General features: G+C 35.8%; 1 long non-coding RNA gene across 1 annotated transcript; it reads left to right on the forward strand.

The window, feature by feature from the left end:
* The first annotated feature begins 14,954 nt into the window (after positions 1 to 14,954).
* LOC140139359 (uncharacterized) lies at positions 14,955 to 22,699 on the forward strand. Its single transcript, XR_011857094.1, has 4 exons — positions 14,955 to 15,043; positions 16,256 to 16,422; positions 17,759 to 17,794; positions 21,951 to 22,699. It is a non-coding gene; the product is annotated as an uncharacterized lncRNA (long non-coding RNA).
* The last annotated feature ends 49,390 nt before the right edge of the window (positions 22,700 to 72,089 follow it).

The raw sequence follows: 72,089 nt of genomic DNA on the forward strand, positions 1-72,089 counted from the left end.
CCCAGTATAGACTCGTTGCTGACTAGAAAACAAAAGTACATGAGCTTAATACGATAGGGTCTTCAGAATGTTTTTATTTTAACATAATAATTTGTCAATCTTTTTAGTTCAATTCGAATGGGCTGAAGAAACTCATTTCGTTCAGGAGAGTGCAAGGATTGCCTCACTTACTTTGTATCGAGTAGGTAACACTGCAGAACCAACAACAGTCGGTAAGACATGAGCCAGTTATGTTTCTTAATGTCGGCAGATGCACAGCTGCCTGTTCAAATAAGTGTTGTTCTTCTTCTTTTCGTCGTCTACGTCTTCTTTGTGCCAAACCCTCCCGGCAAACCCTTCAGCCAATTTCTACCGATTGGAAGACCATTCTGCTAAATTTGATCTCAGGGTTTAAGATAGATGTTGTGTTGTGTTGGGGGTTTACTGAAACTAGCAGATCACCCGTATTTTGCGGTTCGTAAATGCATAGTGTTTGGACTTGAAAATATTTACTTGAAATTTTTGCACGTTGTGGCAATTGCTGAAGGCATGATGAGAGTAAGCCACCTCCCCATTAGGAATAAAACTCACTCGTAAAACTGCACAGTGACTGAAAAAATAGGACGACTGTAAAATCTCCTTCCCGTAGGACTATCAGTATTCTACTGTGGAGCTCAGGTGGGGCTACAATGACCGTTAAACTTTTACCCCTATCCTTGTAGGACTAAACAGTAATAAAAAGAAAAAATCCCCCATAAGATTTCACGGTAACGCATGTTTCCCAGTTGGATTACATTGAATATCACCCTCTTTAGGACTACGCTTTACAACAACAACAAAAAAGACTCCGCATAGGGTCTATGAATAAACATTCAATCCCCACTCATGAATAAAGGTCAATGTCATTGTCAATATTATGTAAATTAGATAATTGCCACTATAATAAGCTCAAGATGGGTGACCAACAATCACCATATAGTTGAATAAACAATATACTGTGTAATGATATGAGTGACCGGATATCTGACAAAAATTACCTGCGAGTAAAAAATAAAGCAACCTTATTGGAGGTGAATTAATCCACAAGGTACTTTTAGTGCCTTTGAAACTAATTATCTGAACTTGATTCCCTTAACGTAATCTAAAACAACGTTTTAGAAAACGACATTTTATTGGAGGGCGGACGACCCTATTCTTCGCATCGCAAAAAAACTTTTTCCTGAAATAATGTAGACCGTAAACGTTATTAGCCTTACAAATTCGCCAAACTGTCTAATATATAATAGATGGTTCAGGTCACAAAAGGAAAAATTAGATCTCATCTGTGGTCAAAGATGAAGTCAAAGGTTATCCAATGATCATCAGGAACATTAAGAAAATAAAGGCTCCATATATGGGATAAACCTATGCTCCGTAATCAAAACAGCCTTTATTTCACCCTGAATTTTTGACCATTGTTTAAATCTTGCCGAGAGGTAAGGTAAATAACAGGAAACTGATTGGGCATTTGCCCAGACAGTAAATTAATTTGTCAACCCAGAAAATTCACCGTGTCCATTGCCCCAAAATGCTCACCTAGTAAATATGGGCTCCATATAATGCCTACTATGGTGATATCATTTGAAATCAACCGTTATTTCAAAATGATATATCTTGTTATACTATTTACCAATTTATTCACCAGCAAACACAAAACCGAATGGTTTTTTTTTTAATACTTCGCATGCGAGACTTAATGGGATTTTTGGACAACCTATAATAGTGGGGTAATAAATATATCAACACAATTTAGAATTTTCTATTTACTGCCAAATGCTGATAAATAAATTTTTCGGCTTAGGTACATTTAACTATATTACACCGGGCATTTTGTTCATCTGTTCCTTATCAAGTGATAATTTCAACACATTTTAGAAAATGACATTCAGCCAAAGCAGCTACACGTAGGTAATTCAAGTGAGGTAATTACATTAAATATGTGTGTGTTGTGTTGTGTGTCTATTATTTATGGTCTATGATTAATATTTCACTATCAAATTAAACAGAGGCTCCGGAAGATTTTTAATATTGCATGGGGGCCCAACATTTTTGGCCTGCTCCGGAACGCCAAACACTGAAGAGGGTGGATGCGGGAAATTCATACATTTTTACATTAATTCTACCTACATATTGAAATATACCTATAATTATAAATATTACCTTAAAATTATGAATTTTATCCTTATTTTTTGAATTTTACCTCAGATTATTGGGGGGACCAAAATTATTGAGGGGCCAGCCCCCCAGGTTTCAGAGCCACTGAGAAATAGCAATAGTGATTTTACGTTTAAAATGCACTTTGTTTTTGTATTTCTTAGCATTTTTTTTTTTCTGTTAAAATCTCCCGATGGTAATTGGTAAATACCACCCTTGTAACACTGGTACAATCATAACTATATATTAAAGAATTGAAAACCAAGAAATCAATAGCTACATCATGCCTTGGAACATTGCATTGGGATTAGGTAAAATCATTACAATGTTATATTTATCATTTTCTTTTTCATGCGTAATAACGAGTAACACTGATAGTTGGAATATAATCTTATAATCTGTGTATTTAATTTTAGAAATCCGAGTAGATGATGGTAGTGCAGAGTCTGGCAAAGATTTTTCCTTAGCGACATCGTCCGTTACTTTCTCATCTGGTCAGTCATCAGCTGAGGTTCTCATTTCCATACTTGATGACCAGATTACCGAGCAGCAAGAGGAGTTCTCTCTGATGATAGTGCACCCTGATCCACATCGTTTAGGAAAATCATCCCGTGCCCACCCATGTGATTATAGAGGATAGTGAAGTTTGTACCCCACCATGTCTAAATGGAGGGATGTGCTCATCTGGTGCATGTATCTGTCCGTATGGATATGATGGGGCTCAATGTGAAATAATTGGAAATCGTAAGTAATTATTCTTCTTCTACTTTATATTTCTTCTTTTCTTCTTCTTCTTCTTCTTCTTCTTCTTCTTCTTCTTCTTCTTCTTCTTCTTCTTCTTCTTCTTCTTCTTCTTCTTCTTCTTCTTCTTCTTCTTCTTCTTCTTCTTCTTCTTCTTCTTCTTCTTCTTCTTCTTCTTCTTCTTCTTCTTCAGGGCATATGGTCCTGTGTCACAAACTGGGGTACCTTTGTGTTACATAGTAAAAAAATGAAATGTTTCAAACATTTTACCTACACGTCTCATTTGAAGTGGTTCATCCTCCTGAGCATTTTGACACCTTTTTTTATGGAAATCGGTTAAATAATGAGAGAGTGCCGGCAAAAACGATCACAAAGTAGGTGGGATTTAATCCCACCTCTTTTTTTCCACATTTACAATCATTCTGAGCAAGTAATAGTCTTTTTAAATGACCATCTGTATTTATTGACTTTGTTTAGACGCCTGGGAGTTCATTTAGACATTTTTTACTAGATTCAAATTTTTAATGGGGGTTTTAGATCAAATTTACGATATGAATCCCTCCCCCTAATCCACTTCCCCCTAATCCACAACCACACTTGGCATATTTCATGGCAAATGTCATAAGAAAATAATTAAAAATTATTTTAAAACAGGATAAAAACATTAGTAATATAGAATAAATTAGCCTCAATGCTAGATCTAATTGAATCTTCTAAGTGAAGGAATACTCAAGAGACAGTGTTTTGAAATCCAAGCTGCACATTAGGATGGGCCAAGAAAACACTTTTTTTCTCGGATCGACTTGGAACTCTCGGAGAATTTTATTGGGGTACATACTAGAATTGTGCTGAAATATCAGTAATATCGGAGCATGTTTCGCCCAGGCAGTAGATTTTCACAAAATCCCTACCTTTTTGCTATTTCTTACTGTATAACTCTATATAGAGAAATCAGTAGAAACAACCTGGGAAAAGTAGGCATTCAGATGCCATCCTAACCCATTATTAAACACTTTGGGTAGTTTGTTTGGACCCTCTAGAACAAATAGCAACACATCTCTAATTGGTTACTATTATTTTTGCTAAAGACAAGCATGTAAGTCAAATATTAATGATATTTGAGTTGCTATATTAAGGGGTAGGGGTAGCTTTATGGAGAATTTTTTTAGTTCTACTCAGTCAAATTTACCAAATGTGGTATTATTGCATAGATATGAACTGCAGCATTGCCAAAAATAAATGCTATATGATTTTCGGTTGTCCATGTTTTGACCAGAGGTCCAAAGGTCACGCAGCCTTGAAAATTACTACAAATCAGGCGTCACATGACCCTTTAACCCCTGGTCATGTCAGAGCTGCTCTAAATTCATATCTCATGTATTGTTTGTACGTGTGCAGTTCATAGCTACCCAACAAGACCAAGATTGTGAAATTTGACTCAGTAGAACTGGAGAAATGCTCCATAATGCTACCCCTACCCCTTAATTTAGCAACTCAAATATCATCAATATTTAACTAAATACATGTCTCTAGCAAAAAACATTGGTAAACAATTGGAGACTGCTTGCTATTTGGTGATGTTCTGGAGGGTCTAAACAAACTACCAAAATTGTTTAATATTGGCTATGATGTCATCTCAATGCCTCCTTTCCCCAGGTTGTTTCTACTGATTTCTCTAAATAGAGTTATACAGTAAGAAATGGTGAATAAGTAGGGATTTTGTGAAAATCTACTGCCTGGGCGAAACATGCTCCGATTTTACTGATATTTTAGCACAATAGTAGTATATACCCTAGTAAAATTCTCCGAGAGTTCCAAGTCGATCCACCCTACTGCACATGATAATGTAACAAAACCACCTTTTGGGTACCCCAGTATATGACGCAGGATCATATATATAATTCTCCTTATGCTCTTTAGTCTTCTCCTTTTCCTTTGCCTTCTTCTGCCTTTTCTTTTTTTTTTTTTTCTTCTTTCTTTTTTTTGCCTCTAGCTCAAGAATCAAAGTACCCTCAAGGCCCATACTTAGTACAATGATGGCCCATGACCCCTAAAAATGTCCTAGGGTAATCTCTACCCCAGATGTCAAAGGTTACGGGCCCGAGGGGCCAAAATATAAAAATACAAAACATACGGTTTCTCATCAAATAAAGCAGCCTCAGGGCACTGAGTTGGTAAAATTATAAAATTATAAAATGGGCCCCAAATGTTAAAATACTTGGGAACAGATTGACAAGATTAGCTCCGAAAATACAAGGGAACAAGGGATCATATGTGGCACACGGTATGTGTCCTCACTTGTAAATGTGCCTATTGCCTATTTTGGCCCCAGATGTTTAAGCCTAGGGGCCCTAAAGGCGCAAATGCTGAAACAAAGGGCCGGCAATTTCTCAGCAAATATAGTAGCTACAGCACTCAGATTTGGTCCACCAACAGGTATTTCGCATTATATTGTTATTGGAATATAAGAGCCCCATATGTCACATATTATGAGCCCCAGGGCACCAAACGCTAAAACATAGGGCCGACCGTTATTTAGTAAATAAAGCAGCGACAATACCCTGTATCCTGATAGCCCTTTTAACATTAAACACATTACGGGTTGTCAGGATGGTTAAGTGTGTCATGGTTTTGTTAGGTGGGGTGGCCAAAAATATTTTTTATTTGTCCTTCACGGCTTTGAAAGAGGAGGTGTGGGCGGGCGGATTTTTTTAATCGGATTTGGCGTATTCCTGGACGTAGCTAGAGCTAAAAGCTACAATCATTCATGGTGATTTATAAAAACAACATTTTGTTTCTTTAATATACAAAGTTATAGTTTGTGTTCATTTCATAGTGTTTTAATGATTTCAAAATGGATATAAATCCAATGTATTTTGAACTTAATAATAATAGACTATGACATGAACACAAATTATATCTGGGGGGCTTATTGTTTTCAACCATGAACGATCCTAGCATTTAGCTCTAGCTAAGTCCAAAGATACTCCAAATTTGAAAAAAAAAAAACCATTTTTTTATTTATTAAAAAAATGGAAAAAAAAATGGTCAGGCCATAAACTGAGAAGCGGGTGGTGGAGGACAACATTTTTTTGGCCTTTAGTCCATTCTTGTTGTTTTCAGTTACAGCCCTTCGTTTTAAAATATTGTAGGGAGTTAACGGAAAGAGATATATCACTGAAGTTTTGCATATTTATAGGAAATGTTACTTGGAATGATATTACATGGAAAATGTGATCCGCGTAAAATTTCTAAGAGTAAATTTGTTTATGAACAACATGGATAAAATTGAAATACGGGAAATTGATTACGAATATATATTAATTTTGGACTTAAGAACTTTCTGCCCTCAAATTTGATTAAGACACTTTTAATGGCTAAAAATCATCAAAGACTATGAATACTAAAATTCCTAAAAAGTGGACTTAACAATCTCTAACAGTAAATGTATGCTGGAAATGTATGACGCCCTTCCGCACACACACAAACACCCAGAACAAATTGTCCGAAAAGGTCAAGAAATGTGTGCGGTTGTGCGCTTGATGAAAAGAAGGAATTTTTGATTGCAACAGCAAGGTATGTGCGCAGAGTTAGCTGACTATCAATGGAATTCGTTTTAAATTTTGTACACGCGTTCAAAAGCATGTTGTAGATAGAGATTGTAAATGCTGTGAATCCCTTAGGTGGTGATTATAATGTACACTGTGTTTCACAGATTTGCCAGGAAAAACCAGATATATCGATGACAATCATTTCATTCGGTATCCCTAACGATCAAATATTCTTATTTGTTTTTTAGTGGAATGTTCTCCTTCATGTGTAAATGGGTTCTGCTCATCATCAGGATTTTGCGTGTGCCGTCCTGGATTTACTGGAGAACAGTGTGAAGACATAGATCCTGATCCAGGTATGACATACGTTTAGTTCCACCAAACCAAACATAAGCCAAAGACAATGATATAAAGGATACTGCTTATCATTTATTAAATTACTCTGCATCTAAAGATAAGCAAGGTACGTAATGCATAATATCAGTGTAATTCTGCCACAACAAATATAACCCGAAGCCAAAGAGATAGAGATAAAAAATTTATCATTTAATTACTTTGCAGCAATTCCATACACTCTCAGCAATACATGGTTCAACTGGTTCTTCATGTGCAGTGGCGACGCAAGGTGGTCCAGGGAGTATTTCCTCCCCAAATATTTTTCTTGACCCCTAGTTTGCCTCCCTACTTTTGAGGTAAACCCCCAAAATTACCACTTTTTGTGAATTTCCCCCTCCTCCAAATTCACTTTTCCCCATTACCATGAACCCCCATCCTGAAAAAAGTCCTGGCGCCGCCACTGTTCATGTTGTCCTCAATATAGAACCGTCATGGGCTCTTCTCAAGAACTATATCATTGCAGAATAATCTTGAATGGGTTCTGTAGGTCTTTTATGAAACTTCATATATATGTCCATTACGAAAGGTCAAAATGTTCATATAATGGTCGGTATTTCCTCCATGTTACATATACTTTATGTATAATATCATTAGATCTATACAATTAACTTCCAGGACTGTTAAAAGTCGAACATGTAATCTTTTTATAATTTCCCATGAAATTTGTATCATATCACGAATGTCAAAAATCCAACATATTTGATATCAGAAGGACATTCCTCGTATTCAGAATGAAATTTGGTGTGAACTGTGTCAAGACATAGATCCTGATCCAGGTATGACATACGTTTAGTTCCACCAAACCAAACATTTAAGCCCAAGACAATTTTAAAAATGATACTGCTTATTATTTATTAAATTACTCTGCATCTAAAGATAAGCAAGGTAATGAATACTATCAGTGTAATTCTGCCACAATAAATATAAACCGAAGCCACCGAAGTAATCATTTAATTCCATACACTCTCAGCAATACATGGTTAAACTCAGAACCATAAATAATGGTTCTTCATGTTCAGTGGCGGCGCAACGGGGGGGTGGGGTCGGGTCGGTGAAGGGGATATTTCCCCTCCCCCAAATATTTTTTCTTGACCCCCAGTTTGCTTCACAAATTTTTGAGGAAAACACCAAAAATCACAATTTTTTGCGAATTTCCTCCCTCCTCCAAATTCACTTTTCCCCCATGCCCCCCTCCTGAAAAAAGTCCTGGCGCTGCCACTGCATGTTCATGTTGTCCTCAATATAGAACCGCCATAGGTTCTTCTCAAGAACTGTATCATTGAAGAATAATCGTGAATGGGTTCTGTAGGTCTTTTATTAAACTTCATATATATGCTGATTACAAAAGGTCAGAATGTTCATTATGATGGTCGGTTTTTCCTCCATGGTACATATACTTCATGTATAATATCATTTGATTAACTTATTTAATATCAGAAGGACATTCCTCATATTCAGAATAAAATTTGGTGTGTCTGATAAACTATAAGGTCTCACAAAAATACTGTGCAAATGTTAATTTTGTTTTACACAGCAAGGGTTCGTTAAAGCGTGTTGATTAAACTTGTAACTGTTACATCATAACATGTAATTGGTTAAAACGTCACTATCAAGACACATTAATGTGACTTCATTTTCACCTGTGACATGGGTTACATGTCTCTTTTGCTGCATCAAAACGAGTCAAACTCAAGAGAATCCAATCATCGGCAACTTATTTCCGGATTCTGCAAAGCATAAACGATTGTAGTCTCACATCTTCTAGACAAAACCGGGAGACAGAATTTCAATAATTCAGCTTTCATAAGGCATTTTGTTAGTCTAGGTTGAAAACCTAGGTGTCCTTGTTATAATTTGGACCTGCTGAATCCCAAACAGGTGACGAGTAGGTGTTATTTTGAGTCCAGAAATGACCTCATAGGGTTATATTTGGGTAAAAAAGTGCCCGATTTCACTCTTTAGCATATCCAATTATCTGTCTGTGCGAGTACGACCTGTAGTTGTGGAGTTATATACCAAAATGTCAGAGCTGCTCTCAATTCATATCTCATGTACTGTTTGTACGTTTGCAGTTAATAACTACCCAACAAGACCAAGATTGTGAAATTTGACTCAGTAGAACTGGAGAAATGCTCCATAATGCTACCCCTACCCCTTAATTTAGCAACTCAAATATCATCAATATTTAACTAAATACATGTCTCTAGCAAAAACATTGGTAAACAATTGGAGACTGCTTGCTATTTGGTGATGTTCTGGAGGGTCTAAACAAACTACCAAAATTGTTTAATATTGGCTATGAAAGCATCTCAATGCCTCCTTTCCCCAGGTTGTTTCTACTGATTTCTCTAAATAGAGTTATACAGTAAGAAATGGTGAATAAGTAGGGATTTTGTGAAAATCTACAGCCTGGGCGAAACATGCTCCGATATTACTGATATTTTAGCACAATAGTAGTATGTACCCTAGTAAAATTCTCCGAGAGTTCCAAGTCGATCCACCCTACTGCACATGATAATATAACAAAACTACCTTTTTGGGTACCCCAGTATATGACGCAGGATCACATATATAATTCTCCTTATGCTCTTTAGTCTTCTCCTTTTCCTTTGCCTTCTTCTGCCTTTTTTTCTTTTCTTTTTTTTTTTTTCGTTTGCCTCTAGCTCAAGAATCAAAGTACCCTCAAGGCCCATACTTAGTACAATGATGGCCCATGACCCCTAAAATGTCCTAGGGTAATCTCTACCCTAGATGTCAAAGGTTACGGGCTCGAGGGGCCAAAATATAAAAATACAAAACATACGGTTTCTCATCAAATAAAGCAGCCTCAGGGCACTGAGTTGGTAAAATTATAAAATTATAAAATGGGCCCCAGGGCCCCAAATGTTAAAATACTTGGGAACAGATTGACAAGATTAGCTCCGAAAATACAAGGGAACAAGGGATCATATGTGGCACACGGTATGTGTCCTCACTTATAAATGTGCCTATTGCCTATTTTGGCCCCAGATGTTTAAGGCAAGGGGCCCTAAAGGCCCAAATGCTGAAACAAAGGGCCGGCAATTTCTCAGCAAATAAAGTAGCTACAGCGCTCAGATTTGGTCCACCAACAGGTATTTCGCATTATATTGTTATTGGAATATAAGAGCCCCATATGTCACATATTATGAGCCCCAGGGCACCAAACGCTAAAACATAGGGCCGACCGTTATTTAGTAAATAAAGCAGCGACAATACCCTATATCCTGATAGCCCTTTTAACATTAAACACATTACGGGTTGTCAGGATGGTTAAGTGTGTCATGCTTTGGTTAGGTGGGGTTGGTAGGCTGGGAATCACCTTGACCTGAGCGCAAACAGTACTTAAGGCCAAAAAAATATTTTTTATTTGTCCTTCACGGCTTTGAAAGAGGAGGTGTGGGCGGGCGGATTTTTTTTAAATCGGATTTGGCGTATTCCTGGACGTAGCTAGAGCTAAAAGCTACAATCATTCGTGGTGATTTATAAAAACAACATTTTGTTTCTTTAATATACAAAGTTATAGTTTGTGTTCATTTCATAGTGTTTTAATGATTTCAAAATGGATATAAATCTAATGTATTTTGAACTTAATAATAATAGACTATGACATGAACACAAATTATATCTGGGGGCTTATTGTTTTCAACCATGAACAATCCTAGCATTTAGCTCTAGCTAAGTCCAAAGATACTCCAAATTTGAAAACAAAACAACACATTTTTTTTATTTATTAAAAAAATGAAGAAAAAATGGTCAGGCCTTAAACTGAGAAGCGGGCGGTGGAGGACAACATTTTTTTGGCCTTTAGTCCATTCTTGTTGTTTTCAGTTACAGCCCTTCGTTTTAAAATATTGTAGGGAGTTAACGGAAAGAGATATATCACTGAAGTTTTGCATATTTATAGGAAATGTAACTTAGAATGATATTACATGGAAAAATGTGATCCGAGTAAAATTTCTAAGAGTAAATTTGTTTATGAACAACATGGATAAAATTGAAATACGGGAAATTGATTACGAATATATATTAATTTTGGACTTAAGAACTTTCTGCCCTCAAATTTGATTAAGACACTTTTAATGGCTAAAAATCATCAAAGACTATGAATACTAAAATTCCTAAAAAGTGGACTTAACAATCTCTAACAGTAAATGTATGCTGGAAATGTTTATGACGCCCTTCCGCACACACACAAACACCCAGAACAAATTGTCCGAAAAGGTCAAGAAATGTGTGCGGTTGTGCGCTTGATGAAAAGAAGGAATTTTTGATTGCAACAGCAAGGTATGCACGCAGAGTTAGCTGACTATCAATGGAATTCGTTTTAAATTTTGTACACGCGTTCAAAAGCATGTTGTAGATAGAGATTGTAAATGCTGTGAATCCCTTAGGTGGTGATTATAATGTTCACTGTGTTTCACAGATTTGCCAGGAAAAACCAGATATATCGATGAAATTCATTTCATTCAGTATCCCTAACGATCAAATATTCTTATTTGCTTTTTAGTGGAATGTTCTCCTTCATGTGTAAATGGGTTCTGCTCATCATCAGGATTTTGCGTGTGCCGTCCTGGATTTACTGGAGAACAGTGTGAAGACATAGATGATCCAGGTATGACATACGTTTAGTTCCACCAAACCAAACATAAGCCAAAGACAATGATATAAAGGATACTGCTTATCATTTATTAAATTACTCTGCATCTAAAGATAAGCAAGGTAATGCCACAACAAATACTTTGCAGCAATTCCATACACTCTCAGCAATACATGGTTCAACTGGTTCTTCATGTTCAGTGGCGACGCAAGGGGGGGTGGTCCAGGGAGTATTTCCTCCCCAAATATTTTTCTTGCCCCTAGTTTGCCTCCCACTTTTGAGGTAACCCCCAAAATTACCACTTTTTGCGAATTTCCCCCTCCTCCAAATTCACTTTTCCCCATTGCCATGAACCCCCACCCTGAAAAAAGTCCTGGCGCCGCCACTGTTCATGTTGTCCTCAATATAGAACCGTCATGGGCTCTTCTCAAGAACTATATCATTGGAGAATCATCGTGAATGGGTTCTGTAGGTCTTTTATTAAACTTCATATATATGCTGATTACGAAAGGTCAAAATGTTTATATGATGGTCGGTTTTTCCTCCATGTTACATATACTTTATGTATAATATCATTAGATCTATACAATTAACTTCCAGGACTGTTAAAAGTCGAACATGTAATCTTTTTATAATTTCCCATGAAATTTGTATCATATCACGAATGTCAAAAATCCATGTGATATCAGAAGGACATTCCTCGTATTCAGAATGAAATTTGGTGTGAACTGTGTCAAGACATAGATCCTGATCCAGGTATGACATACGTTTAGTTCCACCAAACCAAACATTTAAGCCCAAGACAATTTTAAAAGGATACTGCTTATTATTTATTAAATTACTCTGCATCTAAAGATAAGCAAGGTAATGAATACTATCAGTGTAATTCTGCCACAATAAATATAAACCGAAGCCACCGAAGTAATCATTTAATTCCATACACTCTCAGCAATACATGGTTAAACTCAGAACCATAAATAATGGTTCTTCATGTTCAGTGGCGGTGCAACGGGGGGGGGGGGGGCCGGGCCGATGAGGGGGGCATTTCCCCCCCCCCAAATATTTTTTCTTGACCCCCAGTTTGCCTCACAAATGTTTGAGTCAAACACCAAAAATTACCATTTTTGCGAATTTCCTCCTCCTCCAAATTCACTTTTCCCCATGCCCCCTCCTGAAAAAAAAGTCCTGGCGCTGCCACTGCATGTTCATGTTGTCCTCAATATAGAACCGTCATAGGTTCTTCTCAAGAACTGTATCATTGGAGAATCATTGTGAATGGGTTCTGTAGGTCTTTTATTAAACTTCATATATATGCTGATTACGAAAGGTCAAAATGTTTATATGATGGTCGGTTTTTCCTCCATGTTACATATACTTCATGTATAATATCATTAGATTAACTTATTTGATATCAGAAGGACATACCTCATATTCAGAATAAAATTTGGTGTGCCTGATAAACTATAAGGTCTCACAAAAATACTGTGCAAATATTAATTTTGTTTTACACAGCAAGGGTTGGTTCAAGCGTGTTGATTAAACGTATAACTGTTAAATCGTAACATGTAATTGGTTAAAACGTCACTATCAAGACACATTAATGTGACTTCATTTTCACCTGTGACATGGGTTACATGTCTCTTTTGCTGCATCAAAACGAGTCAAACTCAAGAGAATCCAATCATCGGCAACTTATTTCCGGATTCTGCAAAGCATAAACGATTGTAGTCTCACATCTTCTAGACAAAACCGGGAGACAGAATTTCAATAATTCAGCTTTCATAAGGCATTTTGTTAGTAGACGTTGAAAACCTAGGTGTCCTTGTTATAATTTGGACCTGCTGAATCCCAAACAGGTGACGAGTAGTCGTTATTTTGAGTCCAGAAATGAACTCATAGGGTTATATTTGGGTAAAAAAGTGCCCAATTTCACTCTTTAGCATATCCAATTATCCGTCTGTGCGAGTACGACCTGTAGTTGTGGAGTTATATGCCAAAATGGGCATGATGGGTCGAAGATCAATTTAAATTGTACAGGCGTCAAAAATTAAAGTTGCTCCAAATGTCATGAAACTTGTACTAAATTTTTTGTTAAGCTTTAGGCAGTGAGGAAAAGATGTGTAACAATATCTGAGATGTATATTAAATATGTTGCCTGGCCAAAAAGTTACATGTCTCCCATGGCAATTGTCCTGTAAAATCTGTTTATCAGTTCTACCAACGTAACTATACATCACAGATTTATCTTATTGCCTATCCCCTGCACATGCCAAATATTTGACTTCCCAATTGGTAAACCTCATGGTCTCGATACATTGATGTAAATCATTTCACTCGGTATCCTTTACGATCTAAAAATATTACTCTTTGCATTTTAGAATGCTCTCTTCCATGTATAAATCGAGGGTTCTGCTCACCATCATTGCCACCATTTTGCGTGTGCCCTCCTGATTTACTGGAGAACTGTGTCAAAACACAGTTCCTGATCAAGGTATGGTATAAGTTTAATTGTACCAAAACAAAACGAAGTAATCTATGTGATAGAAGCTAATTGCTTATTGTTAAATTACTTTGTAATAATACAAACAAAAAAAACCTTCCTGACGAGCTGCGAAGGTTAGAAAAGGTTTCCAGAAAACGTTTGAATGTCGGGTTACATAAAGGTCATATAAAGGGTATAAACGTTTTCATAACATTTAAAAACTTTTGTTGATAACCCAATGCAAATATTCTAACATAATATTTATTAAGTGTTAACAACCATTTGGCATAAAATGTTTGCAAAAATATATTTTACAATAATAAACATTTAAAAAGATATTGCTGTAGTGTTTTTTTAAACAAAACGCTTTTATGTTATTAAAATGTGCCTCCCCCAATCGATTGCACAATTTAGAAAATCCCATATAGGAAAATTGCCAAAACACGGCTTATGCCCCCAATCAGAATAGGTGCCCCCTCCCCCAATCATGGTCCGTGCCCCCCAATCGGATGACCCCCGCTACGCCACTGCAGTACCGAAAGTCCGAGACGAAGAATATTTTTAACTGACGTTATTTAATTAAATCCCTAGCGAGATGGTATCGAGGTATGGCTTACGTTTGATTTTACCACACCAAACATTACCCCAAGCCAATAATATTTCCTTATTATTAAATTACTTTACAGCAATGCAATAAATGTCTTCCTGAATGAGCCATAAAGACGTAGCTACAAACAGTCTGAGACTAAATTTATTCCAACTGAAGATATTTAGTTAACGTTCCTGCAATCGTTTTTGTTTTTTCAAAATCAAAAATCAATTCACTTTGGAAAGCTCATTATCAATGGATTTCGTTTATATTTTATATCTCCAAGGTGATAAACATAATGTACTTCATAAATTTGCCAGAAAAACAGAGGCGTTGATGAAAATCATTTCACTCTCTATCCTTAACGATCCAATATTCTTATTTGCATTTTAGTGGAATGTTCCCTTCATGTGTAAATGGAGGCGTCTGCTCACCATCAGGAGTTTGTCTTTGCCCTCCAGGATTTACAGGAGAACAGTGTCAAGATAATGAAGGTATGGCATAAGTCTAATTCTGCCATAACAAATAAAATGAAGCCAACTATAACATAGAGGCTATTTGCTTTATTACTTTACAGTAAATACTATAATTATCTTCCGACCCGCGTTTCGCGTTTGCTCTCGTGTCGCTAGCTGAGTAACGGGAGCGATTATACCCGTTTAATTCTGTTACTGCATTTTTCATTTCCTTTAAAGGTTGTACATTACTTCCTATTAATGACAACTAATCATATGATTTGAACACGAATACATGTTGGCATAGATGACGCGGATGCATCAAAATATCTAATTATTGCCAATAGCAATGTTTTTGGGGTTGCCATGGTAGCCAACATTTTATGTAAATCTAAATGTTTATATGTTAGAAAATTTGAAGAAAAAAACAACGAATTTATGGGGTTTAAGATTGTAGTATGTCATAGCGGTGTTTACACTCAAATATTGAGACAACTAAAGCGAAAACACAAGAGGAATGTATTGGGTTCTATGAAGGAAATCCCAAGGTTTTGATTATAAGGGGTGTAATGTTTCTCCCATATGATTTATATAGGGAGGGAGAAAACGCCAAAAACTTTTGTTTTAATTCAAGAACCGCAAGACCTATATAAATATAAATATGAATATTGCCTTCCTTGACTCATTTGCTTATGATCTATGTATTGATTTGATGGATTATAAAAAGATTCAGATTCAGAAGGGCATTCTTCGTATTCAGATATCAGAAGAGCGTTCTTCGTGTTCAGAATAAAATTTGGTGTGTTCTATGTGCTATTAGGTGCCACACAAAATTATGTGCAAAGGTGGGTGACCGAACCCGTAAGAAAATTTACATTAATAGCATTAGGAAGTATGTTCGTGTACCTTGTTTTGCAACGTTGAAAAATATAATAAATATACATTTACTATGCGTTATAATAAAAGCACGGAGTCAGCTGGTATCTTAATTTGTGACCAGTCCAGGGGCATTACAAGCGGATGGACAGGGTGGACGAAGTCTAGTTCAGAGGCCACGAGCAAAAAAAAAAATGAATAGGGTTAGGGATATGGCTGATAAAAGAGATGGTAAAAGGACCCCACACTACTCCTTGTCCATGGGCCCGAAGCTCTTGCTACATCCCTGGACCAGTCGTGTTGCTATTTCATTGAGAACTACCAAAACCTTCTAATCAATACTGTCCACTGTTTTTTGTTTTTTTATGTTTGCAGGATTGTCCGACAGTGCCCAGGGAGTTTTGATCGGTATTGGCTTTTTCGTTCTATTCATAAGTATGATAGCCATAGCCTCATGCATGTTCAGAAACTTTATCCAACAACGCAGATCTGCTTCATCACCAGCATTGCCAGCCAACCCCACTCTAGACACGCTTGATTTGGTAGGTTAACCGTCATTATGTACACTAAAGTCTACTGAATGTCTCGCTGAATGTCCATGTGATGGCAATAAGAAGATATGAGCAAACATACACCCCAGTGGCGTAACCAGGTTTTTGGAGCAGGGTTGAACGCAAACTTGTGAATCTACCGTGGGATTTTTTTCCGACTGAGAAATTGTGAATTGTTGACCCAATTTGTTTTGCTCGGAGCGCTCAAGAATATAAAAGAGGGGGTCTAACCAAAACTTACTCCTTTTTTAAACATTTAGGCCTATAGTTATCATAAAGCAACATACCGTAAACGTTCGCCTAATGTCACTTTTATTTTGTGTCTAAGGGAGCCCATAGCGCCTTAAGGCGAACGTTTACGGTAATATGCCATGCAATTTGCCAAAATGTGGTAAATTCTGAACGTAAACAGGCGACAGGGAAGATGCACATCGCACAAATTGTCCATTGTTGGCTACATTTTTAACCAGTGACCATCGTGTGCTGACGACCTAAGATATACCGACGGTCCATGATGAGCGGGGGTGGGGGAGGGTACGACCGCTGCCCCCACTAGCTACCTCACTGATTGATACACCCCACCAAAGTGCTTGAAATAAGCTAATAATCTGTAAGCTCCAATCGGGCCATAGGTTTTGAAATCTACAGTCTCATAAATTTCCTCGGGCAAGAACACAAATTGTAATGTTACATGTACAGGTCCATATTCTGCCACTCATAAACCTCACGACTCACATATCAACAACACATTATATGCATGGATGCTAAAGTCAGCATCAGCGCAAGTGCATTATTTTGTTTAATTTCTCGAGCAACAAGTAATACGCGTTTATTAACCTATTTCATGCACGAGAAGAAAAAAAACACATGAATTTTGCTGTTTTTCAAACAAAATTATCACTAAAGATATTGGAAAACAGAACCAAATATAAATGCATCAACCCGCCCAAAAATGAATCAAGCCTACGCGACGCGAACGTGTGTGCAAGCACTGCGCGTAGTACGCGGAGTGCACAATATACACAATCAATGCATGGTTTGGATTTTTCTAACAATTGCTCTGATTGGTTCGCGCTATCTTAGTGTGTATGAAATTGAAATATCCATACCATAATCTGCATTAATTAGTGAACAAAAATGATATCAAAATAAGCATATTACATCATCTCTATCAAAAGTAACGAATGAAAATAGTTTAGACACATAGAATTATTAGTGAATCTAGAAGGAGCGCAGTAAAGTGCTAATCTTAATGATCATTATCAAAAATCAAGTCAAAAGTATGTATGTCATACATTCTATACAGTACAATTTCTTTTGTTTTCAGGCTTCGTATCCGTATTCAGTTCCGAGATACCCGCAGGTATGTCTTGTTTGTCTGTTTAGTTTTTGAGTGTTTAATTTAATTGTTAAAGCCTTAAAGGGACCATTGAAAGAAAATATTATTTGGTATCAAAATAGAGCCCATAAAATATAGAATCAATATCTAAAACAATTGAAGAACTAACCATTTTAGAAATAAAAATACAATAAAAACAACGTACTCGATTTACCCCCTTCCGACGCTACATCGCGCGTCATTATCAAAAGTAGAAAATTGGGCGCTTTCCGGATGACGTCATTGTGGTTACGCGTTTAGAGTTGCGCTGACATTTTGCCGGGATAATTTGACAACAGCGATCGCGATCTAAATATCAGATGCAATAATCATGATAATACAACCACTTATATAATTATTTAAAAGTCAAGTAAACCAGTTGATTGTCCACATGTTATCAAAAAGAGGAAGTGGAGGGCCTTTTTATTTATCATTTATTATTTTTTTACAATGCAAATGGATTTAGGCCTATGTATTATTCCTGGACATTGTTAGTTGTGTAACTTGTAGAGGAGGATGATAGGATCGAGGCTCTTGCTATTTGATGGTTCTCTGAGAGGATGATTAAAACAAAGCCTCTAAATTGAAATACTTATTGGACAGAAGGAAATCTAAACAATTGACAATATTATTAACTTCTGAAACATTGAAAAAAAGTTTTCCCTTATAATAAAGAAAATAGCATTAAACATTTCAGACTCCTTCAATGGTAATGCCATGCGAAAGGAAGCGGGCCGGGCGGGGACGATCAATTGTCATTTTTTTTCATCATCAAGCATGTAGCTTTCTATTTTACTTATTCATGAATTCAACCACCGGTCAACATGACCAAGATATGATTCCAATGACTTTATGTAGGCCCTACATGGCATGTATAAAACCATAGAACTAATTATGAGTAGGCCTAGGCCTATGATATAGGACTAGGCCTATGACGAAGGGAATATCGCCAAGATTTGCCGCAACACATAAATTGCTGATGATGTGCCGGCGCGAACACCTCCCATGGGTATTATTATTATAGGCCTATGTATTTTTTTCCGTATAGGACCTATACCTTAAAATATTCAAGAGATGACAATTAGTTTAAAAAAAGCCTTTTCTTCCATAAGTTAACTTTCAAAAGCGCTTATTTTCATACCCCAAACATGCCAAAGTAGACCTAGGCCCTTTTATTTTGCAAATTTATGCCATGTGTTATACGGGACACTTGCCAATATTATTTGAGCCGTTGGCACTGGGGCAGTAGCTGAACCGCAGATGAAGAACATAACATGCAAGCTGTTCTTGAAATAAATTACGAGGAGCGCCTACAAACATACATAGGCCTTCAAAAAGCCTATATGCTACAAACATCAAATGGGAACTATTATAGGCCTACACTTATTTTAATCCATGGATGGTAAGGCCCGTGGTAGGCCTAGGCTATGCGAAATTGATGTCAGTCATTTCTAAAAACGAAATATCCAGCCAGGCGCGCTGTATTTTACAAGATTTACCCAATCAACATAAACTTTGTAACTGTAGGCCTACCTTTGATAAAACGCTCGGACTTTGCACATTCAAGTTTCAGTGGGAGTTGAAATTGGATTAGGCCTAGGCCCTATAAGCAGTTCCGAAAACGCAAACTAAAGGCTGACAGTTAATATTGTTCATATGGTTGTTTGGAGTGGCCTTTATATGTTCCTCTCGTGGTTCTTTACCTTCGAATTTGTTTCTCGTTTTTCATAGGCCTTTAAAAATAAATATAAATAAATTTCGGCTTTTATATAATAGCGCCTTCTTCCAGATCTCGGAGGGTTCAAAGCGCTGTAATTTCGCTGCCATGGTACTGCCACAATCAGATCGCATCGTCTAGGCTGGATGCTGCCGAACATGTCGCAAATCTAGCCGCACTTGGATTGTAACATCCACCAATTATCTTTTCAGCTCCCCAAATTTCATTGGGTGAAGGAAGTTTTTGATAACCAAACAACTAATCACCGATTTTTGTGAAGCAGGAGGAAACTGGAGATCCCGGAGAAAATCTGCGAGCATGGATCCGGGATCGGGATAAACCAAGTTCACATGGGTCTTTTGGCCGCGCACCGGGGCTTGAAGTTGAACCCGGGACCTCAGTGTGGTGCAAGGCGAGAACCGCGCCAACTCGCTCTCCCGAGCTTGACTTTTGTTTTGAACCTGGTCCCGTCCCATAAGCATGATAAGTTTGTCCATGGAAATATTTCCACGGTGTGTCTCAACACGGAGCGACCGTTTTGAAACAAACCAGCACACTTTAATCACTCGCAATTCAGCTTCCAAACTTCGGAGTCAGGATCGGCTTGCGTTTTAGGCCCGGCGGTTAACCTATAGGCCGCACGCCCGGGAGGTAGGCTATAGGCCTGAAGAAATTAAGTCGCATGTCATTAACCCGAAACATCATTGCCTTCTCTTTCCTATCCTCACCAGATATTTCAGAGGAAATAAGTAAAGAGTTGCCTCAGTAAAAACAAATGATACTCTGAGTCTCTTGCAAAAGCCGAGCAGCTAGCACTGACAGCTTTGACTTTGTCAATATGAAGGCCTAAGCCTAACTTACTTATGTTTCCCCGTTGTTGGCCAATTTTGTAGGCCTAGCTAGAATTTATATATAGGCCTATGATAGAAGTCATTGTAGCTTTGTAATTTATATTATAATATCCTTTTTAATATACATGTTAGGCCTAAAGGCACAGAAAAGTTCATTGCTGTAAACACGTTCATGCGTTGGTTTAGGACCAAGTCTGGACTATGCAGTGTTGCCATGCAGCGGAAAGGATAACCACTTTGACGTCACAGGGGTTGCCACGTGTCGCTGCACATATGAATTGGGCGGAGCGACGCGACATTGGGCGCTTTGTCTTTATTTGCTGATTTGGGGGGTAAAATAAAGGAAAATTGCGTTTATCATTTTAGAAATGGATTCTATATGTTATTAGCTTTATTTTGATACCAAATATGTTTTTCTTTCAATGGTCCCTTTAATGTACGATCTTTTTAAATGTTTAGATTTTTCTTTTTTTTCCTGCAAAATGATAATACGCAATCATTATGAAAGTTCCCAATACATTTGTACGTGAACATCATAAACTTCACCTCTATCACTCGAAATATCTCCCACTATTTGGATTAGGACGGCGAGTGCGGCCTCAGAGTTAGTCTCCTACGCAGCCAGTTTGGTTACGCTCCCTCCACATGTGGAGGGAGCGTAACCAAACTGGCTTCGTAGAAGACTACGATTTGCGATCGTTCTGACATATTATCATAATCTAAAAATTATGATAATATGTCGGACCAACAGAAAATCATCCCGTTTTACTACTAATGGGGCGAATTTGACAGTTTGTTCATAGATTTAAGTAGGAAAAATCGGTCTTGAAAAAGATAAAGGTATATTCTGAAAAAAGATCGTACATTAAGGGTTAAAAGTGGTGCAACTTTTTCTCAAGCGTTTACTTTTAGCTGCACCCCCATGTTGGTTTTATATGTGTTATTGTGTTATTATGTGTGTGATTTTGATGGAATTAAATTGAATATGAATATCAACCAAGAAATTTACTGAATGCGGAGAAGCGTTTTGATGCCACGTTAACATGGCAAGAAGCAACATCAATTAACCGGCTCAGCCCTACCGGGCTTGGGTCGATCCTTACATTAAGGAACAACCCCGGGTTTGCGGCCTTGATGTTTTTTGTTTGTTTGTTTGTTTGTGTTTGATTCCGGCAGCCCGCCCGGGCTTAAAAACATCAAGGCTCCAAGCTGAGGCTGAACACTTCCAGAGCACTTAATTCCAGTTCAAGCCTTTTGCTTGAAACGCAATGTAAACCCACTATTTGCAACACAATTATAGTTTTAAGAAATGCCATGGTATAAAATGCTTATTTGAGTCAGTTTGAAGTGAATCCAATGATTATATAGTTCACAATGGCCGGTTATCTAAAAATATCTGAAACACTGACTCCGAATGAGTTTAACTTCCATTTTTAAATGCACATTTTGTTGGAAAAGCTTTTTGTATGAAACTTTCACAAGCTTGACGGCCATTCATTTAATAGCTCGATACCATACTTAACAAGTTGTTATTTTTTGTTTATTTCCTATTTCTGTTGATTTTTTTTTTCAGAACCAAATGATGTTTTGAGCCCAATGAGACAATTTCCGACCTTAGCAGCAATATGTTACACCAATCTTTCCATTTATAGTGGTTTGATTCTTATAATTATAAAAATAATATATCTATAATATTACCTTAATTTGATTACCTCCATAGCTCACAGTCTTGGCTTAATATTAAAATTTGAAACACGTACTATCGTGGTTTGTAATATTCTATTACACTGAACAATTTTGGCAGATAAAGTATTTTAATTAGAGCTAAGGAGGCTTAAATTACCGATGTTTACTATTAATTTCAAATCGTAATAGAAGATCTAAAGATACATGTTTCATGCATGGAAGAAGCTTAATGGAGATTTCAACGCTAAGAGACCGTTCAATATTTACGACAGGGTGAGTGGGAGAAATGCCAACAAATCGACAAAAACTTTCGCCCGTCCCCTTCCATACGCGCAAACTCTTTGTATTCCCCCTTGTTTTACCATTTTTCTTCATTTAGAAATATTGAACGGTCCATACGGTAACTTACAAACGTATGCCAACACAATTAAATTGAAAATCTCTCTTTTGATTTTTAATTTGTTTACCTGGTGTACGCTTATAGAAGTAATCTTTGAATGAGAAGCTTAGAATGAGTAAACTTTAAATGAGAAATCGCAATCTGTGAAGTATCTCTACATTTATCCCTCGTAAGTTATGTCTTTTTAGTATGTTAATTATATTTAAGATTTTTACTAATGTCCTGTCATAATGTAAAAGGCCCTCCAAAATTGAGAAGTTTGGGCTATACACAAAACATAGGCCAACAATTCATTATTGGGTAAACATCGTACAAACATAATGTTTTCCTCGGATTTTTGGCTCAATATGAGAGGAATTCACTATAAGTATTAGGTTTAAGCTCAATAACATTTATATTATAGAATAAAAATAAATGTCCCTTGGCCTGACACCCCCCCCCCCCCTTCCGCTAAGTTTGTTTGACTACCTTGCCCCTCTACCAGCTCAAATTATTTTGGCGCATATTTTGGCGCATATTTGAGCTTATTTGCATCGGGTACAAATCTGGGTGGTATAACTAAATTTTTTAGGATAAAAGCAGCTGTTTTTGGTTGCACAAGTTTTTTGCGACAGGTTTTATACAGTGGTGGCACCTGGATCTTTTAAGATGGGGATTGTGGAGGAAGTGAAACCTGAGCAAAAATATGAAATCTGTAGTTTTTTGCCATACCAAGTGGGATTTTGGTTGATTGTGGTCCTGATTAGGGGAGTAACCGAGTCCAGTGCTGCCTAATGCCGTACGTCCCCATGGCGCTGCCACTGGCTGTATATACTGCAGTATAGCAAACAAAACATAAGGAAAATGTTGCAGAGTATAGCAAAGCAGGGACCATTCTTTTAATTGTCACGATTCAGCCGTAGATGGGGTAAACACTATTAGCTCTGACATGTGATAGTCACGCAGAAATATAAAATTAAAACGAAACCGAAATTATTTGTTTTTAAATGACCAGACTTCTATTTCGGTTTTACTTCTACTTCGTGATTATTGGCAAAAAATAGACAAAACCCAATAAAATACTTAAGAAAATATAAAAGACAATGTATCATGTATAGTAGAGATGTCAGAATTTCAGCTCAGTAAATTAATAGTGGTAACAGGTCAATTTTAAAAATAATAAACCAATTATTGCCTTCTTTGGTCTGATTGGATCAGATCATATCAGTTTGTTCTTCTTTTTGCCTTCTGCTGATTCGTGTCAATTAGAAGAATGGACTATAATAGACTGTTGTCCCTCTATCCCATCATGCACTATTACAGAGTGTTGCTACATATAGTCCTCCAAGTGCAGCGTTCTATTTATTAGATGATACGAAGCCAAAAAAGACCTAAATCTAACTGTTTAGACAATTAATAGGCCTAGTGGCGCAAATGACCTGACACGCAGATGTCCTTACTGTCGGCTTACTTTACTTTACTTACTTTACGCAGATTGATGTTACGATGCGGATTCGGTATGCCCATATCAATACAACCCTTGGTAATCGGTTTCACGCGATCTACGTTGATATTCTACGTCATACTCATTGCAATAGTGCATGCCGGGATATAGGAAAAACATGTCTATAGCGTAGAATTAGGCACTATACGACATAAATAAAAGTGTAGTATACAAACATTGTAATAACTGGTGGTGATGTCATTAGTATTGTAAATATACATTCATGGTGTCCCAGAACAGGATAATCAGCACCGTGTATTCTCTCGAAAAAAAGCAATGTTAAAAATATATAATTTACCCTGTTTTGAAATGTTTAAATAATGTTTATTTTACATATATGTCGCCTATTTCTCTATCTTAATTTGAGTTGGCGTGACATTATTTGGTGTTTGTATTGAAAATTGATGAAATATGAAGTTGAATTAATATTGACCCTATAATACTAATTTAGTGTCATGTTCTGACTACTATTAAAAGAACAGAGGTTTTCACGACGGAAATCAATAATAAGTAACAAGGTAATCACCTTCGAATTGGATAGGTTGACGAGCTTTCGATAGGCGTGGTTCTGAAGTAGGAAAGAGAAGCATCGATATGAATAATAGTTGTCGGACAATGTCATCTTCTGAATGCTTGACAATTATGTGCTCTGATTGGCCGCAAGAAATGTGATCAGATTGGCTAACTGAGTTGCACTCTGATTGGTTAAGTTGAGCGTCTCTCTTTAGCGCCACAGCGCAGGATAGAAGTTCGATCTAAAAACAATATGATCAATATAGATATGACATTTGTGCCCCTAAATGGGAAATACTATTATTTACATGTATTGACATGTACTAAAAAGTTCTGGGACACCATGTGTAATGCCTATAATGAATATAGCGTAGCATAGTAAATTCTTTGTATCAAAATGCATCATTATTATTAATGGAAAGACTTAAAAAGGAAACTTTACACTTGTTTGGTTTGGCTTGCCAAGGATATACAATTAATATGGTCAATGTAAAATGAAAGCTTACGTTCGAGATTTAGTAGCTTTAATTTTTTTTATAAACTGGGGTGAATGTTGTTGTAAAATCCGCGAAGTGTAGCAAAAGTGGTGTCTTTTCGTGGAACTGGCACTTTTAAGCTAAGGACAAATATGACATTTAATTGGACAAAGTTTTATACTCAAATATGAGCTTATAATGTACTAGAATAACATGGGGTATATATTTGTATGGATCACCCTCCTCGAATGTTGGATAGTGCAAGGATACAATCTCTCCATCCACCGCTACTTACGCCTCCATCCACCGCTACTTACGCCTATGTCGAAGTTACGACAAATTAATATAACGACTCACGGGTTACGACTGTTTCAGGTCGTATCACAAAATGATCCTATAGTATCGTAACAAACGTATGGATGAGGGACAAAACGTTAATTTGAAGTACCGGCATTTAATCCCCGGGCATTAATCCACTTTAAAATTAAGTTTTAGCTATGTGTGGCCTTTGTCATGTTTATGACCTATATATTTCTGCAAACCTTATACAACACACTTTTGTTTATTAAAACGTTTAATATTTTTATATCATTTCATTTGCCTGCCAAACAATTGTGAAAAGTTTCTTCTTTATTGAGGATTTAAGGTTAAGTAATTTGAAAACATTGTGTATTCTATTTCTGGGGCATAAGTTGTTTGGGATGCCAAACGGTCGAGTGCTGGTATCTGGGATTTCAGCTATCAGTAGAGGGGCCAGCCCCATGACATTTTCGTGTCGTTAAACAAATGTTTCAAATGGATAAATCACATTTGTCTGGAGATTTTTTTCTGCCATGTCGGTAAATTTGCAGCTCATGTGCTTTATTCCGTTTCCATGGCAGCGGTCACGCTATTACAGGATTTTTGTCATATTTTAGGCCTATATATATTTTAGGCCTAAATATGTCAGGTTTTAATTTGCTAAATCTGTTAAACTTAATGGGGCAGAAACTTCATATTTGGTTGTAGAACACATAAATATTTAATATCTATAAACAAAATCATCACTTAATTCAATAATTATATTTGATTTATGGGTGAAATTACATTTTTTGGTGTTTTTTGTGTAGTTTTGATCAAAAAAGTTAATTTTTACATGAGATTTTTTTAATGACTTACACATCATTGAAACTGATCATTTTTTAAGGTGGATGTTTTGTTTTAAAAAAGTATCACAACATTTTTGTGACCTATGGCAATTTGTTTGCATTACGGTCATTTACACCAATTTTGTCGATTTTACAGTCGATATGTGCTACTTTTTATTTGATTAAAAATTAGCATAAATGGCCGTTGCCATGGAAGCTGCCTTCTATTATAATTCTCTTAATAGCTTAAAATTAATGAATACCTGTATATCAATAATATGAAGCTTTAGTTTTTAATACAATCTTGAAAAGGGTCCATTTTTGGCCAAAATTACCAAATCACTAAAAACGTGAAGTTTATGCCTATACTTATGAATTTTAACTTTTTGGATCCAAAACATTTTCAAAAACAAATCCAATGAAAAAAATACTTTTTTTTTGTAAAAAGTGCATACAAATCACCAAAAAATGAAATTTTCACCAATAAATCATATATTTTGAAATAAGTGATGATTTTGTTCATAGGTATATCAAATCGGCATGTGTTCTGCACACCAAATGTGAAGTTTTTACTCAATTTAGTTTTAAAGCTATTGCTAGTTAAAATGTGACATTTTGGGGTAAAAATTACAAAAATTCTTTAATAGCGTAAATAGTTGCGGCCGCGCGTGTTACGAATTTGCCAACATGGCAGAAAAGATCATTGCCCATGTAAAAATTACTTATCTTACCCACATTTCAAATGTTTTAACAATGGGCTATTCCAGTTGAAATACATACACCACTGTGAAAATATGACCTTAATCTTCCACACAGGGAGTGTGAATTTCAAATTGGTGACTCCATTTAAAATCTTAAGGAAGATTAAGGTCATGCCTGCCATTGGTGGATTTAAAGATGTGGAACAGCCCAATGTATGTGGAATAGTGGTCGAGGTACCAGTGATATCAGAGTAAGCCAAAAAAGGTCAGAAGAATGCCGAATAAAAAATGGCCATAGTTTTAGACGGGTAGGCGGGGAACCTAGTCAATTTTAGAAAATATTTATAGAGACAACCCTTTTTTGGCCTATCTGCTTATCAATCGTGATCGAAGTTTGGAAATCTTTAACGTGCATATGATGATATCATGAACCTGTACTCGGATTGCGACTCGAACGTTTGGTAATCTCAACAATTTCTGTCTGTAAAGTGTTATTTTCATAGCATTCATAGCATTCATTAGTTCAATTGAAACTCTTTCTTATTTTATTTTTTCCTAAGCAAAAGAAGTGTTCAATGAAATATCATTCGTTGAATGTATACAGTATACCATGAATTATTTTTCTGAGCAAAGTTTTTGCTCGCTCAAGTCTGTTCGAAAAATTTACAAATAGGCCTAAGCTGATGGAAATCTGAACAGATTTTCTATGTAGTCTCACCCTATTCTCTACTGTTTTTAGAGTACCCCCTTGACACGCCCTTGCAAGCACCTTGCACATTCAGTGGTGACATAGGTGCGTATTTCGCTAGCCACAGCATCGAATAGCGCGCGGGGATATGCACCTATATCAGACAGTACTTATACACAGATTTGTATTGTGTCAAATATGTCTGCTCTGAAAATGAACGAAATTATCTGTTAATACTTCAAACAAAATACTGAGTTGAGTGCAGTTCCAATATACATATTATATGGTTGCCATGAAAATAACACTGAATAGGATAACAAATATATAATATAAATATTATACATGCGTAAACAATATATCTGCATTAAGAAACAACTGTATAACATTTTTATGTAACCAATTATTATGCAATTTTAGGCTATTAACACAAGTTTATTTCCTGTGGGTGACCTAATAAACAAAATGCAAATACTTAGTGCAGTTCCCAAATAAATATTATACGGTCACCTTGAAAATACCACTGAATAGGATAACAAGTATAAGGGGCGCACCATTAGATTTCCAGGGGGGGCATGGGAGTTTTTTGAAGAAAAAAAAAGAAACTTCGCCCACTAGTGAGACAAGTGAGAATCCCATGCCCCCCCCCTGAGAATCTAATGGTGCGTCCCTAATGCGTAAACAATATATCTGTATTGGGAAACAGCGGCCTTGTAATATTCTATATGGCCATGTGTCACAAGTTGGGACCCTCTTTCGTGACATACTATTTTCATAGCTGAAAACTTCAACGTTGAGTAAATTGTTATACCATCATGTACCAATTACTGAAGTCAATATTCAGGGTGTACTAGAAGATATACAGGGTGTAAAAATAAACTTTTTAATGTATGGGAATGCCTTTTCAGGAATATTTTAGTTTGCTTCGTTATCAGACCTAATTAATTATTCAAAAGATTTAATTAGTGCTAATTAGCTGTATAAATACTTTTAAGTAACTGGTTTCAGTCATAAATAATCATTCTAAATCAAAAATAGAAGCCTATGGGAAAAGGCATGGACGAACCTGCAAACGTGCTCGTTAGTCTAATTAATTAGATGAAATTACACAAAGTACATAATTATTTAGTTTCTACAATTAACTGACATCAATTGGTACTAAATAATCATGGATTTTAGTTTTCAACTCAACATAAAAGCAGAAAAAGTATGTCATGAAATAATTGTTTGTGAACTTTTTTCATTGACTTTCTATGGTACCGTGTCCGCACATCCTCCACACTGCAAACTCGTTAGCTAAATTGATCATAAAATTAATTACAATCAATAGAAAATTAAGAGCAAAGAAATATGCTTTAAATAAACAAGATCATCATGAAGGTTGCAAGTATACATCTTCATTTTGAAAATATCATTATCATTTCATTTTTTCAAGAAAAATGTCACGCCACCACCCTGTTGAGGGTCCCAATATAAGACACACGGCCATGTAGGTGCGTGTACACATAGGGGTGTGTGGGGGTGTTTATGTGTATATGCTTACAACTTGTATGTGTGTACCGTAAAAACTCGATAGTTAAAGCATAATGTGCTTTATACTATCGAGCGCTTTTAAAACATGCAAACATGAAAAGCACCACCCACAAAAAAGTAAAGGGTTTTGAGCAAATCATCGATACACACAGTTATACGACCAAGTAAACCTGCAAATGCGTGTCTCAACCTTAGCTCAGTTGGCAAAGCGCCGTACAATTTCATGTTTTCAAAAGCTCTCGATAGTAAGCACGTTATGCTAACTATCGGGTTTCTACGGTATATTGTGTGTATCATAAGTTTGTAATTTATAGCAACATTATGCCTGAAGTTAGAAATATTTATTGCCAACCCAGTCAGAGTAGGCTAGATTTCTGAGGAAAGCACGTTTTTCTGATATGGCAATTTAGTTCAGTTGATTTCGTTAATATTGTTTGTGGGTTAAGGTATCGTCATGAGTAACCAAAATAATGGGTTTAATTGTTATGTTTAAACAATGTCTATTATACTTTTATTTAAACCAATTAGTGGATTAAACAGATTGACAGCCTTTCTAGTATCACCCTTTTGACCATTTATAATCTTAATTTAGTATGTCAGTCTTAATAGCTTGGCAACTGCTTTTCAAAAACAATCAAAATCTCAATTCCTTTTTTAATTATGAATTTTGTTGACATTTAGCAAAAATGAACAAAATTGTCAAATTATTGTGATTTTCGATCTTTGCTCAATTTTGACATACTTTTGTTTTAATGGTATTTTTAGGATATTAATGTAAAAGAACAGTGTTCCGTAGACTAATTGAACGAAAACCCATTAAAATGTGCGTTCATTGGTCTCTTATAGCTGTTTTTATTCAAATTCCCCCTCCCCACATTTTCCGGAAAATAATGAAGATTTCCAGAAACTAATAATTAGAATATCTCGGCAACGGAAAAAGATATGAATGTGAAACAAAGACCAAAAGATGTATTTTAACGTGTTTAATACGTTCATACAAAAATCATTTTCGTACTCAGATGGACGTTTTGCATCTAAGCTCTTTATATAAAAAAATTAGAAAAATTATAGATTGATTTTGATAGAATTCATTGATGTGAATGTAAATTGCATGTAAATAAATTGCCTATCATGCCCACGGGAAACAAACTTGTGTTTAGCATTAGAACGATATATTTTTTAATATAGGGATCAATAAGTATTAACGGTGTATAGTTATAGTTAAATTGTAGATTAAACATTTTCCATGTAATAGGAGTCAGATTTCACATTGTTTTATCGTGCACCATAAGAGTTAAATTCCATCATTATCATCGAACCATTTGTGTGAAAATCTATTCTACTGTTATATGGTTCGATTTAGAGATATGCGAAGATGAATTTCAAGCCTGTGTGAAATCTGACTCCGATCATGTATAGTGGTAAGGTGAACTCCCGCAGATTTGTGTTTCAAAATACAGTATGAGATGTTACCTAAACACTATAAAATGCAAGTGCAAAAAATGCAACTTCAATATTTTGAATCTACTCCAGTTTCTGTAATGAAAGAATCTACATTTTTATTCATAAGCACCTCAAATTTATGTTTAATTGTGTTGCTTCAGATGGAAATAACAGTATAATATCATTTTATACAGCAGTAAAATGTTTTCCAAATTAAACTGCAAATTAAATCCTATTCATACGTACCCCATCCCCCGATTCTTACATTGAAATATTGAAGGTTTTATAGTTGCAAATAGATAGGAAGAGGTATTGTTGACAACAGAATAAACCGTAAATTGTGTTCAATATCTATGGGAGAATCACACATTTTCAACTCGCGGAAAAAAATCTACTTTCATCCATTACGGATATGAAACCTTTGGAACAGAAATCTACGGGGATATTCACCAATATCGTACAGTATTTTATTCATTTTAATATGTAACATACCGTAACATGTAAGCATACAAGCTATTATAGCATTGTACAGGGTCTCCCCGCCCCCCCCAAAAAAAAGCAAACACCCCAGAACCCTTATTGCGCTTTCCTTTTCTCCTATTTCTGAAAAGTAAATGAAATATATTTTGGTATTTAAAGAAACCTTTAATCGTTTTAATAAATAATAAACCGAAAGAAAAATTTCAATCGGCTCACAACTTTTGATGACATGCTCTTTTAAAGAAATGTACCCGTTTTTCACGCTGTCCACGGAGGTTTGGCTACTTCAAAGATTGAAAAGAGTTACGTGTACTGTGCATGAATATCAAGCATTCCTCAATGATGACAACCTACCATTATTTAGGGAATGGGATTTACCGGTGGGCCTATGGGCTATGAATTGTGTCATTAACTTGTCGTCAAAATGGATGTGGGATGAGACTTCTCTAGCTTGCTATACATGTACTTGCAATTAAACTTATTTTTGCTTGGCTATGCCTTTTTGTTTTATTATGCTTCTTACTTTCTTACTTTGTTGCTTCTTGCTTTCTTTTTACTTACAACATGTCATTTTTCTTCTTTGGGATGAAGGGTTACCTTAAAAGGGCTGTTTGGTATGTCCTTGGTTCTTCTGAAGTGAGTTTAATGTGCTGCATTGTCCTCTACCTGGTTGCCTTCTTCAGGAATACAGGTTTCAGCCCTGGTCCTTATTGCATCAATTAAATTGCGTACCCTCCTTGTGCGCCGAATACTTATGAATGCAGCAGAAATACGGTTAGGAAGATGTGGAAGGCTAGCTGGTGATCTTTGCTCATAGTGAATGTGTTCCAAAGCCTATTATTTATCAATGGCATTAACCGAGTGTTTCGTTTTAATCTTTGATGTAGTCAAACCTCATCCGTGGACAGAGTGAAATACGGGTACATTTCTTAAAGAGGGCATATCTTATAAAATTGTGAGCCGATTGATGTATTGTTTTGGTTTATTAAAGCTAACTATTTGGGGTTTCTTTACATACCAAAATACATTTGATCAAATTGTCAGAAATTGCTCATTATTGCTGTTGTTGTTTTATTCCAGATTACCATTATGTCAATAATAATTTGTTATCATTATTAGGGAGTGTTCATAAATACTTTGTTTGGAAGATATGGAGGAGATTAAACAAATGTGAGTCAAAAATATTCACCTTGGTTATATTAGGTAAAGGAGGCGGGGTGGGGGTGGGGGCGGTCAAAATATTTTTACGTTAAAGCTTCAAATCTTCCAACGCCTAAGAAACTATATATGGATACTCCATATGAACTGAAATACGCAATAAGTTACTTTACAAAATTTGACTAATGTCATGAAAATGAAAAGGTCTAATGATACATGGTGTGTTACTCCCTTACAAATAACTTGATATTGTTTCATAAAATCTGGGCATGTTTTTAAGGAACTTCGTCTCAAAAATCAAATTTTAACCAGCAATGCCTCAAATGAAAAAGTTATATAGTAGGTTATTTAAACACAATGAGCAAGTTTGAAATATCTTTCAATTCTAACGATTGGAGAAGACACCGAGTGATTTGTGTAAAAGGCACGCCATGTTTGTAACCCTTTCAGTAATTATTCACAATACTGCCATGTCAACATGAATCACAGGATCCGGCTAATTTGTAGATTGTTATCGCATGAAATATCTCTTCACCTTTCCATCTGTTTTCATGTCAATAAAAATACCTTTGTTACAAATAAAGTGAATAAATATTGTATTGATGTAAAAAAAATATTATATTTGTTTAATAAGTATTATTATTTTAATTTATGTTAGAGTGTTTTCCAAATTGTTAATGGACAAAATGTTTAAATTAATAACTGAATTTTATATTTATATAAATTACATTTTATAGTGTTTTCCTAATTGATCATCAAAATAGCTAGATTAATACCTGGACCTGAAGTAAACATTCAATACCAGATAAAATAAATAATATGACACAGTAAACAAACACACGATGATTATTTCGAACTTTAGTCATGAAATGCATTACATGTTATCACAGGTATAACCTCATTATAATATTAAAGTGAGTGAAATTCCATAGCCGTGGAGTGGCTGCTTCCTGGCTTGATCTGCAATCGACGTTTTTTTAAGGACGTGAACAGATGAAGCAAGTTTTTTTTTTGCTGTATCAAGCCCAGATAGACATCCTGTCCCATCAATCTAATATTCTGATGCACTGCCCCCGACTTTATTGAAAAATAAGGGTCTTTGGGTGACAGATCAAATGAAAAAAATAAGGGGTCTTTAGGTGACAGAGCATGTGTTCGTAAACAGACATGTGGTCTCTGGGCGACAGCAACGGCCAGTATGTTCAAATGTATTGGCCATTTGTTTCTGCTTCTGTAACGACCATGTGTAGACAGTACAGCCAGCGACACAATCATGATGAGATCTTACTCCGTTCTTTCCCCTTCTAGTTACTCATATCTTGGTGTTCATGGCATTTTGTTAGGTTAGGTTTAATACCAGTTCTTTCAAGAGTATTCGTTTTCTTGAGTATTCTAAGGGGTCAAGGACGATAGTGATTCTCTTCATATGGCTCCGAATTCTCATCTGGGAAAGGGGTAAAAGTCAAAAAGAGAGATGGATCAGCCCCAACCAGTGACCATGAACTGCTTGAGGAATGGAAGGAATATTTTAGCTCACTCCTTAACAACGGCAGTGGCACAGCAGCTTCAGAACTTTCTGCACCAGCTGTTGAAGATCTTCCTATTATCACTGAGCCCCCAAGGCAGCAGCATTGGACTGTGCTATAACTGCTGAAGCACTTCAGGGAGGAGGGGATAGCATGATTGATATGATTCTCACATTCTGTATGGAAGTTCATTCATTCATTCATTCATTCATATTTTATTTTCATCAATCATCAACATCAATATACAAGTGATACCAGGCTGGCTTTAGATCAGGTCGAAGCTGTGCTCAGCAAATACACATTTTGAGGAGGATCATGGAAGGCTTCAAGGAGTACCAACTTCCCTTGACAGTCATGTTCTCAGTGCTGCGGCATTATGGAATACCAAAGGTTGTGGTCAATGCCGTCCAGGTGCTCTACAATGACTCCAATAGTGCCGTTATGGTAGATGGAAGTATCTCAGAGCCTTTCCAAGTAACAAATGGAGTGCTTCAGGGTGATGTGTTGGCACCATTCCTGTTCATTATCCTAGTAGACTACCTCCTAAAGAAATCAACTTCTGGAATTGATAATGGAATTGTTACCTACCCACGTCGGTCAAGCAGGTATCCTGCTAGGATGCTAAATGACCTGGAATTTGCTGATGATATAATTGCCCTGTTGGAATCTTCTATAGCCCGGGCCCAGTCACAGCTTACTAGGACTGCAACAGCAGCAGCAGATCTAGGCCTTGTCATCAGCGCACCTAAGACAGAATATATGACTGCAAACTGTAACGCCCAGCCAGCACTTGAGGTCTATGGTAGCACCATCAACCATGTCACAGACTTCACGTACTTGGGTTCCAAGATGGGCTCTAGTGTTGGAGACCTAAAACGAAGAAAAGCACTAGCCTGGGCCGCTTTCTGAAATTGGAACGCCTTTGAAGAAGCCCATTAATGCCAATCGAAACAAAAATCAAGCTGTTTGAGACAACTAGTGTTACTGTCCTTCTGTACGGGTGCGCGCCATGGGTAATCACCAAGGACATGGAAAACAAGATGAATGCCTTTGCAACATCTTGCTACAGAGTCATGTTAAACATCAAGCGTGTGGATCGGATTCCAAATGAAACTATCTACAATCTGACCAACACCACTCCACTGGTTGCCAGAGTCAAGATTCATCAACTCAAATAACTCAGCCATATACTGCGTCTTGAAGACGACGAGCCTGTGAAAGAATATGCCCTTTATATGGGAAGAGGAACCGGGACGGCCACGCACACTGTACTTACAGTATGTACAGCACCTCCTGGAAGATACTGAAGGATGCTGCAGCCAAACAAAATTGTTTCGCTTGCCCAAGATCGCAATAGTTGACCGACTGATGATGATGATGATGATGATGATGAAGCATAATAAATAAATAAATAAATAAATAAATAAATAAATAAATAAATAAATAAATAAATAAATAAATAAATAAATAAATAAATAAATAAATAAAAAAAAGGTCATGTTCTCATCAAATGACCCCACATTTTTACATTTTGCTCTCACCGAATGCCAAAAATCATAGTCTCAACCATTGACCCCATATGTTTTTACATTTTGCTCTCACCGAATGCCCCTTACTTTAAAAGAGTCAGCCCTACACCTGTATCAAGTTCATATTGAAGTGCCCCATTATCGCATTAGATGGAATAACCCCGACCGATAGAATTGAACACTCTTAAAAGATGTTCTTCAGCAGCATTTTAAAATGCCATTCGTGGTATGTGAGGCACACTGTTGATTCTATAACTGACTCTGGAGTGAACCCGATAATATTGTGTAATTGTTTTATTAATTCAGTAATGTTTATGTTAATTTCGGGTACATTGTTTCATCTAGCATGACTAGTGAGGATTAGGATCTTAGATTATTCAATCATGCACGTAAAATTGTGAATGACAAGCCGAGTGTGTTTACCAATATGCATGTCTAACGCAATACTGTTAGAAATCTAATACATCCCATTGAATTACGTGTGGACAAAGTAATTTTCGATCCTCTGATGTAAAACTGCTGCCATTTTGTTACTTTAGTTTCTTTTTCTTTAATTTTTCACCACATATTTTTTAGAAAGACATGTATTAAGAATATGTAACACTTATGAGAATAATAGCTGCTCTAAACTCTGAGAAATAAACTTTTCGAATTGGGTAAAGTTCTTTTTGAACCACTCTGTATTGTTAACAACCGACTTAATAATTTTTATATTGCTGACCAGTGACCACCAACTTTTGCTATTTTGCCGGAAGGAAAAAATCTGCAAATTTAATCCTACAAAATCATTCAATTTTCGAAACCGGACGTTGTTCTAATTCGTGCTTAAACTTCATCTAAGAAAATTGGGACTTTTTCTCGGATTTCTTCATGTTGGCACTTGTCGGAAACAAATGAGCTGAAAAGCTCAAATAAGCGGTGAGCTATTTTGACCAAATTTCTGTGGTACATTGAACGTATGTAAGAGCCCAATACGTAACAAAAGCCCAGTACGTAACAATTTGATACGTATTGGGCTCAACCACTTCTACCTAGAACAAAAAGTGGCAAAAAATAAATCATCCCGCCCAATACGTAACAAAACTAAAATTTGATTAAAATTACTTTATTCATACTCCCTCCCTCTGTAGTGGTTTTTGTTACGTATTGGGCTCTATACATTTTTTGTTACGTACTGGGCTCCGGTTGTTTTTCAAGCAAATTATGGATATTATGTGCATGTGTTTTTATAGAAGTACTTTATATTGACCCAGTAACTCATTTTGAGTCTTTCTAGAACAAAATATTTGACAGTGTTTTATCTCTAGACTTGGAATTTAGTTGTTACCTATTGGCCTCTGGTTATTTTAAAAGGAAATTATCATGATTAGGTGCATGTTTTTGTTATAGAATTACTTTATATTGACTCAGTAAATCCTTTTGAGTCATTTTGAGTCTTTCTAGAAAAAACATTTTGACAGTGTTTTTTCTCTAGACTTAGAATTTTTTGTTACGTATTGGGCTCTGGTTATTTTTAAAGCAAATTATGGGTTTTAGGTGCATGTTTTTGTTATAGAATTACTTTATATTGACTCAGTAAATCCTTTTGAGTCATTTTGAGTCTTTCTAGAAAAAAGTTTTGACAGTGTTTTTTCTCTAGACTTAGAATTTTTTGTTACGTATTGGGCTCTGGTTATTTTTAAAGCAAATTGTGGTGATTAGTTGCATTTTTTGTTTGCTATAAACTTACTTTATATTGACCCGGTAACTCATTTTGAGTCATTTTGAATCATTCTAGAACAAAGCTGATTATGGTTATTAGGTGCATGTTTTTGTTATAGAATTACTTTATATTGACTCAGTAACTCATTGTGAGTCATTTTGAGTCTTTCTAGAAACATTTTTGATAGTGTTTTTTCTTTAGACATAGAATTTTTCTTTTTACGTATTGGGCTCTGGTTATTTTTAAAGCAAATTATGGTTATTAGTGCGTGTTTTTGTTATAGCATTACTTTATATTGACCCAGTAATTCATTTTGAGTCATTTGTGACTCTTTCTAGAGTCATTTTGAGTATTTTTAGAACAAAATATTTGTCAGTGTTTTTCCTCTGGATTTGTTTTGTTACGTATTGGGCTCTATACATTTTTATGCGTTTTCGAGTTTACACTGTCGGAAAAGCTCTTCTATTAATTTTTTCGCATGGACATGACTTGACCTGCAGTTAAAATTTATCGAAGAAAGAAAAAAATCGAGTGGTTCTAATTTTTTGTTACGTATTGGGCTGTATACATTTTTATGCGTTTTAGAGGTTACACTGTTGGAAAAGCTCTTTTATCGGGATTTTTTCGCATATATGGACATGACCTGACCTCCAGTTAATATTTATCGAAGAAAGAAAAAAAATTCGAGTGGGTCTAATTTTTTGTTACGTATTGGGCTGTATACATTTTGTATGCGTTTTGGAGGTTTACTGTCGGAAAAGCTCTTTTATCGGGATTTTTTCGCATATATGGACATGACCTGACCTCCAGTTAATATTTATCGAAGAAAGAAACAAATTCGAGTGGGTCTAATTTTTTTGTTACGTATTGGGCTGTATACATTTTGTATGCCTTTTGGAGGTTTACTGTCGGAAAAGCTCTTTTATCGGGATTTTTTCGCATATATGGACATGACCTGACCTCCAGTTAATATTTATCGAAGAAAGAAAAAAATCCGAGTGGGTCTAATTGTTTGTTACGTATTGGGCTCTATACATTTTTATGTGTTTTGGAGGTTACACTGTCGGTAAAGCTCTTTTATCCGATTTTTTTCGCATATATGGACATGACTTGACCTCCGGTTAACATTTATTGAAGAAAGAAAAAAAATCGAGTGGTTCTAATTTTTTGTTACGTATTGGGATGTATACATTTTTTATGCGTTTTAGAGGTTACACTGTTGGAAAAGCTCTTTTATCGGGATTTTTTCGCATATATGGACATGACCTGACCTCCAGTTAATATTTATCGAAGAAAGAAACAAATTCGAGTGGGTCTAATTTTTTGTTACGTATTGGGCTCTATACATTTTTTATGTGTTTTGGAGGTTACACTGTCGGTAAAGCTCTTTTATCCGGATTTGTTCGCATATATTGACATGACTTGACCTCCGGTTAATATTTATCGAAGAAAGAAAACAATTCGAGTGGGTCTAATTTTTTGTTACGTATTGGGCTCTATACATTTTTTATGTGTTTTGGAGGTTACACTGTCGGTAAAGCTCTTTTATCCGGATTTTTTTGCATATATGGACATGAGCTGACCTCCAGTTAATATTTATCGAAGAAAGAAAATCGAGTGGGTCTAATTTTTTGTTACGTATTGGGCTCTTTACATTTTTATGCGTTTTGGAGGTTACACTGTCGGAAAAGCTCTTTTATCCGGATTTGTTCGCATATATGGACATGACTCGACCCACGGTTGTTATTTATCGGAGAAAGAAAAAAAATTCGAGTGGGTCTAATTTTTTGTTACGTATTGGGCTCTTTACATTTTTATGCGTTTTGGAGGTTACACTGTCGGTAAAGCTCTTTTATCCGGATTTTTTCGCATATATGGACATGAGCTGACCTCCAGTTAATATTTATCGAAGAAAGAAAAAAAAATTCGAGTGGGTCTAATGTTTTGATACGTATTAGGCTCTATACATTTTTTATGCGTTTTGGAGGTTATGCTCTTTTATCCGAATTTTTTCGCATATATGGACATGACTTTACCTCCGGTTAATATTTATTGAAGAAAGAAAAAAAATCGAGTGGTTCTAATTTTTTGTTACGTATTGGGCTGTATACATTTTTATGCGTTTTAGAGGTTACACTGTTGGAAAAGCTCTTTCATCGGGATTTGTTCGCATATATGGACATACATTTTTTATGTGTTTTGGAGGTTACACTGTCGGAAAAGCTCTTTTATCCGGATTTTTTCGCATATATGGACATGACTCGACCCACGGTTGTTATTTATCGGAGAAAGAAAAAAATACTTTTTATGCGATTGGAGGTTACACTGTTGGAAAAGCTCTTTTATCCGGATATTTTTTCGCATATATGGACATGACTTTAACTCCGGTTAATATTTATCGAAGAAAGAAAAAAATTCGAGTGGGTCTATTTTTTTGTTACGTATAGGGCTCTTTACATTTTTTATGCGTTTTGGAGGTTACACTATCGGAAAAGCTCTTTAATCCGGATTTTTTTCCGCATATATGGATATGACCTGACCTCCATTTAATATTTATCGAAGAAAGAAAAAAATTCGAGTGGGTCACACTGGAGGTTACACTGTCGGAAAAGCTCTTTTATCCGGATTGTGTTTTGCATATATGGACATGACTTGACCTCCGGTTGATATTTATCGAAGAAAGAAAAAGAAATCGAGTGGGTCTAATTTTTTTGTTACGTATTGGGCTTTTTACATTTTTTTATGCGTTTTGGAGGTTACACTGTTGGAAAAGCTCTTTTATGCGGATTGTTTCGCATATATTGTTATGACTTGACCTCTGGTTAATATTTATCGAAGAAAGAAAACATTCGAGTGGTTCTAATTTTTTGTTACGTTATGCGTTTTGGAGGTTACACTGCCGGAAAAGTTCTTTTATCCGGATTTTTTCGCAAGGATTTACTTGATTTGATCTCCAATTAATATTTATTTATTGAAGAAAAAGAAAGTACCGACTATTTCTTTGAAAGGCGCATATTGGAATGTCATCTTTCCCTGGGTAAGATCTGACACCGGGCCAGGCCCATGGCCAGAGGGTAACATGAGTATGTTTTTTACCTTGAAGGCAAGGATAGTCTTGCAAATATGTGCTAACTTTCCCCTAGGCCATCCAATATGCCATATACAGTAGGACTACAAGTTCACAGATTTTGTTATGTTATGCGTTTGGAGGTTTGCATGTCAAAAAATGGGGTTTATAGGATTTTTTTGGTTTCATGGTTCGACTTCAATTGATATCCCATTAATATTAATCATAGACAAAAAAGGTGTTATTTTTGATAGGTTATTCCATTTGTATGTGTTAATGTCAACAAAAAAATGGTTTTATTCTGATATTTTTAGCGGCGAAGCCAGCTGAAGCAATACCCGTGTCATTTAGTTCATTCGTTCGTAACAAATCGCTTGTTAAGACCATAGTGCAGTTATGTCCACGGCAAATTCACCGTGACCTTTCCAACCATAAACCCGCTTAGTGGAGATTAAACCGAGATATGCAGTACTAAACCATTATAGTAATTGATTGTCTAATGCAAATTTATTACCACGTGATAATATTAATCCTATGAGCGATCGAATTGTCCGCTAACGGTCGACTAATCCAATCGGTAATAAGTTTGTACCTATTACTGTTTCGTGACACCCCTCTTCCAAATGCGACCAAGCCAGGGCGGCCCGGTGAAGCAAAAATGTGCATTGGAATAACACGGGAGTTTGGATATAGATGGTAGGATTTCTTTCTCATAAAATGTATGGTCCTCGTTATTGAAGCATGTACCGGGTTCAAAATTCAGAAAAGTAATTGAAACATAGCGCAAGTACTAAAATCATAGCTTTTATACTTTTTGATATATGACGCTAACTAGTTCATCTCCTATATCTATAACACAGCGCTACCAGTAGGGGTCAATTGCCTATTGTGAGTGCCCCTGTGTTGTGTGCATACATGTAGGCAACAATAACTGCATGATGCACCGAACAAACTTTGAGATGAGTGTTGTGTGAGATGTGTGCAGTCCCACGCAGACTGTCCTGGACTGTCCCACAATCTTGGTTCGGTTCCATCTTTGGATAATGGAATGATACATAATTACATACGACCTATGAACAAAAAGTTCTGTAACCCCATTAACCCGCCCAGTTTGAAATTCCACTTCTAAAATAGGCCTACTCCGTGCCAAAAATCCATTCTTCTTTCTCCACAAATCAATGTCAATGATTACACACACTGTCGGATCATGCAGCGATCTTTTGTGCGTAATTATAGAGGGCCAGGGGATTTACTTTATTTGAAGAAATCAAAGAGCCCTAGAAATAAAAATTGTAGTGTAATGATTGACAGGCACAATTATTTCTTTTAATGAAAAAAAAAATTGTAATCGAAAATCCAGTAACCAGTAACCAAACATTGAACTGATTAATAATGTTACATAGTATTATTTGTAAATTAAATAAAATACTGGAACATCTGACGTCATCACAACATCTTCAATCAGATGCCTGACGAAGTCCGATGCTTTCGGACGCAACGTAGCAAAGTGAGTTGCAAATTTTAGTTCCAGTATTTGATTTAATTTACAAATAATGTTTTGAACTACTGGATGAATAATCTACACCAAGATATAATGTTACATATTCTTCATTACCAGTCATTATCCACGGATCCGAGGGTAGGAGGGTTTAAAAGAAAGCCGGTGGACTGTGATGAAACGCGGGAATAAATTGCATAGAAGAACGAATAAAAGGAGAGAAAACGTAGAGATATAGGCCTAAGCAAAGAAGAACGCGATGGTTAACGTATAAAGAAGAGTGGGAGGAGAAAAAGAGAAAACGGAGAGAGACGGAAAATGGACTCTGGTCGGACATAATGACCCCAACCCCCTTTAGAAGAAAATGACAGCCCCGTGAGACCACCGCTTTCGAAATTTTATCGGCGCTTGATTCAATTTCGGACTGTATTTTGTGAAAATTTGGGTATAGTTATTTAGGCCTACATTGTTGAAAAATATGAAAAGCACATGAGGCCAATTTAATGTTTAGCGTACAGTCCTTTTTTAAAAAAAAAGGACATTGACATGGCCCAAAATGGGGTTAATTTTAAGTCTAAAATAAACCAAAAGGAAATTGCAAACTGTATTTTTTTTTCACATTTCTGTCGACTGAGCAGGAGAGGAGAACTTGCTACTCTGTCCCAGGGCGATACTCCATTGGTGCTGATTAGGGTGTGGTCCGGAGGGGTGATCGGAAACGCACATATTTTTTCAATCTTGCTAAATTATTACTTCAGTGTCTATTTCGTGTAATTGACCTTTTCTATGAACCCATAAGCCTTTGCGATTACACCTGAGATGTCGTTATTTGACTTCAGTACGCGTCAGGCCGATGCGAACATCGTTTTACATCGTTACTGCGCATTGTACCGTATATAAGTCGACGTGACGTCAAGTAACGACATCTCAGGTGTGGGATATGTTTTTAAACATAAAATTCATAATTATTAATGTTTGGTTAGTCCACATTTGATGTTGTTTCATTTATAATATGCTAGCATATTAGTAGGTATGTCACAGTGGCTGCACAATAATTCTGTCATACTGTGCACGCATACATAACAGTGAATCAAAAAGCGCGCGGGTCAAAGTTGGCCAATTTTTGAAAATATACATGTCAAAAAACGATTTCCTCGTTATGTTTCATTGATCACAATAATTTGTCTTTTTAATATATGGTAGGTGAAACATTTCCTAAATCACTATCAACTCCGCCGAAATTAAACACTGCCTAGTTTAAGAGTTAAGACCTGTTTTATGAATTTTTTAGATCGTCCATAAATCAATAAATATAGGTCTCTCGAAATAGAGGACCTAGTACCACCGGTCTGAAATACCAGTGTTTGTTATCATGTATTTTTTTTCCTTGGACAATGAGTGAAACACTTCCCTATACCAATTGAAAACTCGGTGCACTTTGGCAATTAACTGCAGTTTCTTTATTCAACATCACAGCAGGTTCATATTTGACAAAATCATGCTGTATGAATAAAACATAAATAAAACATTGAAAAAGTAAAAATTACATATGCCTAATTAACATAAGAATGGCATAAATATATAATTAGATGTAATTAGCTAATTTGCATAATTAATGACTTTTTGTGTATTTTTGTTACCAAATGAAAGAACTTTGGGTACTTATGTGTGCAAAAAAACCGCATCCTCATATCATGTACGGTTCTCTGTTGGCATTATTTTTGCATATTAATTAGCTGGACTTAGTCATTTTTTAAGCTTTTATTTGTCTGCAGATTGGTCAAAATGGCTAAAATTGTATATTTGGTGGATTTATTACATTTATTCGAGGAGAGATTTTTAATCTTGTTTTCTTTAACGAAGTCCGGAAAGATATGCAATTAATCTGTGATACTTAAATCAATGCTACCTTTTCAAGTAAGTGTCCGAATAAGCATAACAAATCCCAAAAATTACCATTTTGCCATTTATAGCAATTTGTGGCAGGTTTTCACCCGATTTCCGGGTATCTTCAAGTTGACGTTACATCACTTTGCATTATCCGATTTCAATTCTGTTTTTGTTTTTGAAGCATTCATAACGATGATTCAATTAAAAGCGTCAAATAACATGTTTCTGCTGCGCTTATTTTTGGGGTGATATACCTAATATTAGGCCAAAAAAAGACTAAATTGTTGTCTTGCCCTCCCAAGCCTAAAATCTGGTGGTACAGCCGGCCGGATTTTTTTTACCAACTCAATCATTTGATACCTACTATTTCACAGTAACATGAGTGAAGAGAGGCAAATGCATAATATCGGCTGTATTTTCTACCCGATGTTGAATATTTTATTGAAGTAAATAATATCAAGGCCCTTCACAATTAACTCTTAGTTTACTGATTAAATTTTTTTTAAACCCCAAAAAACCTGGCCCATAATTATTTTTGCGATTTTGACCCGGCCGCGGAGGGCAACACAACAATTTTTTTACCTAATCATAACACTTGTATATCGAGCTAATCTCGTAAGAGGAATACACACATATTTTCATTTAAATGTTTACGACTTTTTAACGTTTCCGGCATATAAAATCTTATTTTGGTTATGAGTTCACCTACAAAATAATGGAAAATGTATCAAAATACATTGTAGGTAACATTTAAATGTATAATATGCTAAGCTTGAAGAAGCTATCATTTTATACAGGACAGAAGTTATAAGAGTGGAGGTAGAACTTTTTGAATGACCCTCGTATATCAAGGAGGTTCAACGCCCCTGGGAAAAATGCCACAATGAAATAAAATATGAAATATAATCTTCATTAGATAGCAATGACTTCACAGAACAATCTGCTATCTTCATTTGATAGCACTGACTTTACATAACCATCAGCTATCTTCAGTAGATAGCAATTACTTCACATAGCCATCAGCAACCTCAGTAAATAAATATGACTTTACATAGCCATCAGCTTATATCAATAGATAACAATGATTTTATATGACCATTTCTAAATTGGCAAATACTGTATCAAGTTGACAATTGATATAGGGCCGTAACCCTCACCCTAACCTTTAACCCTTACCCTAAGCCCTATAACTATAAATCTTAACCCAAGTCCCAAACCAAAACCCTGACCACAAGCAGCGCCCTTACCCTTACGTTCTGAAAACCTTAACCCGAATATCCTAAACCCTAAACCATTACCCTAAGTCCAAACCCTAAACCCTAACCATAACCAATTCGGTGGGTTGGCACTATATTTAGCAGTTCAGCATATAGGGGCGAAATGTCAGGTAGGCGAAGTGTCCTGTTTCCCTTTAGTATATGGTCAATTCCAGCGAAAGCGGGACAAAATTCTCTCTATGTTAACTTTCCACTTTAAAATGTCATTAATAAAGGAAATCACGTTATTGATGGAGCATATCATGTCACGTCCAATGTGCTCTCTTTGTGCATATAGGCCTTTACTAGCAAGTCATACCAGGGGACACGTTATGATGGCTTAAATGAATTGGCGTTACCCACGAATTCAAAGATAAAGCACCATATATGTCATTGAATGTCATTCAATCAAAATGAAATTATTACCGTTAGAAGACGGTTTTCATGATCTCTCATCATATGTAAAAAGATTGAATTCCACCAAAGTTTGTGGACTCTAGAGGCAATTAAGTCAATTTGGCTAATAATTTTGTTACCCGCGTATCAAAAATAAAATGATCGTTCTGAAAAATGTTAAGTGAATATGCCATAAATGACTATATCATGAAACGAAGTTTCGTTCTATAATTCTGAGGTCCAAGTGATTATTTTATGCAAATACGTTTTACCCATAAAATTCCATAAAATCAAATTTGACGTTACCCACGTATCAACTGTTACCCACGAGTCCAGCAAACATAATTGCCATAACTTAAATTAACATTTAATGACTTTGGGCACTGAATTTAGTTTGACAAGCGCTTAAAATTGTAAATCGTAAAAATACGTTCACCGCTTTAAAAAAGAATCTACGACGGTTTAATCTTTTGTTACCCACGAATCCCGAATAGATGCTAACCTTGAAAAAGAAGGAGATTGTTTATTTTAAGTTTAAATCAGCACATATTCAAGCCATGGGTATGCTATAATTTTTACAGTACATACAGTTTATGCACCTAAGAAACGCAAACCCCAAACGGTACTATAGTACTTATAGCTTTACCCACGAATTCGGCGTTACCCACGAATCCAAGGATTTACTCGTAAACTATATGTTTCTTATGCATCTTAACATTTTGAAAACATGCGAAATAGGTTCCAAAACAGTCCTGTTTAATAGCGTCCTCTTGAAGGCATACTGAAGCTGTATCATGAAGTTTTGATTGATTATCCTAAATTACCATTCTTTGGGTAAATGCAATTGGTTAGAGAAACGGAATCATTGAAACACAATGGAGGAATAACCGCATGATGGTTTCCAACCTTCTGTAATATTTTATATTTTGCCGCTTACCAATACATACCTTCAAATATGTGTTACCCACGAACATTTTGGTTACCCACGAATCCCTACTTAAATTATAGTTAACAATGTATTGATAGTGTTTTAGTTCATAGGAACTGTCAAACACGAGTTAATAGAATATTGCTGCATGAAAATATGGAATGATTTTACTAAAATAATAATATTTACTGTTTGCTCTGTCTATTTGAATTTGGCAACTTCATTATTCTCAAAAATTTTATACCCAAAATGCCATAATGATCCATTCTAAATATTCCATGTAGTTTGTATTTTGATTAAAATTCATTTTAGTGCCATTGCAGCCTGAATTATTGACATACGGAAAAGTATTTTTTATTTTTTATTAAAAAAATTAATAGGAATTGCTATTTTCCAGACGCTGTTACCCACGAATCCATCCGAGATCCTCATCCTGCGACGAGATACAAAGTCTAACTTTATATTTATATGAAGCATTTATTCTAATCTTTCGAAATAATACAGTAATGTTAAATGATAGCCACTTTGGAAAGAGTTCGAAGAATTGACACAATCTTAACTGTACACCTGGTTCTTTCTTAAAATTTGTAATAACCAAAATATTTCTTTGTAGATATATGTAATAGAATTCTATTTTAAGTTCAAAGTCTTCACCGATTTCTAGTGTATATGAGTCACACATAAAATATTGAAAGATATTAAAGAACAAGAAATTTTATGGCGTACAACAGGTGAAAAAGGCTTGAATTCGTGGGTAACATGCATATGCGCATTTAACACTTTATTTGGTCTAGCAAGAAAAGTTATTTTTCAATCCGATGGCACTTCCACCTGATGATTCACTAGATATGATCGTCTCATTTGATAAGTCTAGAATTGAAAAGGAAAACATTGTCAAAATGGCCCCCAGAGAGAATTCTGTCCCGCTTTGGCTGGAATTGACCATATACGTGGTGTGTGGGCACTATATTCAGCAGTTCAGCATGTAGGGGTGAAATGGTAGGGATGCGAAATGTCCTGTTTCCCTTTAGTAGGTGAGAATAACTTCACAGAGCCATCAGCTAACCCCGGTATATAGCATTAACTTATCAATCAGTTATATCTTAAGTAGATAGCACTGGTTATCTTCAGCAGATAGCACTGACTTTATATAGCCAACAGCTATCTTCACTAGTTAGATAGTAATGATTTCGCAGATATTTATTTGATAACACTGACTTCACATTGCCATCGGTAATCTTCAGTAGACATGGTAGATAGTAATGACTTCACCGAACAGTCAACTATCTTCATTTAATAGCACTGACTTCCCATCAGTGTCTTAAGTATATAGATATCAATGAGTTTACATAGCCGCCACCTTTTCTAAGTAATTTAGATAGCAATAACTTCACAGAGCAGCCAGCTATCTTCAGTAGATAGCAATGACTTCACAGAGCCATCAGCTAACATCAGTAGATATCAAAGACTTAACTTAGTCATCAGCTATATTCAGTAGATAGCAATGATTTCAGAGAGCCATCAGCTAACATCAGTAGATAGCAATGACTTCACATAGTCATCAGCTATCTTCATATTGTCTGATTAGCAATATACTTGATGACCATGCATGATGACGGTGAGGTGACCATGCAAATTGTATGGAAATTAGCTAATTTTCTATAATTGTTCTTCACGTGCAAAACATTGCAGACTCCACAGTTACAAACTTCAAACTATTCTCTACCATCACAAGTAATCAGAGGAACTCCAGATACCTCTATCGAATTTTTTTATTAAAAAAATAGACATTTGTTACGGTTCTTCCACACATGACACATTGGTTTAGTGGTGCTTTGGTCAACTTCGAAGGACCTTGCTAGAGGGCGCAAACATGATTCGGAAAAATGAACCCTTTTTATAATTCGGAATAGAGATCACGGTGACTCATTTCGGAATAAAGAACCCTATTTAGATTTCGGAATAATTTATATTCCGAATAGAGAACTTTTTTCATATTCGGAGTAGAGAACACCGTGACATGTTTTGAAATAGAGAGCCTGTTTGTGTCTTGCGAATTTTCGGAATAGATAATCTTCGGAATAGAGAACCGTGTTTTCGGAATAGCGAACCTTTAGTAACACTGTACACCCTTGGTCAGTGCACCCGATCTACTTTCGGCCCCAGGCACCCTGAACCAAAGTAAGCAGGGGTGTCGTTAGACCAATCGGATTGGGGGGGGTATACGGCATTTTTTTTTTTTTTAGATTTTGGTCTGTCTAATACAATTGTGAATATTGTAGATCCCAATTTTATTTTTTCGCCAGGGCGCTCAAGAATCTAAAAAGTGGGTGTGGGTGAGTGTGTGGGGAGGGGGGGGGGTGATTATCCAAAATTTTTCCTCAATATTTTTTTTTTTTTTATTAACTACTTTTACAATAACAATATTGTATAACAACAACTTCCGCACATTGGCTTTTGTAATCTGCCGACAATCCTATATGTTTTGCCGACAACCGTCACTTTTACCGACAACATTAAGAATTGGAGGAGGGGTGTCTCACCCCATACCACCCCACCCCCTTCTAGCGGCAGCCCACAAAGCTACGTCATTTAGGGAGCGGATATTATTTACGCCAACAGGAGGGGATGGAGGATTTCCATATTTTTTCTCGATTTTTACGTTCCCCCTTTCAGGTTCCCCCACCAATCAGGTAAAAAAAATTGATGTTCTCCTCTCCTAACTGAAAACAAGTCCTTGGTCTTTTTTGTTTTTGATTTGTTTTTATCGAATGCTTTCGGTTCACACTTGTACTGGTTCTCACATTATAAAGTCAGAATTTATAGCACTAAAATCATAGATTTACTCATGTGATGCCGCGATGTAGGCCTACAAAAGTATAAAAACAAGTTGGAAATTATTATGGAGGGGAATGACGTTTCTTACTTCCCTTTGAACATGAAATTGCTGCAAAAATATCATGGGCGTGCCCAAAGACATCGACAGGGGGTCCAGGGGGCTCAATGCTAGGCCTCTGTCGGGGTCCAGAGCCTCAGTGGGAAAGCCCCCCCCCCCCGGAAAATTGACATTCGACTATTTTGGACTAATTTGATGCATTCTGGTGTGATTTAGAAAACTAATAATGGTTAAAGGCATATAGCCTATAAAGTTAGGCGCACCATGAGCATAACAGGAGGATAGAGGGGGAGTGAAGAATAACAAAAAATGGATTCTCTTCTTTTAAATTTGATTCCTGGTTGACCCACAAAATTGTTTGTGGGGAGTGAAAATGTTTATCATTTGGTGTCGGTTTCACCAAAATTTTAGGTTAAAGCAATAAAAAGGGGTCATCGGATATGCATGGGGGTAGTAACTTTTTGTGTTTTTTGCAGCTTTGTCCCAAAAATGTCATTTTTACATGGTAAATGTTTGCAAAATGACTTATGCGTCATGGAAAGTATATCAAGTTGCGATGGATATTTGGATCAAAAGTCAATACAGACATTTTTCTGAGACCTCTGGTTTTTGACCTATGAACTCTTGAAATTAATAGTAGGCACTAATGCGTGTTTTCAGTGATTGAGCCTCTTTTATAATCTTGAGCAGTTTCCTGCATTACAAAAGTTTGTATTACACTTTATATTATTGATATACAAGCTTTAATTTTAAGCTATTAGGAGCATTCAAAGTGAAGGCAATTATACACATTTTAAAGCAAATTCTGCCAGTAAAATAGAGCAAATAAAAAAAATGGGAGTAAATGGGGCACACCGACATCGCCTGGCTAATAATTACTTGGTACACGCAGAGATACTAAAATAAATACCCGGGATCGATACACGTGAATGTGCTATGCACGATTTTGATATTCAGACGAAAATCTTTGGATACCGGGATATAAAATGATGAATATCTCCCGTAAATGATTTCGTCTGAAGAATCCAGATGTGGTTCCTTGCACTTGAATATACGTGTTGAACATATATATATGATCGATAGTCGTTAGCTAGCGTCTTGAGAAAGAAGCTTGCGTCTTGAACTCAAAAACTCACCAAAATTCTAATTTTATATTGCGTTGGTCCTGCATGGACTACAGCGCGTAGTACAGCTGCACTCACTACTCCCGTGGAGGCAGTATAAAAGTCGATGACCATTGACATCAATGGCGTATACAAGCGTACTCACTCACAATCAAGATCAATTATCCGGCTATTGTGAGTAGCCTTAGTCATGTCCCTCGACTAATTATGCGTCTCAAAGGTCGGAACAAAATGGCCATGCGTGGCTGTGGATTCAACCTACCATGGCGATTTCTGCCATGAAGATATCAGGGCGATGACACTGTGTGGGCACAGTAATATCCGATTCATAATAAATTGTAAGTATGGGATAGTACTGGACACTTCACCCTGCACACTTTCACCACGTATATTTCCACGCAGCCCGCACACTTTCATCCCAGCACACTCTCATCCCGTACGCATTCGCCCTCTAAATAACAAGCTATTCTATGTTCAAAATGGGAAGAATGGGCCGGTCGGTCCAGTCGATTTTTTTTAAACCTTCAGCTTTTAAAAATCCTAACAAGTATTAAATACTGGTTCATCCATTAGGATGCGTTCACATAGAAGTATACTATTCGGGTATACGGTGCAATTTTGCAGGTGCACGCGTATAGCTTAAATCGAGCAAGGCAATTTCATAGTACCGGGTCACATAAGGCTACGATCACATAGAAGTATGCTATTCGGGTATACGGTGCACGTTTTGCAGGTGTACGCGTATAGCTTAAATCGAGCAAGGTAATTTCATAGTACCGGGTCATATAAGAGGGCACTATTCGAAAAGGTCGTATACCTGCGTATAGTAGTACAGTGGGAAAAAGTGGGAATCGTGCGTGTTCGATTTTAGTGCAACGTATACCGTCCTAATTTTAAAACTAAACCATATGTGGGTAAATTCATTTTTTTTAAATAGATGCACTATCTAATTCTGCACATTATGACACCTCATTGAATGCAATGTGACCTCAAGAAGTAAAGTTACAAGCATTTGATTAGACGAAGAAAATTGGTAAACTGACCTATCATTCGATCAGGCTGAGTTCACATAGTATACTCCTATATGCACTCAGCCTGATCGAATGAGCGTATTTCGTATAGCGAATACCGTATACCGTATTCTTCTATGTGATCTCAGCCTTAGGGATATTTTCAATTTTTACTATTGGATACTTGTTAGATAATCAATTAAGACTAGTCTTTCAAAAAAATTTAAATAAAAAAAAAATTTAGTTTCTATATCTGTACAAATTTAACAAAAAATCCCCACTCGATTTTTTTTCTTTCTTCGATAAATGTTGGGGGTCAAGACAAAAAATCCGGAAAAAAGAACTTTTTCGACAGTGTCGGAGCCAAACGCATAACGTAACAATTAGACCCTCTCCACTATTTTCTTTCTTCGACAGGTATTAATCGTAGGTCAGGTCAACTCCATTTATGCAAAAAAAAAAATCCGATTGAAGAACTTTTCTGAGAGTGTCGGAGTCAAAACGTATAATGTAACAAAACAATTACACCCCCTTGGTTGTTTTTTTTTCTTCGATTAACATTAACTGGAGGTGAGGTCAAGTTCATACATGCGAAACACACTTCCAAAACGCATAACGTAACAAAAATTAGATCCACTCGATTTTTGTTCTTTCTTCGATAAATATTAACCGTGGGTCGAGTCATGTCCATATATGCGAAAAAAATCCGGATAAAAGAGCTTTTGAGACAGTGTAACCTCCAAAACGCATAAAAAATATATAGAGCCCAATACGTAACAAAAAATTAGAACCACTCAATTGTTTTTCTTTCTTCAATAAATATTAACCGGAGGTAAAGTCATGTCCATATATGCGAAAAAATCCGGATAAAAGAGCTTTACCGACAGTATAACCTCCAAAACGCATAAAAAATGTATAGAGCCCAATACGTAACAAAAATTAGACCCACTCGAATTTTTTTCTTTCTTCGATAAATATTAACTGGAGGTCAGGTCATGTCCATATATGCGAAAAAATCCGGATAAAAGAGCTTTACCGAAAGTGTAACCTTCAAAACGCATAAAAATGTATAGAGCCCAATACGTAACAAAAAATTAGACCCACTCGAATTTTTTTCTTTCTTCGATAAATATTAACTGGAGTTCAGGTCATGTCCATATATGCGAAAAAAATCCCGATGAAAGAGTTTTTCCAACAGTGTAAAAACTAAAACGCATAAAAAATCTATACAGCCCAATACGTAACAAAAAATTAGAACCACTCATTTTTTTTTTTTTCTTTCTTCAATAAATATTAACCGGAGGTAAAGTCATGTCCATATATGCGAAAAAATTCGGATAAAAGAGCTTTACCGACAGTATAACCTCCAAAACGCATAAAAAATGTATAGAGCCCAATACGTAACAAAAAATTAGACCCACTCGAATTTTTTTTTCTTTCTTCAATAAATATTAACTGGCGGTCAGGTCATGTCCATATATGCGAAAAAATCCGGATAAAAGAGCTTTACCGAAAGTGTAACCTTCAAAACGCATAAAAATGTATAGAGCCCAATACGTAACAAAAAATTAGACACACTCGAATTTTTTTCTTTCTTCGATAAATATTAACTGGATGTCAGGTCATGTCCATATATGCGAAAAAAATAGGATAAAAGAGCTTTACCGACAGTGTAACCTCCAAAACACATAAAAAATGTATAGAGCCCAATACGTAACAAAAAATTAGACCCGCTCGAATTTTTTTCTTTCTTCGATAAATATTAACTGGATATCAGGTCATGTCCATATATGCGAAAAAATCCGGATAAAAGAGCTTTAACGACAGTGTAACCTCCAAAACACATAAAAAATGTATAGAGCCCAATACGTAACAAAAAATTAGAACCACTCGATTTTTTTTTTTTTTCTTTCTTCGATAAAATATTAACTGGAGGTCAGGTCATGTCCATATATATATGCGAAAAAATTAGGATAAAAGAGCTTTTCCGACAGTGTAACCTCCAAAACGCATAACGTAACAAAAAATTAAACTCACTTGAATGTTTTTCTTTCTTCGATAAATATTAACTGGAGGTCGTGTCATGTCCATATATGCGAAAAAATCCGGATAAAAGAGCTTTACCGACAGTGTAACCTTCAAAACACATAAAAAATGTATAGAGCCCAATACGTAACAAAAAATTAGACCCACTCGAATTTTTTTTTTTTTTTTTTAAATATTAAATGGAGGTCAGGTCATGTCCATATATGCGAAAAAATTAGGATAAAAGAGCTTTACCGACAGTGTAACCTCCAAAACGCATAAAAAATGTATAGAGCCCAATACGTAACAAAAAAAATTAGACCCGCTCGAATTTTTTCTTTCTTCGATAAATATTAACTAGATGTCAGGTCATGTCCATATATGCGAAAAAATCCGGATAAAAGAGCTTTACCGACAGTGTAACCTCCAAAACACTTGAAAAATGTACAGAGCCCAATACGTAACAAAAAATTAGAACCACTCGATTTTTTTTCTTTTTTCGATAAATATTAACTGGAGGTCAGGTCATTTCCATATATATATGCGAACAAATTCCGGATAAAAGAGCTTTTCCGACAGTGTAACCTCCAAAACGCATAACGTAACAAAAAATTAAACCCACTTGAATTTTTTTCTTTCTTCGATAAATATTAACTGGAGGTCAGGTCATGTCCATATATGCGAAAAAATTCGGATAAAAGAGCTTTACCGACAGTGTAACCTAAAGAGCTTTACCGACAGTGTAACCTCCAAAACACATAAAAAATGTATAGAGCCCAACACGTAACAAAAAATTAGACCCACTCGAATTTTTTTCTTTCTTCGATAAATATTAACTGGAGGTCAGCTCATGTCCATATATGCGAAAAAATCCGGATAAAAGAGCTTTACCGAAAGTGTAACCTTCAAAATGTATAGAGCCCAATACGTAACAAAAAATTAGACCCACTCGAATTTTTTTTTTTTTTTCTTCGATAAATATTAACTGGAGGTCAGCTCATGTCCATATATGCGACAAACATCCGGATACCAAAACATTACAGACAGTGTAACCTCCAAAACACATAAAAATGTATAGAGCCCAATACGTAAAAAAAATTAGACCCACTTGAATTTTATTCTTTCTTCAATAAATATTAACCGAAGGTCAAGTCATGTCCATATATGCGAAAAAATCCGGATAAAAGAGCTTTCCCGACAGTGTAACCTCCAAAACGCATAAAAAATGTAAAGAGCCCAATATGTAACCAAAAATTAGACCCACTCGAATTTTTTTCTTTCTTCGATAAATATTAACTGGAGGTTAGCTCATGTCCATATATGCGAAAAAATCCGGATAAAAGAGCTTTACCGACAGTGTAACCTCCAAAACACATAAAAAATGTATAGAGCCCAATACGTAACAAAAAATTAGACCCACTCGAATTGTTTTCTTTCTTCGATAAATATTAACCGGAGGTCAAGTCATGTCCATATATGCGAAAAAATCCGGATAAAAGAGCTTTTCGATAGTGTAACCTCCAAAACGCATAAAAATGTAAAGAGCCCAATACGTAACAAAAAATTAGACCCACTCGAATTTTTTCTTTCTTCGATAAATATTAACTGGAGGTCAGGTCATGTCCATATATGCGAAAAAATTAGGATAAAAGAGCTTTACCGACAGTGTAACCTCCAAAACACATAAAAAATGTATAGAGCCCAATACGTAACAAAAAATTAGACCCACTCGAATTTTTTTCTTTCTTCGATAAATATTAACTGGATATCAGGTCATGTCCATATATGCGAAAAAATCCGGATAAAAGAGCTTTAACGACAGTGTAACCTCCAAAACACATAAAAAATGTATAGAGCCCAATACGTAACAAAAAAATTAGACCCACTCGGTTTTTTTCTTTCTTCGATAAATATTAACTGGAGTTCAGGTCATGTCCATATATGCGAAAAAATCCCGATGAAAGAGTTTTTCCAACAGTGTAACCTCTAAAACGCATAAAAAATCTATACAGCCCAATACGTAACAAAAAATTAGAACCACTCATTTTTTTTTTCTTTCTTCAATAAATATTAACCGGAGGTAAAGTCATGTCCATATATGCGAAAAAATTCGGATAAAAGAGCTTTACCGACAGTATAACCTCCAAAACGCATAAAAATGTATAGAGCCCAATACGTAACAAAAAATTAGACCCACTCGAATTTTTTTCTTTCTTCAATAAATATTAACTGGCGGTCAGGTCATGTCCATATATGCGAAAAAATCCGGATAAAAGAGCTTTACCGAAAGTGTAACCTTCAAAACGCATAAAAAATGTATAGAGCCCAATACGTAACAAAAAATTAGACACACTCGAATTTTTTTTTTTTCTTCGATAAATATTAACTGGATGTCAGGTCATGTCCATATATGCGAAAAAAATAGGATAAAAGAGCTTTACCGACAGTGTAACCTCCAAAACACATAAAAAATGTATAGAGCCCAATACGTAACAAAAAATTAGACCCGCTCGAATTTTTTTTCTTTCTTCGATAAATATTAACTGGATATCAGGTCATGTCCATATATGCGAAAAAATCCGGATAAAAGAGCTTTAACGACAGTGTAACCTCCAAAACACATAAAAATGTATAGAGCCCAATACGTAACAAAAAATTAGAACCACTCGATTTTTTTTCTTTCTTCGATAAAATATTAACTGGAGGTCAGGTCATGTCCATATATATATGCGAAAAAATTAGGATAAAAGAGCTTTTCCGACAGTGTAACCTCCAAAACGCATAACGTAACAAAAAATTAAACTCACTTGAATGTTTTTCTTTCTTCGATAAATATTAACTGGAGGTCGTGTCATGTCCATATATGCGAAAAAAATCTGTATAAAAGAGCTTTACCGACAGTGTAACCTTCAAAACACATAAAAATGTATAGAGCCCAATACGTAACAAAAAATTAGACCCACTCGAATTTTTTTCTTTCTTCGATAAATATTAACTGGAGGTCAGGTCATGTCCATATATGCGAAAAAATTAGGATAAAAGAGCTTTACCGACAGTGTAACCTCCAAAACGCATAAAAAATGTATAGAGCCCAATACGTAACAAAAAATTAGACCCACTCGAATTTTTTTCTTTCTTCGATAAATATTAACTAGATGTCAGGTCATGTCCATATATGCGAAAAAATCCGGATAAAAGAGCTTTACCGACAGTGTAACCTCCAAAACACTTGAAAAATGTACAGAGCCCAATACGTAACAAAAAATTAGAACCACTCGATTTTTTTTCTTTCTTCGATAAATATTAACTGGAGGTCAGGTCATTTCCATATATAAAAAAGAAAAAATTCCGGATAAAAGAGCTTTTCCGACAGTGTAACCTCCAAAACGCATAACGTAACAAAAAATTAAACCCACTTGAATTTTTTTTCTTTCTTCGATAAATATTAACTGGAGGTCAGGTCATGTCCATATATGCGAAAAAATTCGGATAAAAGAGCTTTACCGACAGTGTAAAAATCCGGATAAAAGAGCTTTACCGACAGTGTAACCTCCAAAACACATAAAAAATGTATAGAGCCCAATACGTAACAAAAAATTAGACCCACTCGAATTTTTTTCTTTCTTCGATAAATATTAACTGGAGGTCAGCTCATGTCCATATATGCGAAAAAATCCGGATAAAAGAGCTTTACCGAAAGTGTAACCTTCAAAATGTATAGAGCCCAATACGTAACAAAAAATTAGACCCACTCAAATTTTTTTCTTTCTTCGATAAATATTAACTGGAGGTCAGCTCATGTCCATATATGCGAAAAAATCCGGATAAAAGAGCTTTACCGACAGTGTAACCTCCAAAACACATAAAAAAATGTATAGAGCCCAATACGTAACAAAAAATTAGACCCGCTCGAATTTTTTTCTTTCTTCGATAAATATTAACTGGATATCAGGTCATGTCCATATATGCGAAAAAATCCGGATAAAAGAGCTTTAACGACAGTGTAACCTCCAAAACACATAAAAAATGTATAGAGCCCAATACGTAACAAAAAATTAGACCCACTCGAATTTTTTTTCTTTCTTCGATAAATATTAACTGGAGTTCAGGTCATGTCCATATATGCGAAAAAATCCCGATGAAAGAGTTTTTCCAACAGTGTAACCTCTAAAACGCATAAAAAATCTATACAGCCCAATACGTAACAAAAAATTAGAACCACTCATTTTTTTTTTCTTTCTTCAATAAATATTAACCGGAGGTAAAGTCATGTCCATATATGCGAAAAAAATTCGGATAAAAGAGCTTTACCGACAGTATAACCTCCAAAACGCATAAAAAATGTATAGAGCCCAATACGTAACAAAAATTAGACCCACTCGAATTTTTTTCTTTCTTCAATAAATATTAACTGGCGGTCAGGTCATGTCCATATATGCGAAAAAATCCGGATAAAAGAGCTTTACCGAAAGTGTAACCTTCAAAACGCATAAAAATGTATAGAGCCCAATACGTAACAAAAAATTAGACACACTCGAATTTTTTCTTTCTTCGATAAATATTAACTGGATGTCAGGTCATGTCCATATATGCGAAAAAAATAGGATAAAAGAGCTTTACCGACAGTGTAACCTCCAAAACACATAAAAAAATGTATAGAGCCCAATACGTAACAAAAAAAATTAGACCCGCTCGAATTTTTTTTCTTTCTTCGATAAATATTAACTGGATATCAGGTCATGTCCATATATGCGAAAAAATCCGGATAAAAGAGCTTTAACGACAGTGTAACCTCCAAAACACATAAAAAATGTACAGAGCCCAATACGTAACAAAAAATTAGAACCACTCGATTTTTTTTCTTTCTTCGATAAAATATTAACTGGAGGTCAGGTCATGTCCATATATATATGCGAAAAAATTAGGATAAAAGAGCTTTTCCGACAGTGTAACCTCCAAAACGCATAACGTAACAAAAAATTAAACTCACTTGAATGTTTTTCTTTCTTCGATAAATATTAACTGGAGGTCGTGTCATGTCCATATATGCGAAAAAATCCGGATAAAAGAGCTTTACCGACAGTGTAACCTTCAAAACACATAAAAAATGTATAGAGCCCAATACGTAACAAAAAATTAGACCCACTCGAATTTTTTTCTTTCTTCGATAAATATTAACTGGAGGTCAGGTCATGTCCATATATGCGAAAAAATTAGGATAAAAGAGCTTTACCGACAGTGTAACCTCCAAAACGCATAAAAAATGTATAGAGCCCAATACGTAACAAAAAATTAGACCCGCTCGAATTTTTTTCTTTCTTCGATAAATATTAACTAGATGTCAGGTCATGTCCATATATGCGAAAAAATCCGGATAAAAGAGCTTTACCGACAGTGTAACCTCCAAAACACTTGAAAAATGTACAGAGCCCAATACGTAACAAAAAATTAGAACCACTCGATTTTTTTTCTTTCTTCGATAAATATTAACTGGAGGTCAGGTCATTTCCATATATATATGCGAAAAAATTCCGGATAAAAGAGCTTTTCCGACAGTGTAACCTCCAAAACGCATAACGTAACAAAAAATTAAACCCACTTGAATTTTTTTCTTTCTTCGATAAATATTAACTGGAGGTCAGGTCATGTCCATATATGCGAAAAAAATTCGGATAAAAGAGCTTTACCGACAGTGTAAAAATCCGGATAAAAGAGCTTTACCGACAGTGTAACCTCCAAAACACATAAAAAATGTATAGAGCCCAACACGTAACAAAAAATTAGACCCACTCGAATTTTTTTTTTTTTCGATAAATATTAACTGGAGGTCAGCTCATGTCCATATATGCGAAAAAATCCGGATAAAAGAGCTTTTACCGAAAGTGTAACCTTCAAAATGTATAGAGCCCAATACGTAACAAAAAATTAGACCCACTCGAATTTTTTTTCTTTCTTCGATAAATATTAACTGGAGGTCAGCTCATGTCCATATATGCGAAAAAATCCGGATAAAAGAGCTTTACCGACAGTGTAACCTCCAAAACACATAAAATGTATAGAGCCCAATACGTAAAAAAAATTAGACCCACTTGAATTTTATTCTTTCTTCAATAAATATTAACCGAAGGTCAAGTCATGTCCATATATGCGAAAAAATCCGGATAAAAGAGCTTTCCCGACAGTGTAACCTCCAAAACGCATAAAAAATGTAAAGAGCCCAATATGTGTAACCAAAAATTAGACCCACTCGAATTTTTTTTTTCTTCGATAAATATTAACTGGAGGTTAGCTCATGTCCATATATGCGAAAAAATCCGGATAAAAGAGCTTTACCGACAGTGTAACCTCCAAAACACATAAAAAATGTATAGAGCCCAATACGTAACAAAAAATTAGACCCACTCGAATTGTTTTCTTTCTTCGATAAATATTAACCGGAGGTCAAGTCATGTCCATATATGCGAAAAAATCCGGATAAAAGAGCTTTTCGATAGTGTAACCTCCAAAACGCATAAAAATGTAAAGAGCCCAATACGTAACAAAAATTAGACCCACTCGAATTTTTTCTTTCTTCGATAAATATTAACTGGAGGTCAGGTCATGTCCATATATGCGAAAAAATTAGGATAAAAGAGCTTTACCGACAGTGTAACCTCCAAAACACATAAAAAATGTATAGAGCCCAATACGTAACAAAAAATTAGAACCACTCGATTTTTTTTCTTTCTTCGATAAATATTAACTGGAGGTCAGGTCATGTCCATATATATATGCGAAAAAATTAGGATAAAAGAGCTTTTCCGACAGTGTAACCTCCAAAACGCATAACGTAACAAAAAATTAAACTCACTTGAATTTTTTTCTTTCTTCGATAAATATTAACTGGAGGTCGTGTCATGTCCATATAATGCAAAAAAATCCGGATAAAAGAGCTTTACCGACAGTGTAACCTTCAAAACACATAAAAAATGTATAGAGCCCAATACGTAACAAAAAAATTAGACCCACTCGAATTTTTTTGTTTGTTCGATAAATATTAACTGGAGGTCAGGTCATGTCCATATATGCGAAAAATTAGGATAAAAGAGCTTTACCGACAGTGTAACCTCCAAAACGCATAAAAAATGTATAGAGCCCAATACGTAACAAAAATTAGACCCGCTCGAATTTTTTCTTTCTTCGATAAATATTAACTGGATGTCAGGTCATGTCCATATATGCGAAAAAAATCCGGATAAAAGAGCTTTACCGACAGTGTAACCTCCAAAACAATTAAAAAATGTACAGAGCCCAATACGTAACAAAAAAATAGAACCACTCGATTTGTTTTCTTTCTTCGATAAATATTAACTGGAGGTCAGGTCATGTCCATATATATATGCGAAAAAATTCCGGATAAAAGAGCTTTTCTCCAAAACGCATAACGTAACAAAAAATTAAACCCACTTGAATTTTTTTTTTTTTCTTTCATCGATAAATATTAACTGGAGGTCAGGTCATGTCCATATATGCGAAAAAAATTCGGATAAAAGAGCTTTACCGACAGTGTAAAAATCCGGATAAAAGAGCTTTACCGACAGTGTAACCTCCAAAACACATAAAAAATGTATAGAGCCCAATACGTAACAAAAAATTAGACCCACTCGAATTTTTTTCTTTCTTCGATAAATATTAACTGGAGGTCAGCTCATGTCCATATATGCGAAAAAATCAGGATAAAAGAGCTTTACCGACAGTGTAACCTCCAAAACGCATAAAAAATGTATAGAGCCCAATACGTAACAAAAAATTAGACCCACTCGATTTTTTTTTTTTTTTCTTCGATAAATATTAACCGAAGGTTAAGTCATGTCCATATATGCGAAAAATTCCGGATAAAAGAGGTTTACCGACAGTGTAACCTCCAAAACACATAAAAAAATGTATAGAGCCCAATACGTAACAAAAAATTAGACCCACTCGAATTTTATTCTTTCTTCGATAAAAATTAACCGAAGGTCAAGTCATGTCCATATATGCGAAAAAATCCGGATAAAAGAGCTTTCCCGACAGTAAACCTCCAAAACGAATACAAAATGTATACAGCCCAATACGTAACAAAAAATTAGACCCACTCGAATTTTTTTCTTTCTTCGATAAATATTAACTGGAGGTCAAGTCATGTCCATTATTATGCCAAAAAATCCGCATAAAAGAGCTTTCCCGACAGTGTAACCTCCAAAACGCATAAAAAAATGTAAAGAGCCCAATACGTAACAAAAAATTAGACCCACTCGATTTTTTTTTTTTCTTCGATAAATATTAACTAGAGGTCAGCTCATGTCCATATATGCGAAAAAATCCGGATAAAAGAGCTTTACCGACAGTGTTACCTTCAAAACACATAAAAAATGTATAGAGCCCAATACGTAACAAAAAATTAGACCCACTCGAATTTTTTTCTTTCTTCGATAAATATTAACTGGATGTCAGGTCATGTCCATATATGCGAAAAAATGCGGATAAAAGAGCTTTACCGAAAGTGTAACCTTCAAAACGCAAAAAAAATGTATATAGCCCAATACGTAACAAAAAATTAGACCCACTCGAATTTTTTTCTGTCTTCGATAAATATTAACTGGATGTCAGGTCATGTCCATATATGCGAAAAAATCCGGATAAAAGAGCTTTACCGACAGTGTAACCTCCAAAACACATAAAAAATGTATAGAGCCCAATACGTAATAAAAAATTCGACCCACTCGAATTTTTTTTTCTTTCTTCGATAAATATTAACTGGAGGTCAGCTCATGTCCATATATGCGAAAAATCCGGATAAAAGAGCTTTACCGACAGTGTAACCTCCAAAACGCATAAAAAATGTATAGAGCCCAATACGTAACAAAAAATTAGACCCGCTCGAATTTTTTTCTTTCTTCGATAAATATTAACTGGATGTCAGGTCATGTCCATATATGCGAAAAAATCCGGATAAAAGAGCTTTACCGACCGTGTAACCTCCAAAACACTTAAAAAATGTACAGAGCCCAATACGTAACAAAAAAATAGAACCACTCGATTTGTTTTCTTTCTTCGATAAATATTAACTGGAGGTCAGGTCATGTCCATATATATATGCGAAAAAATTCCGGATAAAAGAGCTTTTCCGACAGTGTAACCTCCAAAACGCATAACGTAACAAAAAATTAAACCCACTTGAATTTTTTTCTTTCATCGATAAATATTAACTGGAGGTCAGGTCATGTCCATATATGCGAAAAAAATTCGGATAAAAGAGCTTTACCGACAGTGTAAAAATCCGGATAAAAGAGCTTTACCGACAGTGTAACCTCCAAAACACATAAAAAATGTATAGAGCCCAACACGTAACAAAAAATTAGACCCACTCGAATTTTTTTCTTTCTTCGATAAATATTAACTGGAGGTCAGCTCATGTCCATATATGCGAAAAAATCAGGATAAAAGAGCTTTACCGACAGTGTAACCTCCAAAACGCATAAAAAATGTATAGAGCCCAATACGTAACAAAAAATTAGACCCACTCGATTTTTTTTCTTTCTTCGATAAATATTAACCGAAGGTTAAGTCATGTCCATATATGCGAAAAATTCCGGATAAAAGAGGTTTACCGACAGTGTAACCTCCAAAACACATAAAAAAATGTATAGAGCCCAATACGTAACAAAAAATTAGACCCACTCGAATTTTATTCTTTCTTCGATAAATATTAACCGAAGGTCAAGTCATGTCCATATATGCGAAAAAATCCGGATAAAAGAGCTTTCCCGACAGTAAACCTCCAAAACGAATACAAAATGTATACAGCCCAATACGTAACAAAAAATTAGACCCACTCGAATTTTTTTCTTTCTTCGATAAATATTAACTGGAGGTCAAGTCATGTCCATTATTATGCCAAAAATCCGCATAAAAGAGCTTTCCCGACAGTGTAACCTCCAAAACGCATAAAAAATGTAAAGAGCCCAATACGTAACAAAAAATTAGACCCACTCGATTTTTTTTTCTTTCTTCGATAAATATTAACTAGAGGTCAGCTCATGTCCATATATGCGAAAAAATCCGGATAAAAGAGCTTTACCGACAGTGTTACCTTCAAAACACATAAAAAATGTATAGAGCCCAATACGTAACAAAAAATTAGACCCACTCGAATTTTTTTTTTTCTTTCTTCGATAAATATTAACTGGATGTCAGGTCATGTCCATATATGCGAAAAAATGCGGATAAAAGAGCTTTACCGAAAGTGTAACCTTCAAAACGCAAAAAAAATGTATATAGCCCAATACGTAACAAAAAATTAGACCCACTCGAATTTTTTCTGTCTTCGATAAATATTAACTGGATGTCAGGTCATGTCCATATATGCGAAAAAATCCGGATAAAGAGCTTTACCGACAGTGTAACCTCCAAAACACATAAAAAAATGTATAGAGCCCAATACGTAATAAAAAATTCGACCCACTCGAATTTTTTCTTTCTTCGATAAATATTAACTGGAGGTCAGCTCATGTCCATATATGCGAAAAAATCCGGATAAAAGAGCTTTACCGACAGTGTAACCTCCAAAACGCATAAAAAATGTATAGAGCCCAATACGTAACAAAAAATTAGAACCACTCGAATTTTTTTCTTTCTTCGATAAATATTAACCGAAGGTCAAGTCATGTCCATATATGCGAAAAAATCCGGATAAAAGAGCTTTCCCGACAGTGTAACCTCCAAAACGCATAAAGAATGTAAAGAGCCCAATACGGAACAAAAAATTAGACCCACTCGAATTTTTTTCTTTCTTCGATAAATATTAACTAGAGGTCAGCTCATGTCCATATATGCGAAAAAATCCGGATAAAAGAGCTTTACCGACAGTGTAACCTTCAAAACACATAAAAAATGTATAGAGCCCAATACGTAACAAAAAAAATTAGACCCACTCGAATTTTTTTCTTTCTTCGATAAATATTAACTGGAGGTCAGGTCATGTCAATATATGCGAAAAAATCCGGATAAAAGAGCTTTACCGACAGTGTAACCTCAAAACACATAAAAATGTATAGAGCCCAATACGTAACAAAAAAATTAGACCCACTCGAATTTTATTCTTTCTTCGATAAATATTAACCGAAGGTCAAGTCATGTCCATATATGCGAAAAAATCCGGATAAAACAGCTTTACCGACAGTGTAACCTTCAAAACACATAAAAAATGTATAGAGCCCAATACGTAACAAAAAATTACCCACTCGAATTTTTTCTTTCTTCGATAAATATTAACTGGAGGTCAGGTCATGTCCATATATGCGAAAAATCCGGATAAAAGAGCTTTACCGAAAGTGTAACCTTCAAAATGTATAGAGCCCAATACGTAACAAAAAATTAGACCCACTCGAATTTTTTTCTTTCTTCGATAAATATTAACTGGATGTCAGGTCATGTCCATATATGCGAAAAAATCCGGATAAAAGAGCTTTACCGACAGTGTAACCTCCAAAACACATAAAAAATGTATAGAGCCCAATACGTAACAAAAAATTAGACCCACTCGAATTTTTTTCTTTCTTCGATAAATATTAACTGGAGGTCAGCTCATGTCCATATATGCGAAAAAATCAGGATAAAAGAGCTTTACCGACAGTGTAACCTCCAAAACGCATAAAAATGTATAGAGCCCATACGTAACAAAAAATTAGACCCACCCGATTTTTTTTCTTTCTTCGATAAATATTAACCGAAGGTTAAGTCATGTCCATATATGCGAAAAAATCCGGATAAAAGAGGTTTACCGACAGTGTAACCTCCAAAACACATAAAAAAATGTATAGAGCCCAATACGTAACAAAAATTAGATACACTCGAATTTTATTCTTTCTTCGATAAATATTAACCGAAGGTCAAGTCATGTCCATATATGCGAAAAAATCCGGATAAAAGAGCTTTCCCGACAGTAAACCTCCAAAACGAATACAAAATGTATACAGCCCAATACGTAACAAAAAATTAGACCCACTCGAATTTTTTTTTCTTTCTTCGATAAATATTAACTGGAGGTCAAGTCATGTCCATTATTATGCCAAAAAATCCGCATAAAAGAGCTTTCCCGACAGTGTAACCTCCAAAACGCATAAAAAATGTAAAGAGCCCAATACGTAACAAAAAATTAGACCCACTCGATTTTTTTTTTCTTTCTTCGATAAATATTAACTAGAGGTCAGCTCATGTCCATATATGCGAAAAAATCCGGATAAAAGAGCTTTACCGACAGTGTAACCTTCAAAACACATAAAAAATGTATAGAGCCCAATACGTAACAAAAAATTAGACCCACTCGAATTTTTTTCTTTCTTCGATAAATATTAACTGGATGTCAGGTCATGTCCATATATGCGAAAAAATGCGGATAAAAGAGCTTTACCGAAAGTGTAACCTTCAAAACGCAAAAAAATGTATATAGCCCAATACGTAACCAAAAATTAGACCCACTCGAATTTTTTTTCTGTCTTCGATAAATATTAACTGGATGTCAGGTCATGTCCATATATGCGAAAAAATCCGGATAAAAGAGCTTTACCGACAGTGTAACCTCCAAAACACATAAAAAAATGTATAGAGCCCAATACGTAACAAAAAATTCGACCCACTCGAATTTTTTTTCTTTCTTCGATAAATATTAACTGGAGGTCAGCTCATGTCCATATATGCGAAAAAATCCGGATAAAAGAGCTTTACCGACAGTGTAACCTCCAAAACGCATAAAAAATGTATAGAGCCCAATACGTAACAAAAAATTAGAACCACTCGAATTTTTTTTTTCTTCGATAAATATTAACCGAAGGTCAAGTCATGTCCATATATGCGAAAAAATCCGGATAAAAGAGCTTTCCCGACAGTGTAACCTCCAATACGTAACAAAAAATTAGACCCACTCGAATTTTTTCTTTCTTCGATAAAATTAACTGGAGGTCAGCTCATGTCCATGCGAAAAAATCCGGATAAAAGAGCTTTACCGACAGTGTAACCTCCAAAACGCATAAAAATGTATAGAGCCCAATACGTAACAAAAAATTAGAACCACTCGAATTTTTTTTTCTTCGATAAATATTAACCGAAGGTCAAGTCATGTCCATAGAGACAAAACAACCTGGATAAAAGAGCTTTACCGACAGTGTAACCTCCAAAACACATAAAAAATGTATAGAGCCCAATACGTAACAAAAAATTAGACCCACTCGAATTGTTTTCTTTCTTCGATAAATATTAACCGGAGGTCAAGTCATGTCCATATATGCGAAAAAAATCCGGATAAAAGTGCTTTTACGATAGTGTAACCTCCAAAACGCATAAAAAATGTAAAGAGCCCAATACGTAACAAAAAATTAGACCCACTCGAATTTTTTTCTTTCTTCGATAAATATTAACTGGAGGTCAGGTCATGTCCATATATGCGAAAAAATCCGGATAAAAGAGCTTTTCCGACAGTAAACCTCCAAAACGAATACAAAATGTATACAGCCCAATACGTAACAAAAAATTAGACCCACTCGAATTTTTTTCTTTCTTCGATAAATATTAACCGAAGGTCAAGTCATGTCCATATATGCGAAAAAAATCCGGATAAAAGAGCTTTACCGACAAGTGTAACCTCCAAAACACATAAAAATAGTATAGAGCCCAATACGTAACAAAAAATTAGACCCACTCGAATTTTTTTCTTTCTTCGATAAATATTAACCGAAGGTCAAGTCATGTCCATATATGCGAAAAAATCCGGATAAAAGAGCTTTACCGACAGTGTAACCTCCAAAACACATAAAAATGTATAGAGCCCAATACGTAACAAAAAATTAGACCCACTCGAATTGTTTTCTTTCTTCGATAAATATTAACCGGAGGTCAAGTCATGTCCATATATGCGAAAAAATCCGGATAAAAGAGCTTTTCCGATAGTGTAACCTCCAAAACGCATAAAAAATGTAAAGAGCCCAATACGTAACAAAAAATTAGACCCACTCGAATTTGTTTCTTTCTTCGATAAATATTAACTGGAGGTCAGGTCATGTCCATATATGCGAAAAAATCCGGATAAAAGAGCTTTTCCGACAGTAAACCTCCAAAACGAATACAAAATGTATACAGCCCAATACGTAACAAAAACTATACCCACTCGAATCTTTTTCTTTCTTCGATAAATATTAACTGGAGGTCAGGTCATGTCCAGATATGCGAAAAAATCCCGATAAAAGAGCTTTTCCAACAGTGTAACCTCTAAAACGCATAAAAATGTATACAGCCCAATACGTAACAAAAAATTAGAACCACTCGATTTTTTTTCTGTCTTCAATAAATATTAACCGGAGGTCAAGTCATGTCCATATATGCGAAAAAATTCGGATAAAAGAGCTTTACCGACAGTGTAACCTCCAAAACGCATAAAAATGTATAGAGCCCAATACGTAACAAAAAAAAATCCAGAGGAAAAACACTGACAAATATTTTGTTCTAAAATTACTTAAAATTACTCTAGAAAGAGTCACAAATGACTCAAAATGAGTTACTGGGTCAATATAAAGTAATTCTATAACAAAAACACGCACTAATAACCATAATTTGCTTTAAAAATAACCAGAGCCCAATACGTAAAAAGAAAAATTCTATGTCTAAAGAAAAAACACTGTCAAAAATGTTTCTAGAAAGACTCAAAATGACTCTGTTACTGAGTCAATATAAAGTAATTCTATAACAAAAACATGCACCTAATAACCATAATCAGCTTTGTTCTAGAATGATTCAAAATGACTCAAAATGAGTTACCGGGTCAATATAAAGTAAGTTTATAGCAAACAAAAAAATGCAACTAATCACCACAATTTGCTTTAAAAATAACCAGAGCCCAATACGTAACAAAAAATTCTAAGTCTAGAGAAAAAACACTGTCCAAATTGTTTTCTAGAAAGACTCAAAATGACTCAAAAGGATTTACTGAGTCAATATAAAGTAATTCTATAACAAAAACATGCACCTAAAACCCATAATTTGCTTTAAAAATAACCAGAGCCCAATACGTAACAAAAAATTCTAAGTCTAGAGAAAAAACACTGTCAAAATTTTTTTTTCTAGAAAGACTCAAAATGAGTTACTGGGTCAATATAAAGTACTTCTATAAAAACACATGCACATAATATCCATAATTTGCTTGAAAAACAACCGGAGCCCAATACGTAACAAAAAAATGTATAGAGCCCAATACGTAACAAAAACCACTACAGAGGGAGGGAGTATGAATAAAGTAATTTTAATCAAATTTTAGTTTTGTTACGTATTGGGCGGGATGATTTATTTTTTTTGCCACTTTTTGTTCTAGGTAGAAGTGGGTGAGCCCAATACGTATCAAATTGTTACGTACTGGGTTTTTGTTACGTATTGGGCTCTTACAAACGTAGAGTGATTTGTTGGTGCACCCTCTCTACACACGTGTGTGTACAATGCTCAGGTAATAATTGAGTTTAACATGACATGCTGCAAAACGCTATAAAAACGCAGGACAGTGTGCACAATGCTAGATATTAATCTTCCAAAACTATCTACGAGTAACTATAGGCGCAATAGCACAACTGAAAAACTGGTTGCTGGGGGCCCCCAAAATTTGGGGGCCCTGGGCCCGGGCCCATCTGGCCCAATGGTAAATCCGGCCCTGTCCAAAGCTACCAAAGCGGACGCTATGGCCCATAGCCTATTGGTTATCGCAGACAAATCTATCAAAGGGTAGGGAACGAATTGAGTGAAAACCAACACTAATACACCGATTACTTATTATATATGCATGTTTGTTTGTTTGTTTAAACGGTCGCTACGTGTGGAGACGCGCTTGGGTACTGATTGGACCAGGCTCAAACAAAACCAACTTTTGCTATTTTGCCGGAAGGAAAAAATCTGCAAATTTAATCATACAAAATCATTCAATTTTCGAAACCGGACGTTGTTCTAATTCGCGCTAAAACTTCATCTAAGAACATTAGGACTTTTTCTCGGATTTCTTCATGTTGGCACTTGTCGGAAACAAATGAGCTGAAAAGCTCAAATAAGCGGTGAGTTATTTTGACCAAATTTCTGTGGTGCATTGAACGTAGAGTGATTTGTTGGTGCGCCCTCTCTACACACGTGTGTACAATGCGTACCACACAGCCTCAGGTAATAATTGAGTTTAACATGACATGCTGCAAAACGCTATAAAAACGCAGGACAGGGTGCACAATGCTTGATATTAATCTTCCCAAACTATCTACGAGTAACTATAGGCGCAATAGCACAACTGAAAAACTGGTTGCTGGGGGCCCCAAAATTTTGGGGGCCCTGGGCCCGGGCCCATCTGGCCCAATGGTAAATCCGGTCCTGTCCAAAGCTACCAAAGCGGACGCTATGGCCCATAGCCTATTGGTTATCGCAGACAAATCTATCAAAGGGGTAGGGAACGAATTGAGTGAAAACCAACACTAATACACCGATTACTTATTATATATGCATGTTTGTTTGTTTAAACGGTCGCTACGTTTGGAGACACGCTTGGGTACTGATTGGACCAGGCTCAAACAAAATGCTCAAGCCATAGTCCTGGCCCTGTCCTACAGACCCGTATACAATTTTTCAAGCAGAAAGTTTGAATGTTGATTCGAGTAGGGTATGCATAGGTCTTTCAAATTCTACTAGGTGGAAAATTCCAAACCCGGGCAAACTCTGTATATGGCCGTTTTTCAAAATGGCCGCCAAAATGTACTTATGAACCAGGTATAATGACAGGTGCACTAGTGTACTTTAAAGTAGGTAAGCTGTCAGCATAAGATGTACGCCGTTACTAAACTTTTCTCAGCGCACACGAATGTTTTTAGATAAACGTTGATTGCTGAGCTCGAGCGAGTACGCTGCCGTTTCATTGAAAATCACAAACCCGTTATGAAATGAAGGGACCTAACAAAAATCCCAAGGGGTACTCAGTACAAATGACCATATGGGGACGTGCCGCAAACATGGGTAGCATTTCAGCCTTTTGGTATATCAATGACCCCCTTTTCTAGCCCAGTTTGGTTAAAATGGATGAGTCCTTTTTTCACATTTTTTTCCGAAAATAGCCCCATTTTGCTTCAATCTAGCCAATATCTTTGAAATTTCGCCAAGATTTTGGGGAAAATTTGTAAAAACTAAATTTGAGCCAAATTGTCCGAAAATATTGACTTTGTATATATTGTATATATTGCATGTTTTAGCCCAATGAACTTACCATTGTTTTGTCAAAAGATTGTTGAATAATATTAAAGACAAGCACGCTCCGTTGCCATACAGCGCTACCACATGGCGAATAAAGCCGAAAGTTAAGTAGTAGCGATGACCATGTAACAAATTCGAAACTTGCATTGTACTAGATTCATATTCATTTTATTTAGCAATAATTACATAAAATGAGGATACACATTTACTTCCCCCTCAAATCACTTTCAATTCCCTCCCTTAAATTTCCTTTCTTCATTTTCAATGTCTTCCCTTTACACTCCTTCCCTTGCTTCCCCACAATAAACATGCAAGTTGTTTTCTTTATCTCTCTTTCCCCTTTCATTCCCCTTTCCTTCCCCCATCCCTCTTAGGCTTCCCCTTTGTTTTTTTCATTTCCATCTTTTTTATTTATTCTCGTTTCCTCTCTGTTGCTTTTCCTTCCCTCCATAGACCCTTTCTTCTCCCCATTCCATCTTCCCTTTCTTTTCTTTCCTTCTCCTTTCTTTCTTTTTCCTTTCCTTTTGCCTTCTTTTCTTTTTTCTTTTCCCCTTTCCTTTATCTTTTTTCCCCTTTTCTCTCCAAAATTTCCCCCCAGATTTTTCCAGGGTGGGCGAGTACCCCTAGCTATGCCACTGATCTTTTGGTAATTTGGTAATTTGGTGCGATTTTGTGCTGTTTTTGGAATCGTGCGCGTGTTTTATTTCATAGCGGGCAATTCAGGGTTTGATTTATAACGAACCGGCAACAAGCAACCTTGAGGATACGACTCACCGGTTCTGCGTGCCAGGCGGGTTATCTGCCGTTAATAGAGACCTTGCGAAATGAAGTTACTTTAAATTTAACCTTAACGTCTAGAGGATTATGGAGGATTATGTATTCAAAATCAAGGTGGTTTTGAATACATAATCCTCTATAATCCTCCAGACGTTAAAGTTAAAGTTAAAGTAACTTCATTTCGCAAGGTCTCTACTATGTGAGACAGCCTTTACCGTCCTGTTTAATAATATAGGCATTTGTCACAGTTGACAGGAGAGTTGTGCCCACAAAATACAGGAATACCTGGATCATGTACTAAGAATGAACTAAAGCGCTCCACAGACTCCGAGTATTGTACGTACAATATTGTATGCAACATAGCTACGTTATTTAATCTAATTGCCATTCTATTTCCAGTAATGTTTAAGTTCTAACGAATGTTTGATGACGAAAAATCGATAATATGTTTCATACAATATCTAGTAGAAATATATTATCGATTTTACGTAATCAAACATTCGTTAGAATTTAAACATTACTGGAAATAGAATGGCAATAGATTAAATAACGTACATATTGTACATACAATATTTCACGTACAATAAAAAGTCTGAATACTGCTTAACGCCTTGAACCACGACTAAAAGTAGGTTACCTGTCGTGTCTTTTCAGGATCTATATCTTTTGTGCACAAATCCACGTATTCTTCCACGATGTGACTATGCGTGGTTTGGAAACAAAATAGTGGGGATTATGTTGTCAACAATAAACACCTCAACAGAAGAAAGTTCTTACTGTTTGACTGGTCATAAAATAAAATCATTTTTAACACAATGATCAAATACACTCGCCAAAAAAGAAGTAAATATCGTACAATATGATCAACTTGGAAATCTCGAAGGCGTTATGAAACGAAAACTCTCCCCAAGTTAATCATGAAAATTTAATATGGATGCTTTAAAAGGCCTTTAAAAAACTCGTGAGCTTGAGACTTTACTCCCTGCCCCATCCTCAATCAGGGGATCTAAGGTGGATCCCTGGACCCCACCTGTTTGAGCTCACAATATTGAGAAAGGCGTTTGACTGCAGTAATTTCCTCTCTAAAATCTATATGTTAGACCTTCGGCCAAGTTGGTTTTTTATTCAA

The sequence above is a fragment of the Amphiura filiformis genome, chromosome 18 (assembly GCF_039555335.1).
Source record: "Amphiura filiformis chromosome 18, Afil_fr2py, whole genome shotgun sequence".
Lineage (NCBI taxonomy): Eukaryota > Metazoa > Echinodermata > Ophiuroidea > Amphilepidida > Amphiuridae > Amphiura > Amphiura filiformis.